This window comes from Triticum urartu, chromosome 5A (genome assembly GCF_056163025.1).
Source record: "Triticum urartu cultivar PI428250 chromosome 5A, HENAU_Tu73, whole genome shotgun sequence".
Lineage (NCBI taxonomy): Eukaryota > Viridiplantae > Streptophyta > Magnoliopsida > Poales > Poaceae > Triticum > Triticum urartu.
The window spans coordinates 29187863-29259951 of NC_141877.1; positions in this window are offsets into that span (position 1 = coordinate 29187863).

The following is a 72089-nucleotide window of genomic DNA, read 5'->3' on the forward strand; positions in this document are numbered from 1 at the left end:
TTCTCGGTTCGAGATGCTTTATCTTTTCTTCCGGAGTTCCAAGTTTTTCACTTTATCTCATCGCAAAGTTCCATCCAATCATCGCAAGGTTTCACCTTGTCTTTTTAACTTCTTTTTCCTTTCGTCTTCATCATCCTTTTGTTACCGGAGTTCTTCATGGATGTTCTACATGATGGTTCATCAAGGACTTAATCCGTTCTCGAAACGTTCATCAAGATTCTTTTCAGAGGAGTTCAAGCATTCTTCATCTTGCAATCCGGAGTGCAATTCTTTCTTCCGTATCACTGGAGGTGGTATTATGTCATTCTTGATAATTTGAGTTCATGTTTCATGATTCACATGTTGTTAAGAATGAGGTATTTTAAATCCAACAATCTCTTCATTGAAATTATCTTGGGTTATACTTCACCTAAAAACTTTCCCTAAGGTTTGTTGCTAATTATGGTGCTTATAAATGATCCAAGTTCTTCATTTATCCTCCTGGTGAAATAAGCTTCTCGTCTTCTGTTGATATCAATCCAATCTTTTGTTTTGTTAGTGGCAGAATTTCACCTCAAGATTTCGACGTGTTTTCCATAAACCCACAACAAGCTTACTCTTTTCGTTGTTGGTTTCCCAACAACTCCGTTTAACCTTCTTGGAAGGGCGTTTCCCAAGCTCATTTGTGGCAGAAGTTGTCATTTTCTTCTCCACTCTGTTGTTCCAATGACCTATCTTCTATTTTCCCCTTCCGGAGGCACTGTGATGTTCTTCCTTTCTCTCATCATCTCGAATGGTGAGGATCGTCTTCTTTTCATGCTTATCAATTTAACCGGAGTGTTGTGCCCTCTGCTCAAGTTCTTTTCTTCTTATCACTTTTCAACCGGAGTGCTTTCAACATTGTTCTTCTTCGTTGGACTCTTTCTTTCAATTTGTTCAACCTCTAAAGGTTCTTTGGTTTCACTCGTTTGTCAAAGAAGCAACTTAGTTTTTACCTCTCGTCTTCCTCTTCCGTTTTCCCTCTGGTGCCATCCTAGATCTCGGGACGAGATCCTCTCGTAGTGGTGGAGTGTTGTGACGCCCCAAGACCGGAGCTTCAGATGCCTTCTGTGGTTTCCGGGTTTCGTCGTGTGTATTGTTTGGTTCTTTGCATCATGTGCATTGCATCATGTCATCATGCAACCCGTTTTAAAACTCACTTAAATAAATCGCATGGATCTTCGATCCATTTAAACCGAGGGATCTCACATGGTGGTTTCTCTTTAAAACATATCCTCCCGATAGTAGGGAGCTATATTCAATATTTCTTTAATTTCAAATTCACCATAACACACTTGCAAAATCCTAATGCCTTTGTTATCACAACCCTTGGCCTCGAACTTTGTCCGTAAATTCTTTCGTCATTTTCCGGAGCTCCACCAAAAATCGGAACATTTTTTTGGACCTTCCTTTTACCTAGTCCGAGTTCAAACCCATTTGAATTAAATTCAAATGAGTTTGAATTTATACCTTTCGTTTATTCCACTTCTAATTTTCTTGGGTCAAACTCATTTTTGTGACGCCGAGAAAATACCCTCCTGCGCAAGCTCCACCCCCTAACCTCTCTTTCTTTTCTTCCTATCCCTGTTTTTTTATTTTTAGTTTTCTCTAGGCTAAGAAGAGAGCCCGGCTGGGCCTCCCAACTCGCGCCGGCCCATCTATTTCCCGGCCCATCCGACCCCTTCCTAACCCTAGCGCATCTCTCCTCTCTCCCACGTCTTCCCTCCCGCCGCCAGAAGCCCCCACGCCCGACCCCCATCTCATCGATCTCCCCCGTCTCTCCTGCCCTTCCCACGATCCTCTCCCTCTCGTTCTCCCAGCGTTGCCGCACACGCACACATCGACGCCAGGGAGTGCTCCCGATCCGCCACCCTCTGTTCTTCCACGCGCCTTTGCCCCGTCCCTGACCGCCACTTCCCCTGCTCCTCCACGTGGTGCCGACCGGCGACCAAGACGAATGGGAACCGCACCGGAGCTCCTTCTCTACGCCCTCTCCTGGAGCCGCTCGCTGCTGCTGCTCTTCATCGAGGCGCAAGTCCCGCCGCGGTTGCTGCTCTGCTCCTGCCTCGCCGGTCGCCTCTGCCTCGACCCCGCGTCCTCGACTCCGGCGAGCATCGCCGCTCTGTGCACCCCGGCCATCTTCCTGCGCCCCTCGCGCCTCTGCCTCGCCTTTACGCCTCCGCATCGACCCGCCTCCTCCTCGTCGCCCCATAGCCCGACGCCTTGGATGCTCGCGTCCGCGACCTTGCAGCAGGCCACCGCCGCGACTTCGTTCCTCCTTCCCCAATGATGTGCACCCGGAGCTCCAGGTCCGCGGCCCTGTTGCCTTCGGTTGCGGCTGGGTTCTTTCGGCCATTTGGACATCGCCTCTGTTTTGCTGCCAAGTACTCCGTACCTGTTTGACCACTACCAGGAACGCCTCTACACCCCGGCTTCTCCGTGGGCTTTTGTTCGTCGTCACTTGTCACCCGAGGCCCCTTGTGTTGCTTAGTTTTGGACCCCCAAAATCGGCAAGATCGACTACATGGACGCCAAGTACCCTGGACCGCCAAATTCGTCTACTGCCGTCACGTCAAGTGAACAACTACCGCCGCTGAAGACCCGGGCTGCAAAAACGCCAAGTACCTCTTCGTAACGACCTTGTACTACTACCATTTCTGAAGAACCGTGTAATGGAACCGTCCCCGAAGGACTCGGATTCGTCAAGTTCCTTTTCGACACTGTGTACCACTACTGCTGCCCGGACTTCTACAGAACATGTACCACAACCATCGCCGAAGACCCGTGAACGACTACTGATGACCCTCCAAGTTCATCCACGGTTGCTATGTACCACTATCATCGACGTGAACCACTACTTCCCTTGACGACCCGTGAACGACTACTTCCTCTACGAACTGATCCGCTTTGAAACGCACGCTTCGAAGGTATAACCGCCGAGAACGACCATCCGAGAACGAGTGCATGTGTTGTATGAGTTGCACCCTGTGTTTGCACCGTGTTCGAGTCGTCACTTGCTCGGTCCTCCTCGTTTGCCAATAACCCGTGGGAACCCGGTAACCGGGAGCACCCCACCGTTCATCGCATGACCCGCTCCCATCACACTCTCTTTTGCACCGGCATCTAATTCGAGTTACCGGTACCCGGAATGTTGCCATGGTATCATTTTCATTATCGCCGCCATGACACCCCTTTCATTCCGTCTTGGCGACCAAATGCTTCATATCATGTTCATGTCAACTTTTAACAAAAAATGCATAAATTTGAACATGTCATCTGCATCATGTTAACAACATCAAGAATGTGTAAATTGTTGTTGCAATAAATTACTAATGCATATGGGGATTTACCGGATTTGTTGTTTGTTATATCCGGCCCCATTTAAATTGTTTAGATGGTGTAGTTTGGTTATGCTTCACCTCTTGCCATGTTAACCAACATTTAATATTGTTGAGTACCTAACCGGGAGTGAACTAAATAATTGATGTGGTGTTTCGTCAATATGCAACTCGTTGCATATTGGGCTCCACTTAACTTGTAGTTTTGCTTGTGCACTTTGCCATTCCATGTATCATTAAACCGGTCATGCATCATACTTGGTTGTGCATCATGCCATGTTTTTGTGATGGTTGTTTACTTTGTTGTTTGCTTCTTTCCGGTGTTGCTTCTTCGGATTAGTTCCGATAACGTCGTGTTGTGAGGATTCGTTCGACTACGTCCATTTATCTTCTTCATGGACTCATTCTTCTTCCTTGCGGGATCTCAGGCAAGATGACCATACCCTCAAAATCACTTCTATCTTTGCTTGCTAGTTGCTCGCTCTTTTGCTATGCCTATGCTACGATACCTACCACTTGCTTATCATGCCTCCCATATTGTTAAACCAAGCCTCTAACCCACCTTGTCCTAGCAAACCGTTGTTTGGCTATGTTACCGCTTTGCTCAGCCCCTCTTATAGCGTTGTTAGTTGCAGGTGAAGATTGGAGTTTGTTCCTTGTTGGAACATGGATATTTTGTTGGGATATCACAATATCTCTTATTTAATTAATGCATCTATATACTTGGTAAAGGGTGGAAGGCTCGGCCTTATGCCTGGTGTTTTGTTCCACTCTTGCCGCCCTAGTTTCCGTCATATCGGTGTTATGTTCCCGGATTTTGCGTTCCTTACACGGTTGGGTTATAATGGGAACCCCTTGACAGTTCGCCTTGAATAAAACTCCTCCAGCAAGGCCCAACATTGGTTTTACCATTCGCCACCTAGCCTCTTTTTCCCTTGGGTTAGGCCAGCCCAAGGGTCATCTTTATTTTAACCCCCCGGGCCAGTGCTTGTCTAAGTGTTGGTCCGAACTAGAGTCATTTGCAGCGCCACCTCGGGGAAACTTGAGGGCTGGTTTTAGTTGTACGGAGCGCTCATCCGGTGTTGCCCTGAGAACGAGATATGTGCAGCTCCTATCAGGATGTCGGCGCATCGGGCGGTCTTGCTGGACTTGTTTTACCATTGTCGAGGATGTCTTGTAACCAGGATGCCGAGTCTGATCGGATTGTCTTAGGAGAAGGAATATCCTTCGTTGACCGTGAGAGCTTGTGATGGGCTAAGTTGGGACACCCCTGCAGGGTTTTGAACTTTCGAAAGCCGTGCCCGCGGTTATGGGCAGATGGGAATTTGTTAATGTCCGGTTGTAGAAAACCTGAAACTTAACCTTAATCACAATGCATCAACCGCGTGTGTAACCGTGATGGTCTCTTTCCGGTGGAGTCCGGGAAGTGAACACGGTGTTGGAGTTATGCTTGACGTAGGTTGTTCTAGGATCACTTCTTGATCATAGTTGTTCGACCGTGCCTTTGCCTTCTCTTCTCGCTCTCTTTTGCGTATGTTAGCCACCATATATGCTAGTCGCTTGCTGCAGCTCCACCTCATACCTTTTACCCTTCCTATAAGCTTAAATAGTCTTGATCGCGAGGGTGTGAGATTGCTGAGTCCCCGTGACTCACAGATACTTCCAAAACCAGTTTGCGGGTGCCGATGAAATCGTGCAGGTGACGCAACCGAGCTCAAGGAGGAGCTCGATGAAGATCGTGTTCGTTATGTTGTTTCGTTTCCAGTTGATCAGTAGTGGAGCCCAGTTGGGACGATCGGGGATCTGTGTAGCATTTGGGGTAGTCTTCTTTTATTTTGGGTTCCGTAGTCGGACCTTGAATGTATCTGGATGATGTAATGCTTTATTCATGTATTGTGTGAAGTGGTGATTGTAAGCCAACTATGTATCTCTTTCCCTTATGTGTTACATGGGTTGTGTGAAGATTACCTCACTTGCGACATTGCTTTCAATGTGGTTATGCCTCTAAGTCGTGCTTCGACACGTGAGAGATATAGCCGCATCGAAGGCGTTACAGTTTGCAAGAATATAAAGAGCACGTAAATAAAAACTAGGGGCTGTTTTAGGTAAAGAAGCAATAAAGCTAGTATAGCGAGTGTGGAAAAGTGGTGGTAGGAGTTGCCAAATTGTCCCTAAGCAATTGCCTACTTTACTAGACCGATAGCAAGTTTTATATGGGAGAGGCCACTGCTAGCATGTTATCCCTGACTTGGAATTCTATGCACTTATGATTGGAACTATTAGCAAGCATCCGCAACTACTAATGTTCATTAAGGTAAAACCCAACCATAGCATTAATATATATTGGTCCCCCTTCAATCCCGTATGCATCAATTTCTATGCCTGGTTGAAGCTTCTGTCACTTTTGCCCTCCAATACATTGTCCTATCAACATACAACTAACCCTATGGTGTGATCCACGCGCGCGCTCATATGATGGGCACCAAAGGACAACAACATAACCACAAGAAAATTAAACCAATCATAGCCAATTATCGATAGGAGAATGGAAATCTATTCAGACATCATAGGATGGCAACACATCATTGGCTAATAATATGAAGCATAAAGCACCATGTTCAAGTAGAGGGTACAACGGTTTGCCGGAGAGTGGACCGTTGTAGATAGATGGGGGAAGGTGATGAAGATGTTGGTGAAGATGACAGAGGTGTTGGTGTATATCACCGTCACACGATGATGGCCCCCGCGGTGTTCCAGCGCCACTGGGAGAGAGGGGAAGAGAGCCCTGATACGTCAATTGTGCATCATGCTTTTATATCAATATTTATTGCATTATGGGCTGTTATTACACATTATATCACAATACGTATGCCTATTCTCTCTTATTTTACAAGGTTTAGATGAAGAGGAGGAATGCCGGCAGCTGGAATTCTGGGCTAGAAAAGGAGCAAATATTAGTGACCTATTCTGCACATCTCCAAAAGTCCTGAAACTTCACGGGAGCACGTTTCAGAATATATAAAAAATATTGGGCAAAAGAAGTACCAGAGGGGGGCAAACTACCGTCCACGAGGGTGGGGGGCGCGCCCTACCGCCCTGGGCGCGCCCCCGTGCCTTGTGGGCCCCCTGGCAGCCCTATGATGCCCATCTTTGGCTATATGGAGTCTTTCGTGGAGGAAAAAATCATACGCAAGCTTACGGGACGAAACTCCGCCGCCACGAGGCGGAACCTTGGCGGAACCAATCTAGGGCTCCGGCGGAGCTGTTCTACTAGGGAAACTTCCCTCCGGGAGGGGGAAATCATCACCATCGTCATCACCAGTGATCCTCTCATTGAGAAGGGGTCAATCTCCATCAACATCTTCACCAATACCATCTCATCTCAAACTCTAGTTCATCTCTTGTATCCAATCTTTGTCCCAAAGCCTTAGATTGGTACCTGTGGGTTGCTAGTAGTGTTGATTACTCCTTGTAGTTGATGCTAGTTGGTTTACTTGGTGAAAGATCATATGTTCAGATCCATTATGCATATTAATACTGTTGGGGAACGTTGCAGAAAACAAAATTTTTCCTACGGTTTCACCAAGATCCATCTATGAGTTCATCTAGCAACGAGTGATCAGATGCATCTACATACCTTGTAGATTGCGAGCGGAAGCGTTCAAAGAACGGGGATGAGGGAGTCGTACTCGACGTGATCCAAATCACCGGAGATCCCAGCGCCGAACGGACGGCACCTCCGCGTTCAACACACGTACGGTCAGCGTGACGTCTCCTCCTTCTTGATCCAGCAAGGGGAAGCAGAGGTTGAGGAAGATGGCTCCAGCAGCAGCACGACGACGTGGTGGTGGTGGAGAAGCAGTACTCCGACAGGGCTTCGCCGAGCTCTACGGAGGAGGAGGAGGTGTTGGAGGGGAGAGGGAGGCGCCAAGGGCATGGGTGCGGCTGCCCTCCCTCCCTCCCTCTATATATAGGGGCCCTAGGGGGGGCGCCGGCCCTAGGAGATCCAATCTCCTAGGGGGGGCGACGGCCAAGGGGGGTGGAGTCCCCCCCAAGGAAAGTGGGAAGCCCTAGGCGCAAGGGGTGGGCCTTGGAGGGCGCACCAACCCACTAAGGGCTGGTTCCCCTCCCCACTTCAGCCCATGGGGCCCTCCGGGATGGGTGGCCCCACCCGGTGGACCCCCGGGAACCTTTCGGTGGTCCCGGTACAATACCGGTGACCCCCGAAACTCCCCCGATGGCCGAAACTGCACTTCCTGTATATAATTATTCACCTCCGGACCATTCCGGAACTCCTCGTAACATCCGGGATCTCATCCGGGACTCCGAACAACTTTCGGGTTACTGCATATTCATATCCCTACAACCCTAGCGTCACCGAACCTTAAGTGTGTAGACCCTACGGGTTCGGGAGACATGTAGACATGACCGAGATGGCTCTCCGGTCAATAACCAACAGCGGGATCTGGATACCCATGTTGGCTCCCACATGCTCCTCGATGATCTCATCGGATGAACCACGATGTCGAGGATTCAAGCAACCCCGTATACAATTCCCTTTTGTCAATCGGTACGTTACTTGCCCGAGATTCGATCGTCGGTATGCCAATACCTCGTTCAATATCGTTACTGGAAAGTCACTTTACTCGTACCGTAATGCATGATCCCGTGACCAGACACTTGGTCACTTTGAGCTCATTGTGATGATGCATTATCGAGTGGGCCCAGAGATACCTCTCCGTCATACGGAGTGACAAATCCCAGTCTTGATCCGTGTCAACCCAACAGACACTTTCGGAGATACCCGTAGTATACCTTTATAGTCACCCAGTTACGTTGTGACGTTTGGTACACCCAAAGCACTCCTACGATATCCGGGAGTTACACGATCTCATGGTCTAAGGAAAGGATACTTGACATTGGAAAAACTCTAGCAAACGAACTATACGATCTTGTGCTATGTTTAGGATTGGGTCTCGTCCATCACATCATTCTCCTAATGATGTGATCTCGTTATCAATGACATCCAATGTCCATAGTCAGGAAACCATGACTATCTGTTGATCAACGAGCCAGTCAACTAGAGGCTTACTAGGGACATGTTGGTGTCTATTTATTCACACATGTATTACGATTTCCGGATAACACAATTATAGCATGAATAAAAGACAATTATCATGAACAAGGAAATATAATAATAATGCTTTTATTATTGCCTCTAGGGCATATTTCCAACAGTCTCCCACTTGCACTGGAGTCAATAATCTAGTTACATTGTGATGAATCGAACACCCATGGAATTCTGGTGTTGATCATGTTTTGCTCTAGGGAGAGGTTTAGTCAACGGATCTGCTACATTCAGGTCCGTATGTACTTTACAAATATCTATGTCTCCATCTTGAACATTTTCACGAATGGAGTTGAAGCGACGCTTGATGTGCCTGGTCTTCTTGTGAAACCTGGGCTCCTTGGCAAGTGCAATAGCTCCAGTGTTGTCACAGAAGAGTTTGATTGGCCCCGACGCATTGGGTATGACTCCTAGGTCGGTGATGAACTCCTTCACCCAAATTGCTTCATGCGCTGCCTCCGAGGCTGCCATGTACTCTGCTTCACATGTAGATCCCGTCACGACGCTCTGCTTGCAACTGCACCAGCTTACTGCCCCACCATTCAAAATATACACGTATCCGGTTTGTGACTTAGAGTCATCCAGATCTGTGTCGAAGCTAGCGTCGACGTAACCCTTTATGGCGAGCTCTTCGTCACCTCCATAAACGAGAAACATTTCCTTAGTCCTTTTCAGGAACTCCAGGATATTCTTGACCACTGTCCAGTGTTCCTTGCCGGGATTACTTTGGTATCTACCTACCAAACTTACGGCAAGGTTTACATCAGGTCTGGTACACAGTATGGCATACATAATAGAACCTATGGCCGAGGCATAGGGGATGACACTCATCTCTTCTATATCTTCTGCCGTGGTCGGACATTGAGCTGAGCTCAATTTCACACCTTGCAACACAGGCAAGAACCCCTTTGACTGATCCATATTGAAGTTTTTCAATATCTTATCAAGGTATGTGCTTTGTGAAAGACCTATGAGGCGTCTTGATCTATCTCTATAGATCTTGATGCCCAATATATATGCAGCTTCTCCAAGGTCCTTCATTGAAAAACTCTTATTCAAGTAGGCCTTAATGTTGTCCAAGAGTTCTATATCATTTCCCATCAAAAGTATGTCATCTACATATAATATGAGAAATGCTACAGAGCTCCCACTCACTTTCTTGTAAATGCAGGCTTCTCCATAAGTCTACGCAAACCCAAACGCTTTGATCATCTCATCAAAGCGAGTGTTCCAACTCCGAGATGCTTGCACCAGCCCATAAATCGAGCGTTGGAGCTTGCACACCTTGTCAGCATTCTTAGGATCGACAAAACCTTCCGGCTGCATCATAAACAATTCTTCCTTAAGGAAACCATTAAGGAATGCCGTTTTGACGTCCATTTGCCATATCTCATAATCATAGAATGCGGCAATTGCTAACATGATTCGGACGGACTTTAGCTTCGCTACCGGTAAGAAAGTCTCATCATAGTCAACCCCTTGAACTTGTCAATAACCCTTAGCGACAAGCCGAGCTTTATAGATGGTCACATTACCATCCGCGTCTGTCTTCTTCTTAAAGATCCATTTATTTTCTATGGCTCGCCGCTCAACGGGCAAGTCAGTCAAAGTCCATACTTCATTTTCATACATGGATCCTATCTCGGATTTCATGGCTTCTAGCCATTTGTCGGAATCCGGGCCCACCATCGCTTCTTCATAGTTTGAAGGTTCACCGTTGTCTAACAACATGATTTCCAAGACAGGGTTGCCGTACCACTCTGGTGCGGAACGTGTCCTTGTGGACCTACGAAGTTCAGTAGCAACTTGATATGAAGTTTCATGATCATCATCATTAATTTCCTCTCTAGTCGGCGCAGGCACCTCAGGAACATTTTCTTGAGTTGTGCCATTTTCCGGTTCAAGAGGTAATACTTCATCAAGTTTTACTTTCCTCCCACTTACTTCTTTCGAGAGAAACTCCTTCTCTAGAAAGGATCCATTCTTGGCAACAAAGATCTTGCCTTCGGATCTGAGGTAGAAGGTATACCCAATAGTTTCTTTAGGGTATCCTATGAAGACGCATTTTTCCGACTTGGGTTCGAGCTTTTCTGGTTGAAGTTTCTTGACATAAGCATCGCATCCCCAAACTTTTAGAAACGACAGCTTAGGTTTCTTCCCAAACCATAATTCATACGGTGTCATCTCAACGGATTTCGACGGAGCCCTATTTAAAGTGAATGCGACAGTCTCTAAAGCATAGCCCCAAAATGATAGCGGTAAATCGGTAAGAGACATCATAGATCGCACCATATCTAATAGAGTGCGATTACGACGTTCGGACACACCATTACGCTGAGGTGTTCCAGGCGGCGTCAGTTGTGAAACTATTCCACATTTTCTTAAGTGTGTGCCAAATTCGTGACTCAAGTATTCTCCTCCACGATCTGATCGCAGGAATTTGATTTTCCTGTCACGTTGATTCTCAAGCTCACTCTGAAATTCCTTGAACTTTTCAAAGGTCTCAGACTTGTGTTTCATTAAATAGATATACCCATATCTACTTAAGTCATCAGTGAGGGTGAGAACATAACGATAGCCACCACGAGCCTCAACACTCATTGGACCGCACACATCAGTATGTATGATTTCCAATAAGTTGGTTGCTCGCTCCATTGTTCCTGAGAACGGAGTCTTGGTCATTTTACCCATGAGGCATGGTTCGCACATGTCAAATGATTCGTAATCAACAAACTCTAAAAGTCCATCTGCATGGAGCTTCTTCATGCGCTTGACACCTATGTGACCAAGGCGGCAGTGCCACAAGTATGTGGGACTATCATTATCAATCTTACATCTTTTGGTATTCACACTATGAATATGTGTAGCATTACGCTCGAGATTCATTAAGAATAAACCATTCACCATCGGAGCATGACCATAAAACATATCTCTCATATAAATAGAACAACCATTATTCTCGGATTTAAATGAGTAGCCATCTCGTATTAAACGAGATCCTGATACAATGTTCATGCTCAAACTTGGCACTAAATAACAATTATTGAGGTTCAAAACTAATCCCGTAGGTAAATGTAGAGGTAGCGTGCCGACGGCGATCACATCGACCTTGGAACCATTCCCGACGCGCATCGTCACCTCGTCCTTCACCAGTCTCCGCTTATTCCGCAGCTCCTGCTTTGAGTTACAAATGTGAGCAACTGCACCGGTATCAAATACCCAAGAGCTACTACGAGTACTGGTAAGGTACACATCAATTACATGTATATCACATATACCTTTCGTGATGCCGGTCTTCTTGTCCGCTAAGTATTTGGGGCAGTTCCGCTTCCAGTGACCACTTCCCTTGCAATAAAAGCACTCAGTCTCGGGCTTGGGTCCATTCTTTGGCTTCTTCCCAGCAGCTTGCTTGCCGGGCGCGGCAACTCCCTTGCCATCCTTCTTGAAGTTCTTCTTACCCTTGCCTTTCTTGAACTTAGTGGTTTTATTCACCATCAACACTTGATGTTCCTTTTTGACTTCTACCTCTGCTGATTTCAGCACTGCAAATACATCAGGAATGGTCTTTTCCATCCCCTGCATATTGAAGTTCATCACAAAGCTCTTGTAGCTCGGTGGAAGCGACTGGAGGATTCTGTCAATGACCGCGTCATCCGGGAGATTAACTCCCAGCTGAGTCAAGCGGTTATGTAACCCAGACATAGTGAGTATGTGCTCACTGACAGAACTATTCTCCTCCATCTTACAGCTGAAGAACTTGTCGGAGACTTCATATCTCTCGACCCGGGCATGAGCTTGAAAAACCATTTTCAGCTCTTCGAACATCTCATATGCTCCGTGTCTCTCAAAACGCTTTTGGAGCCCCGGCTCTAAGCTATAAAGCATGCCGCACTGAACGAGGGAGTAATCATCGGAACGTGTCTGCCAAGCGTTCATAACGTCTTGTTCTGCAGGGAGAACAGGTGCTTCACCTAGCGGTGCTTGTAGGACATAATCTTTCTTGGCAGCTATGAGGATGATCCTCAGGTTCCGGACCCAGTCCGTATAGTTGCTGCCATCGTCTTTCAACTTGGTTTTCTCTAGGAACGCGTTGAAGTTGAGGACAACGTTGGCCATTTGATCTACAAGACATATTGTAAATATTTTAGACTAAGTTCATGATAATTAAGTTCATCTAATCAAATTATTCAATGAACTCCCACTTAGATAGACATCCCTCAAGTCATCTAAGTATAACATGATCCGAGTTAACTAGGCCGTGTCCGATCATCACGTGAGACGGACTAGTCAACATCGGTGAACATCTTCATGTTGATCGTATCTTCTATACGACTCATGCTCGACCTTTCGGTCTTCTGTGTTCCGAGGCCATGTCTGTACATGCTAGGCTCGTCAAGTCAACCTAAGTGTTTGCATGTGTAAATCTGTCTTACACCCGTTGTATGTGAACGTTGGAATCTATCACACCCGATCATCACGTGGTGCTTCGAAACAACGAACTGTCGCAACGGTGCACAGTTAGGGGGGACACTTTCTTGAAATTATTATGAGGGATCATCTTATTTACTACCATCGTTCTAAGTAAACAAGATGCAAAAACATGATAAACATCACATGCAATCAAATAATAATAGTGACATGATATGGCCAATATCACATAGCTCCTTTGATCTCCATCTTGGGGCTCCATGATCATCTTGTCACCGGCATGACACCATGATCTCCATCATCATGATCTCCATCATCGTGTCTCCATGAAGTTGCTCGCCAACTATTACTTCTACTACTATGGCTAACGTGTTTAACAATGAAGTAAAGTAATTTACATGGCGTTTCTCAATGACACGCAGGTCATACAGAAAATAAAGACAACTCCTATGGCTCCTGCCGGTTGTCATACTCATCGACATGCAAGTCGTGATTCCTATTACAATAGAATGAACATCTCATACATCACATATATATCATTCATCATTCATCACAACTTTGGCCATATCACATCACAAAACACTTGTTGCAAAAACAAGTTAGACGTCCTCTAATAGTTGTTGCAAGTTTTACGTGGCTGCAATAGGGTTCTAGCAAGAACGTTTTCTTACCTACGTGAAAGCCACAACATGATTTGTCAACTTCTATTTACCCTTCATAAGGACCCTTTTCATCGAATCCGCTCCAACTAAAGTGGGAGAGACAGACACCCGCCAGCCACCTTATGCAACTAGTGCATGTTAGTCGCTGGAACCGGTCTCACGTAAGCGTACGTGTAAGGTTGGTCCGGGCCGCTTCATCCCACAATACCGCTGAAGCAAAATAAGACTAGTAGCGGCAAGAAAGTTGACAACATCTACGCCCACAACAAATTGTGTTCTACTCGTGCAAAGAGAACTACGCATAGACCTAGCTCATGATGCCACTGTTGGGGAACGTTGCAGAAAACAAAAATTTTCCTACGGTTTCATCAAGATCCATCTATGAGTTCATCTAGCAACGAGTGATCGGATGCATCTACATATCTTGTAGATTGCGAGCGGAAGCGTTCAAAGAACGGGGATGAGGGAGTCATACTCGACGTGATCCAAATCACCGGAGATCCTAGCACCGAACGGACGGCACCTCCGCGTTCAACACACATACGGTCAGCGTGACGTATCCTCCTTCTTGATCCAGCAAGGGGGAAGGAGAGGTTGAGGAAGATGGCTCCAGCAGCAGCATGACGGCGTGGTGGTGGTGGAGAAGCAGTACTCCGACAGGGCTTCATCGAGCTCTACGGAGGAGGAGGTGTTGGAGGGGAGAGGGAGGCGCCAAGGGCATGGGTGCGGCTTCCCTCCCTCCCCCCCTCTATATATAGGGGCCCTAGGGGGGGCGCCGGCCCTAGGAGATCCAATCTCCTAGGGGGGGCGGCGGCCAAGGGGGGTGGAGTGCCCCCCAAGGCAAGTGGGAAGCCCCCCCCCACCCTAGGGTTTCAACCCTAGGCGCAAGGGGTGGGCCTTGGAGGGCGCACCAGCCCACTAAGGGCTGGTTCCCCTCCCCACTTTAGCCCATGGGGCCCTCCGGGATGGGTGGCCCCACCTGGTGGACCCCCGGGAACCTTCCGGTGGTCCCGGTACAATACCGGTGACCCCCGAAACTCCCCCGATGGCCGAAACTGCACTTCCTATATATAATTCTTCACCTCCGGACCATTCCGGAACTCCTCCTGACGTCCGGGATCTCATCCGGGACTCCGAACAACTTTCGGGTTACCGCATATTCATATCCCTACAACCCTAGCGTCACCGAACCTTAAGTGTGTAGACCCTACGGGTTCGGGAGACATGTAGACATGACCGAGATGGCTCTCCGGTCAATAACCAACAGCGGGATCTGGATACCCATGTTGGCTCCCACATGCTCCTCGATGATCTCATCGGATGAACCACGATGTCGAGGATTCAAGCAACCCCGTATACAATCCCCTTTTGTCAATCGGTACGTTACTTGCCCGAGATTCGATCGTCGGTATGCCAATACCTCGTTCAATATCGTTACCGGAAAGTCACTTTACTCGTACCGTAATGCATGATCCCGTGACCAGACACTTGGTCACTTTGAGCTCATTGTGATGATGCATTACCGAGTGGGCCCAGAGATACCTCTCCGTCATACGGAGTGACAAATCCCAGTCTTGATCCGTGTCAACCCAACAGACACTTTCGGAGATACCCGTAGTATACCTTTATAGTCACCCAGTTACGTTGTGACGTTTGGTACACCCAAAGCACTCCTACGGTATCCGGGAGTTACACGATCTCATGGTCTAAGGAAAGGATACTTGACATTGGAAAAACTCTAGCAAACGAACTATACGATCTTGTGCTATGTTTAGGATTGGGTCTCGTCCATCACATCATTCTCCTAATGATGTGATCTCGTTATCAATGACATCCAATGTCCATAGTCAGGAAACCATGACTATCTGTTGATCAACGAGCTAGTCAACTAGAGGCTTACTAGGGACATGTTGGTGTCTATTTATTCACACATGTATTATGATTTCCGGATAACACAATTATAGCATGAATAAAAGACAATTATCATGAACAAGGAAATATAATAATAATGCTTTTATTATTGCCTCTAGGGCATATTTCCAACAAATACCCCTCTAATTATCAACATGGATATGATTTGTGAGTAGTTACATTTGTTCCTGAGGACATGGGAGAAGTCTTGCTATAAGTAGTCATGTGAATTTGGTCTTCGTTCGATATTTTGATGAGATGTATGTTGTCTTTCCTCTAGTGGTGTCATGTGAACGTCGACTACATGACACTTCACCATTGTTTGGGCCTAGAGGAAGGCATTGGGGAGTAATAAGTAGATGATGGGTTGCTAGAGTGACAGAAGCTTAAACCCTAGTTTATGCGTTGCTTCGTAAGGGGCTAATTTGGATCCATATGCTTGATGCTATGGTTAGGTTTACCTTAATACTTCTTTTGTAGTTGCGGATGCTTGCAATAGGGGTTAATCATAAGTGGGATACTTGTCCAAGGAAGGGCAGTACCCAAGCACCGGTCCACCCACATATCAAATTATCAAAGTACCGAACATGAATCATATGAGCGTGATGAAAACTAGCTTGACGATAATTCCCATGTGTCCTCGGGAGCGCTTTCCTTTATATAAGAGTTTGTCCAGGCTTGTCCTTTGCTACAAAAGGGATTGGGCCATATTGCTGCACCTTATTTACTTTTATTACTTGTTACTCATTACAAATTACCTTATCACAAAACTATCTGTTACCGATAGTTTCAGTGCTTGCGGAGAATACCTTGCTGAAAACCGCTTATCATTTCCTTCTGCTCCTCGTTGGGTTCGACACTCTTACTTATCGAAAAGTCTACGATAGATCCGCTACACTTGTGGGTCATCAAGACTCTTTTCTGGCGCCGTTGTCGGGGAGTGAAGCGCCTTTGGTAGGTGGAATTTGGTAAGGAAAAATTTATATAGTGTGCTGAAATTTACTGTCACTTGTTACTATGGAACATAATCCTTTGAGGGGCTTGTTTGGGGTATCTTCACCCCGACAAGTAGAGCAAAGAGTTGCTCCTCAACCTAATGAACCCACTGAAAATGTTTACTTTGAAATTCCTTCGGGTATTATAGAGAAACTCCTAGCTAATCCTTTCACAGGCGATGGAACATTACATCCCGATTTGCACCTAATCTATGTGGATGAAGTTTGTGGATTATTTAAGCTTGCAGCACTACAAAAAAAATACACTTCCGTGATGATACGTGTTTGTCACAGTAGGTCATGTTTTCTGTCATGCATGTACATCCATGATGATTTTATGACAGAATCAAGATAGTCATATTTGTGGTGTCGTAGAAGTGTTCCATGACATTACCAAAATTATCATCACGGAAGTGTCCACTTCCATGAGGAAAAATCATGCGTCACAGAAGTGCTTTCGTCAAGGGTGACCGACACGTGGCATCCACCGTAACAGAACACCGTTAAGCTATCGGGTCTGGTTTTGGATCCAATAACCCGTTAACAGCCCGGACCAATGGCGATTTTCCACGTGTAAAATCATCATTGGTTGGAGGAAACACGTGTCAGCTCCCCGTTGGCACAGGTGTCACTCATCCAATGGGCGAGATGCGCTTATGAAATGTTGACACGTGGACCGGCCCAAAAGTGGCCCATAAAGTTTAAATGGGTCGGCCCAACTAAAGGCCCACAAGATTTTGCGGTCAAAAATGGGCCGGCCCAGCAAAAGGCCCACGAGATTTTGTGGACCATAATGGGCCGGCCCAGCTAAAGGCCCACTAGATTTTGCGGGCCATAATGGGCCGGCCCAGCTAAAGGCTCACGAGATTTTGCGGACCATAATGGGCCGGCCCAGCTAAAGGCCCACAAGATTTTGTGGACCATAATGGGCCGGCCCAGCTAAAGGCCCCCGATATTTTGCCGACCATAATGGGCTGGCCCAGCTGAAGGCCCAAAAGATTTTGATGACACTAGTAGGCTGACCCATTAACAGGCTGCCATGTTTTGGGCCAAATGCCGGCCCATATTTGATCCGGTCCATTAACAGTCTGCCACGTTCCAGGCCTAATAAAGGCCCATGTGAGATCCGGCCTGTTAAAAGGCTACCACATTCTAGGCCAAATTACGGTCCAGATCAGGTCCGGCCCTTTGAGAGTCTTTGGGCTAAATTATGGCCCATATCAGATTCGACCCGTCAACTGGACGCTATGCTTTTGGGCCCACTTGATAAAGGCTCATTTAGTAATTCGGCCTGATATTAGTTTAGGCCTGTTAAAGGCTCGTTTAACATTTCGGCCCTATATATATTTAGGCATGTTAAAAGCCCATCATATAGTTGGGCCTAACTACGGCCCCGTTTGCATCCGGCCTGCTCACAGACGATAATCTGATTGGGCCAAACAAGGACCGAGACAATTTTGGCCTATTATAAGCCCATGATTTGATTGGCACAATCATGGGCCGGGGTCTATTTCGGCCTGTTGCCGGCCCTTGAGCTGTTCGACACTTTCCAGGCCCAACCTACTTTTCAGCCTCCTAAAAGCCCATTGAGTTTTCTTGGGAAAATAGGGTTGGCGGTTTACTCGACCTATTAAAGGCCCGAATCTACTAGTGGTCCAGTTTACATTTAGGCCTCCAAAAGTACCAAGATGACGGGGCCCATGATGCGGATCATACATAGTGATTTGCATGACGACCCGGTTATGTACCGTAATTTTACGGTTTGGCCGGTTTACTGCGAAGACAGGATATATATACAGAAAAATAACTACATCATCGTGAATAAGAAAAAAACCTAGACTATACAATAAAGAAATTACAGCATATTACATCCACTGGGCATCAAAGTTCGCCACTATGATAATAAAGCACAAGCAGACAGCAAATTACATACACTAGGCATCAAAGATCGCCACCAGTGCAATTAAACACGCCGACAAAATAATATACAAAACCAACAGCACTTCAATAGAGTTCAAGAAAGGTTAGCCCTGCTCAGGAGCTGCAGCGCAAGAAGCTGAGCAAGCTGATGAGACTGCACTTGTTTGACACTTATATCCTCCTCACTCTGAAAGATAAACAAGCAAACAGATGACAGGTTTTGCACATATAAGTATCAGTGCTGACAATTCATCACATTTCTTACTAAAGAATAAAGTGACACAGTTTAAAATAGCATTAACACAATATCGTATTGTTCAGGTCAAGACATGGCAGGAAATGACATTGTGAATGAGTTGGCAGCTTCACGACACCACTAGATTACAGATCAAGAACTCATAAGTATCAATGGTTAGTGTGCTGTCAATTTATCCCATTTCAGATTGGCAAAATAAGATCACTTGCTCTGTATAGTTTAATTTACATGGTATGAAGAAGGAACTTGGTTGTACAACTGAAAACTTAAATTGAGAAGGATAAACTTTTGTTTATGAAGTACATAATAAACTTTAAACATGCAATTTGATGCAAACACCAAAAATAAACAGCTGTTGCAGTCATGCCTAACCAAATATACACAAGAAAGTTTGAAGGCTTGAGAAGGACAAACTTACATTATTGGTGAAGGTAGGCTCTATAAAGCCCTTGTCCATACTAATGGGGGGGGGGGAAATTCAAGAAGTTTACCACAGAATCTTCTTCATAAGCATTGCCTTTATTCTATATTTTGTTAAGAGCAAATATAGATGTGACAATATAAGAAAAAATGGAGAATATTTAAGATAATATGAAGAGTGATGCTACATAACCAAGTAGCTATAAATGTAAGTACAACGATACATGCAAAAGGTACAACCAAGAGCAATGCAGAACTAAACTTGTTCAGTACCATCGGTGTTATCCAACCTTATGGTAAGAGTAAATATAGATCTTATGTGTAGACAATGGAGGGCAAAGGAAAATAAGCTGCAGAGTGATGGTACATGAACAACTACCAGCCAATATAAGTACACTGATAAAGGACAACATGTACTTACAAGAACAATGCAGAGCTAAAAATTTTCATTGACATTGGATATATCTACACTAATGTAACCATTCATACAGATCAAATAATTTGGAGCGAATAATTGATAAGCAAGCTATCATGCATACTGCTGTCACATAATGAAACAGGTATGTATGCAAGTACAGTGATATAGGACAACAGGTACTAATAAGAGCAAAGCAGCGGGCAGCATATTGCGATATCCTATCGTTCTTTTCAAACCGGAATTCCTTTTCGAGCAGATTTCTTGCAAAAAAGATTCGTAAGGCACATGCGGAAAAGTGGAAGTTCAAATTGTCATGCGATATCATAGACAATACCTCATCCTCGGAATGAGACCAGTGCATAACAAGGTTTTTCTATTCAATGTCTTCTAAATTTAGCACAGGAGACTTCACCAGAAATTCGTTTATAGACTTGCCATCAAAGTGTGATTTCCTCAGGTAACACCGATACTGCTGCAATGCTTCCTTGAAAAGCGCAAGCAAGCTTTGCTCGTCATGACTATCAAGATTGATCATCGCCTACTTACAACAATGTAATGTAAATCATTGATGTGTTCAATCAGCAGAAAACAGGAAAATAATCACCATGAATAATAGCACTTACATGTAAGTGGGACAAGAAGATGTGAAAATGGTGTTTGTCTTCACTATAATCTTCCCATGATGGGAATATATGCACGTAGTCCCTAACAACATTGAAAGCATTGTCTTTTAAACTGGAAATAAATGGAATGGGGTTCCAATCTGCAGGATTTGGCCGTCTCTGTAGTTGGGATATGTCTTCGGCTGGTGGACTTGCGGTACTTTTTGCTGGAGTGGGATTTTTCTGTGGTGCGGCTGGTGCTATGGCAACTGAAATCGGCATACCTTTTGCTGGAGTGCAGGTCCTGTGTGGTGGGGCTAGTGGTGTGGCTAGTGAAGTATGGGTACAGTCTGCTGGAGTCGGTCCTACGCTTTGTGTCACTGGTTGTACAACCAATATAAGTGGGGTGCTGTCTGATTTCTCCGGCACAACCACGTTTTTCAAGGACTTTGCTGGTGCTCCTTCAGGTTCAGCAATCACCCTCTTCCTTTTTGATGTCTGATGCACAAGAACATCATTTGAGTGGAAAAACATGGTATGATGACAGATGGAATATGTATTAATAATGGATGGGCATGGCATCTCGACATATATGATGAGTAAACTAAGCAGATGGCGGTGCAACAAAGTAGAAGAAATGCAAGATAACATATGCAAGATACGCGCAATCAAAAAACCTTGCCAAATTAGAACATGCACCTTGATGGGTGAATAGGACAGGCCATCTGCCTTTGACTCCTCGAGGTTAGAATAGTCATTAGGATCATATTCTGAACAAGAATCAATAGGTGGGGATCGTATGAGTTTCATTGCATCCAAAATAGCACTCAATGCCTTGGTGCCAATTTTGTAAGTCATTACAGTGTTTAGCTTCAAGAGTGGACTGCTGCTAGTGCGACACAAAGAAGCTACACAGATCATAGTGTAGATATAACTGGAAAACCGTAAGCATCATAGTAAAATCAGCAAAGTGGAACTTGCTGGAATATATGTGCTAGTATTGCCGGTATGGCTAGAAAGGCTTCGGATACCAGCTCTCTTCAACTGAAGGTGTGGTACTGTTAATATCAGTGTAACTCTCAAAGGCGACACAACTCCCCGCATTTCCTTGCTATTCTTATAGGATTCAAGTGGGCAGGCCACTACAAATCCTATTCCCATGTTTACAAAATCCTACGAATCAAAGAGGCCCGAAGAGTTCAAAGTGTCCATCACAACCGACCGTATAGACCTCTACACTGCAAATGTCCTTGCTCATCTTCACTACAAGGAATATACTGTACTACTATAATACTCCCTCCGTTCCAAAATATAAGTCTTGGTAGAGATTTCCACTATGGATCACATATAGATGTATCCAGATACATTTTAGAGTGTAGATTCACTCATTTTGCTCCATATGTAGTCCATGGTGGAATCTATACAAAGACTTGTATTTAGGAATGGAGAGAGTACTTATTAAAGAAGAACGGAAGAGGAACATGCTAAAGAAGAGCAACCAGATTTTGGATAATAAAATGTTCGTTGCGCAGTGCCCACACATGATGAACCAGAGCGCATTAAGAAAGCAACTCCCTGCTGTCTCTCTATATGTGGTGCACGTGCTTTTCGAAAGTAAAGTAGGAACATTAGCTGACCAATTAAATGTTATCTATTTTAGTAATATCAGCATCAGATCAGATTCGTACTTGAGCAACAAGTTTGGAATTATGAGTGGCACGTTGTTTAGCTTGATGGATTCAGGAGCAGTGCTAAGCAGGTACGATGATGATACTGAATATAAAGGCATGTCTGCATGCAAGTCGCGTGACTTTTGTCATTTGGGTTAGTTGACCATTTCAGGTGGTTGGATGAAGATCCTACGTCTCCTAACCCTTCTTCTTCCTCGTCTCTAATTCTTTCCATACGGAACACCGCACGGGCCGCCGGCCGGACCACCGGCCCCCACCGCCTGTGTTCCTCCGCCACCCCCACCCCCACCCGCCCCCACCCGCGTCGAGTTTTCTTCGTTCGACGAGGCCCCACCACCTCCCCCACAACCACGGTCCCCACCCGAGCCCCTTCGTTCGCACCGGCGAACTCCGGCGAGCTCTGGAAAATCGACCGACCCAATTTTGAAATTTAGTCTACTACGATTTAACTAGTGTGGAATATAAAAGGGGAAAACCATAAGCATTGGGAGTATAGTGTTGAGCGTGCCATGGAGGATCTGAAGGTGCAAACCGGACAAAGGCAACTTCGCAACCAATGTTTGCTTTCAACTAGCAAGTAAGTGATGGACAAGAAATTAGAGTAAAGCAGTGGCGATCTATTTTCTTGCTGCGATAAATAAGTTGAGCAGATACGAAAGAGTACCGCCTCTGGTGCGGCGCCGTGTATGCATCTGCTGAGAATTTGACGGTGCTGCGGTAGTGATGGCTTTCGGCGGCGTGGAAGCAGATCTATGAGGGTAGACGGTGGCGACAGGGCGCGGTGGACGAGATGGTCGTAGGAGCGGCACCGGCAAGGTGGACGACAGTGGGGATGAAGCGAGAGGACGGGATGCAAGGATCCCGGTCCGAAGCCGTGGATGAGAGAGGTCGATCTCTTGTAATGGACGACGGCGTCAGGGTATCAGCTCCGGCATGGTGGATGAGGATGGTGGTGGATGGGGTGGCGGACGGAGGAGGCTGGGGTGGAGAGGGTGTTTTGGCGCCCACAGAGTACGAATGGGGAAATGAAGGTAGAGAGGAAGGGGGGAACCATGTCTTGAGGGCGTGCTTGTCTCAAATGCAAGGAAATTTACAAACTTAGCCCTCGTTTCAAATTTCCTACATCACAACAATATTGGTCGGTTGGGGATAGGACGGTAATCTCGCATACATAGAATATTTGCCGACGAGAGTTTGTTTTTGCGCCCACCGTGTATGAATCAGGGAGGGAGTCGATTTTGGCCGAGGACACACTGTGTTTTGGCGCCCACCATGTATGAATCTGGGTGAGAGGCGGTTATGTCATGTTTGAGTGAAATTTCAAACCTACCCCTATCGAAACCTATAGAAATCGAGCAGATAGGCTTTGCGTGGCAGGGATAGGCGGTAGTAATTTCCATCTCGCAGATTTTGGTTTCGGGCGGTTTCTGCAACTTTCCCCGCTTCGTTCAAATTTTGTAGAGTGCACGTTTACCGTGCCAAGTCAATTCGAATCCCGTTTGTATTCTGTTTTTTTCGGGCGTGATCCATTTTCGATTGGAATAAAATTCTGTATACATCATTTTTTATATACTTTCAAAAGCTCAATACCCTTTATACATAAATATGGTTTAAAAATGGCATGATCTCAGATTCATAAGGTTGTATCCATCAATTTGGATTTTCAAATATTTGAAACCACTTTATGTTGAAATCCAATGTATGCATTCCTCGCTAACTGTCTCCAATTAATGTGTGTTTCATGCGGTTTTTTACTTCTCAAACATGTATAACGTGTTTCACACACGCAACATATAGTGTAATCCCGTTTAGACATTAATTGCATATAAACCATGCATTGTTTCTAATTAAAGAATCTATGGATCACCAATATTGATAAACTATATAACATTACACGTGTCCCCAAATTCAAATGAATATGCATATTTGATACACCAATTTGCGTTATGATATTATCGATGTCGTGATCTCCAGTTTAAATATTTGAATCCCATTTAATTTAGATATTCGTCTCATATAACTATCACTCATGCTTATATAGGACTATCTCTCTAGACCTATATGCGTTCATCGTCTCTCGGATATCTCTCGTGCTACCCGTATGTTGACAATGATCTTTTATCTTCGTAACACACTGACGGTACTCTCTCCCTCGACCTTCATCACTCTATCTCTCTCTAAGTATATCTCGCTCCCTGCTATCTGTCTCTAACTATGATTCTCCATGTGGAATCTCTTTCTCTCACACAAACACAAAACTTTGTCTCCCGGGGTCTCATTTCTCTCTACTATTCCCCTGTGTGCCACTCGCACACCCCTCATACAGAGACGTCTTTAGCTCCTTAGGTATGAGAACCTACGACTCTTCCTCTTAAATATCTCTTTCTCACACACAAACACAAACTCTGTCTCCCAGGGTTTCATATTTCTCCATCGTTCTCTTGTATGTCGTTCACACACACTCTCTCTCCCTAGAGATATCTTGCTTTCCCTCATATGTCTCTCTAGCTATCACTCTTGTTGTGAAATATCTTTCTCTCTCGCAGACACAAAACTCCATCTCTTGGGATCTCATTTCTCTCCGATATTTGTTTGTATGTGAGTCACATGCACCCTGTCTTCATCTCTCTCACACCCACACACATAACTCAACCTTCTGATCCACTCGACTCCTATCTCTAACGCATGCTAGCTAGCATCTTTATCTTTCTATTTATCTGTTTCTCCATCAACCTTCTTTCATTTATAGGTTGATCTCTTTTGCACAATCGTTGTGCCTTACTGCCTCTGCTCGCCATAGATGCATGCTCCAGTCCATGCCACTATCTCTTAAAGACAAAAACACATGCTCAATTGTCGGGCCTTCTTCCCTGCATTCTCACATGCATGCATATTTTCATACCGATCCGTCTCTCCCATGTCGTTGATCTTATGACTTATGTCTTCTTTCTTTTATTTTGATCATGCGCGCGCACACACACACATCCCACGTATACATGTATACCTCTCACACATGCACGTTCAAGGTCTCTATGTCTCCATACATAGTTAATTACCCTCAACCCTAACGCCACATCGAATCATTCTCTTTTTGTGTGCACATAACTTCTGCCTGGATGGGTAAAACACACACTCATACTTAACAATATCCTTCTAGCTACCCCCTCTCACTCTTCCCCTATATCCCCGAAACCAATAAGACCATCCCTTTGTTTAATTCCCGCCTACATGCACCATCGATATATAGTAGTCTTCCTCAGTGTCTCTCGAACAAACACGTTCTCTCGATGTCGACTCCTCTCATGCGCACACACCTTCTCTTCCCTCTCTGCGGGCATTTTCTCTCTCGCATCCCATCGTTAGTGGCCTCTGCCTTACACATCACCTCTCTATGATGAAGCCATGCACACTTAAATTACATCTGCCACCGAGGACCCCGCGACACACACACACACCCACCCACCCCCCACACACGCAAACACACACACACACACACACGCACGCATGCATGCACCCACCCACCCACACACAAACACACTCCCCACACACACACTAAGACTCCATCACACACACATGCACACACACACACACACTAAGACTCCATCTCTCTCTCTCTCACACACACACACACCCACCCACCCACACACACACACACTAAGACTCCATCTCACACACACATACTCTAGCGGAGCATTTGTTCCTATCACCCTTCATCCAGCCTTACCCGTATGATAAACAATCACCTTAATTTACTTGTATAACATGGACAAATTCCACTTTACTTTAGTAGTTAGCAAACTTATCATCTGTACCCTTATAAAAAACCGAGTTGGTGATGATGGTGTGCCTGCCATCTTGTAATATAGACCGTCTCATCTATATCTGACGAATAGAAATCAAACTATGATAATTTTACAAAAGATACCCGCACCTCTCTCCACATCCTTATCTCCCACAACCTCATTGCTGAGCAATTAAAAAAGAAAGTCTCTGGAACAATCTAGCATGGTGGCCGCTGCCGCCTGCCGGCGCCATCCATCCCCATGCCTCCGCCCATTCCGACCATCAGTCACCACCACGCTCCACTCCTCCTCACCTTATCTCTCATCTTTCATTTTTTCAATGACATTCTTGAGGTACCAGTTTTCCGATAAAATTCTCGAAATATCATTAGTTTTTACACATGGGATTACTCCTGCATGGGTAAATCACAATATGTGTTTTGTAAAAAAGATGCATATTGATGTTCTGTGCAATGCACGAGCATCTTGCTTGTAATTATACAACACAAATCACGAGCAGGAAGTGACATTTTTTTATACAACCACGTTAACATGGCCACGTAAATCACTAGCTAAAGTAAATACCATTATACTTATATCCCGATGAAAAAGGTTGAGTACATGTCCGAAGAGTAGAGTTGCACACACGCACTCTGTCTCTCAGAATCTCTCTCATACACACACCAGTTACGTGACGCCCACTTATGCAGACATATATGTTACAATTTGTGCACCCGCGGATACACGTGATGCTGCACATTTATTTAAGCCGGATGGCGAACCCAAACAGTAGCTGCATTCATTCCCCTCCCACCGCATCTTCTCTGGTCGCCGTCGCCCGGTAACCATGGCCCGGCCGAAGGTAACAACATACGCCATACTCCAGTCGGAGCGACGCTTTAATCTAGAAATTTTAGTGGTCATGCATGCATCTTTTTGTGCTAGCACTCCTATATAAGGGTTGACCGGTCGCTTCCCGCGGACATGCGCGGGCGGTGGAAGAGGAAGGAGAAGGGAAGCGGGCTATGGAGTAATGTTTTTACCACAATTTCTTAGGAAACTGAGTGCAATAATTGAGTAGTTTTGGAAACTACCAGTACTACACCTGAAACGGTTCAAAACCTACACTCCCTTGCTAGCACGTGCTTCCCGCGTGAAACGGTCAGCTCGCCCTGGAGCGTCAGTGCCACATTAATGCCCGGCCAGAGCGGAGGCGACCTCTCACTAGCGCTGGATTTGAAGCGGCGCGACGGCCGAGAGAGCGCCGCTTTCCGGTGCACGCGACTACTCCGCATCGAGGCTGGCCATAGGCCCTGTTTGGATCCATGGGTTAGAGTTAGTTTGAGCTAGTTGGGGCTCAAATAGCCCTAAACTATCCAAACATGAGGGTTTAAATTGGAGCAAGTTGCAACGAACCCACCAAAAAAAACTATCCCACCCAAGAGGTGCTAACTGGAGATAGTTCTCATTGGGACCATGGAAAAATCACTTTTCTCTCTCCATCAAGTGCATTTATTGTCAATCTAACCCTGTCACCCAAACACCTCTTTGGCTACAGTTAGTTCTGGGTTAGTCATGAGTTAGTCTAACCTCTAGCTAAATTAGAGTATCCAAACAGGAGCAGTATAGGACATGCAAGTTGCTCAAAGCATACAGTCAAATTCGTACGTGAAAGGATTTTTTTTCTTTTTGAAAACAGAACAGGAAAGGAATTTTTTTAGAATGCTCTTAGCATGTCGCTAACATGTGATGAGTTAACCGACCTCAATAGACGGCAAAAACGCCAGCCTGCCGCACTTTGAGAGAGACGAGGAGGGAGAAGCGATACGGGCTGCTGGATTACTAGAGATAGGTGTCGCACGGAAGCCAAGAAATATGCTAATAGTGTGGGTTAGCCATGTACTAGTATGATGTAACTACACTGGGCTGCCGTGTTTCTATTCTTCCAGTCCATTGTGGAGATGATTGGTTGATTTTATATCGCTGAATAATATAAAATATTATGAGTGCAGACGCTCCACCACGAGGTTCCTTGCTCCTTCTCGGTCGTCGAGAATCTATGTTCTTCCACTCTATATTTTTACATGAGCTTTGTTCATCCTTTTGCCAACACGCGAGACATCTAGCATCAAGGTGCACGTTTCATCCAAGGATCATCCCATCTATATGAAGAATGCGTGGGACTGGAACTACGAGACGGACATGTACCCAGATGTGGACGTGCGAACCTATGTAATGTAGCGCAGTAAGTGAAGTAGAAAGGCACAAATAGTATGAACATGCGTGGCATATAGGCATTTGTCTCTTAGTACCACTAAATCTTGTATGTGCAATGCCCGGTGATGTTATGGAGTACGTGACTAAGTACTCTACTAATACTATATTAATTGGAGGCACATATTAGGTTTTATATTTGTTTACATGTATGCCCGAGACCTTCCAACTAGACGTGTCTTTCTCTCCGGGTCGCACTTTGTATCGTTCATACCACTAGTACAGTAGTACTACTACGTGTGGTCTCCGACCCAGAAGTGGAGACGCTCTACCACGCTGTTCATGTCCCACTCCTTTCGCTGACGTGTGGGACATCCAGCACGTGCCGTGTGTTTGACAATCCTTTGTCATAAGAGTTTAAACGCTAGCATTCATTAGAAATAAAAAATAAATATAAATCACCGGTGATACTATACCACACGGTTTCCTTGCTCCTCGATATCGGAAAGAATACTTCCGCTCGCCGACATGTGGGACGTCGACCATCCTGGTCCACTTGTCATGCCCGCAGAACTCCAAGGGAGAGTCACCCCGGTCGTCGCGCCACAGTAATTAATAATGAGCCGTCAAATCACAGGCCCAACCTTACCCACTGTGAAGTTGCTCGGATGAAGGAACCATCATGACTTTGTTGAATTCCACTTCTTGAAGAAAACTACTGTACCAGTAGTACTGCTAGCTACAATAGTTACTCCAGCAGAGGCCTCCTTTGATTCATAGGATAGGAATTTTATAGGAATATGAAAATCATAGGAAGTGAGATGACATGCATCTCAATTCCTATAGAGAAAGAGATGCCATTTGATGCACAGGATAGGAATTTTTCCATTGAGTCTAGGCTAATGTACTGGTAATTTGCTCTAAAAACTACAGTAGTAACTAGTAGTACTGGTACATGCTCATAATTAATTAAACAAACATACGGGTGACACAAGCACACACACTAACTACTAGTACTACTATTTCTCACATGCTGGCCAGACGCCATCGTAATCCTTCCTGGCTTTGTTGGCGACACCCCACCGTGCTTGGATCTCCGCCGACCTCTCCGCAGCGGCGTGTGCGTCCTCTTCTTTCTTGCGGCGGAGGGCCTCTCTTTTATTGAGTGCTTTCTGACTTTTCCGCTCCCTCTGTGCGGCTTTGGCCGCCTCTTGCTCTACCGCCCATTCGGCCTTGGCAGCTTCAAATTCCGCCCACATAGGTGTGAGGTCGCGAGCGGCGATGAACTTGGCATGGCGGGATGCCACTGCTTCCCTACCATTCCGCGTGCGGTCGTGGGTGGCGAGGAACTCGGTGCGGCGGGATGCCATCGCTTCCTTACCGGTTAGTGTGCGGCGCGGTGGCATGAACGACGCTTGGTGATAGCTCTGGTGGTCGTCGAAGGCTAGCTGGCGACAAGAGCGGTTGCATGGACGCCTGGTTGTCAATATGTGCCGCATACGCTTCAAAGGCTCGTCATCCATGAGTTGACATTTTACCACCACACCAGCGTCTGACCACCTTGGCCTACCAAAATCCCTTCCATCGCTAGCGCGCGCTTCCTGCCTGAAACGATCACCGTCTCTCCATAACTTCAATGATGCATTCACCGGCCTTAACTGAAGCTGCAGTTTGTGTGTCACTGATATGCGGGCCAGATGCCCGTTGGGCCCACATGTTAGTGATACAATGCACCTGCGGTTAAGTCACTGAAGCAGCGTCCACATTCACGCCCGACGCGACCTCTCACTGGCGCCAGCATTGCAGCAGCGCGACAGCCGAGAGAGTGCCACCCGCGCGGCATCCCGGTGCAAGCGTCTGTTCCGCGTTAATGACACCACGACTATCCTTTCGTCTGCCGCCCACATTAATGACACGCGGCTACCGACAAACCTACTCCGGCGCCAGCCGTCCATCCGTCTGCCGCGGCTCATTGCCATTCGCCCGCTATATTAACTTGAGCCCCAGCTCCTAGCCATAGCCAAAGACCCACACTCATTCTCCTCCGGTCCCTTCCTTCTGTTGGCACCACTCCAACAATGGCCTCCTGGCGCTCCAAAGCTCTCTTGGATGTACTGTCATAGGAGCAGACGAAGGACATCGGTGGCCCCGCTCCGGGCACGCTACAAAGCTCTCTTGGACGTACTATTGCAGAAGAAGATGAAGGAGATCGCCGGTTCCCCCCCCGGCCGCCCTCCTTCACCACGACCACGAAGCTGGCACGTGTGTGCGGGCACAGCCAGCAGCGAGGAAGAGTAGTACACGGTAGGTCGCCGCCGCTCTGTTCCCAGGAAGCCACGACTCCTCCACTCAGTCGACGCCAAGCTTGGTAGGATAAACATCGGCGTCTGGTTAGCCGCTTGCCGGTGACGTGGAGGTGGAAATCTTCAGAACCTTGTGCTCTAGAGGAGGTGGTTATCGAGGCGGATGAGGAGGAGGCAAAGGCAATAGCCGGCTTTCTCAAGTTCATGGCCGGACATGGTGGCCACGCACCGGTGATCGTTTAGATTAGGTTTACAGTAGGTTTTAGTATGGTTTGCGCGAAATATGTAATGAATTTCGTCTAGTTTATAGGAAAAGTTTTCGAAATGTAATGAATTTCATCCGGTTAATTTGAAATTTGCTTTGTTTGCACAAATTTGAGGGCCAGCGCTGGAGATGCCCTAAGTATCATGCTATAATCCCTAATAGTGCTCCATTATTTCGCAGGGAATAGTTTTCCCTCGATCAAAATCAGATCCGCCGTGTTTCGCACTCCTCCCACGTAAGAGTGTAGACGCGTGCTTCCATAAAAATGGAGCAAGTGGATGGCACTGTAGCATGTCATATCACTCAAACTAGCTCGCCTAACACGCGGGAAAGCACCGCCCTCGTCATTTTGTTCTGGATTTCAATGATCGATCGCACGAAAATGTTATGCTTTGCAAGTTCAAAAGGAAAAGGCGGCACACTTACGACTCGTACGCGTCGCACCCCCGACAGTCCAGCTTGCACGCCGCTCAGCAGAGGGGACACGCGTTGTCTCGCATTTTCACGAACAATGATGTTACTCCTACTTCTACAGTATCAAATCCACTGCTACATGTCCGTCCACCTCGTGCGGGAGGGATAGCGTGTAGCGAAAGCTCCTACTAGTCCCGCCAGCCACCATGCTCATGCGCGAGGGAGGGACACAACTTCATTCACTTACTGCTCCTGCCTTTGCGTCTATGACAGGTGGGCCCAATAGGTGGTTGGCCTACCTGTCATGCAGCCAAAGGAGGTGCAGTTAAGGCACCGGAGCTCAGTCCGCGAGGGAGAGGGCGTTGTAGTAATCAAACTTCTCGGTCTTGTATGAGTTGACGCGACACATCAAAGCACTGCACTCGATATAAGTCTTTTTACACATTTCAAATGGACTACAACATACGGATGTATGTATACATATTTTGCTTCGTATGTAGTCACTTGTTGCAATCTCTAAAAAGACTTATATTTGGAAACGGAGGGAGTACAACGCATGCATGCATGCCGTGACTTCCCTTTTGATACTTGCATGTGTTGATTTGATGCACCTTGCCAAATTTTTACTATAAATTTAACTAGCCAAATTTTCATGCATGTCACAAAAAATTACGGGGCTGTTTGGATTGTGACTATGTTTGTCTTATGTTGCCACATTATTTTTCCCACACTTGCCACACTTTCCTAACTTGAGTTGCTCAAATTGTTAGACACACTTTGGCTTGCCTAAGGGAATCTTGCCACACTTTTTGTGTCTATGACATGTGGGGTTCACTCCTAATAAAAAAAAATTCTTGTCTTAGGTGTGGCTAATAAAAAAGACTTATATTTAGGAACGGAGGGAGTAGAAAATATAAATAATAATGCATGTTGGGGCAACCCATGTTTCCGATAATTTTAGCCGTGGGCTTGTTCATAATTTTTACGAGGGGGTGGTTGTTCATTTAATGGAGGGACTTATACCAGTCTTGAACGATACAAAGTGCGACCTGGCACACCATAACACCACTTGGAACAAGCAGGTAGCTATCTCAAAAAACAATCAACAACTAAAAAATGGCGACCTGACACATAGTACACAATTTTAAACGATTGTTTTGATGGAGTGAAAAAGGAAAACTACCCCACTACGTATATATAGGCCGGAGCCTCCGCGCTTGCTTGCTAGGGTTGCTCTATTCACACACTCTCATCCTCTTCAGATCTAAACAAGATAGGGGTGGTAACACTGTCTTTCTCCCTTCAAAAAACACTGTATTTCTATCCTCACCGTTGGTTATAGATCCGGACGTATCCCCCTCCACTAGTGAAGGGGAGGAGGGGCAGCATTTAGGCCGTCGTCGACAGCGAGGCAGGAGACCCACTGCCGGCTGCACCGTTATCTCTGGACGAGCGCCGGCGCGAGAGGTCCTCTGATCCCTTCGTCGTTGCCCTAGTGTGGGCGGATCCTGCCTCCCGCCGCCCACCTATCCACATCCTGACGACCTTTAGGTATATCTTCCTTCGAAACCGCCTTAGCTCTACTTCCCCAGCTTGCTACGTCACTGCATGTGCATCATTTTCTACCTCTCAGCCCCTCTCGATCGGATGGTCCAACGTCACCTATTTTTTTCTTCTATTGTTAGAGGTAAAGCTACTTCATGGGGTCGAATCTTGTACTTGGTTCAAACAAGAAGTAAAGTGGGAGTGGGGGAATTTAGTATGTACATCGGACTTGGTACAAACAGGAAGGAAAGGGGATGAAAGTAGTACAGACTGGTCATCCAACTGGTCTCTTGGTCGAAAAGGGAAATATCGGGGTAACGCTGTACACAGTGGTATGACCGGGAGTAGATTTGCTATCCACACATAGGAGTAGTTGGCTAGAGTGAACAAAAATGGGACCAACCCAGATATGTTTCTTGGATGTTTGTTTCTCGGGGAAACAAACTCTGAATCACCACTTTATGCCCCTATTTAGGTACATGGTGCTGGACTGCTGGTGCACCCACTGTCCCATGCCCTTATACCAAATATTTAGTTGTTCTTAATCTAATGCCCCTGGTAAAATGAAGCCATGCCACTGTTATAAGCCATGACAAGTTTAGCCAAATGTTTTTGCTTGTAATTGTTTGAGACTTTGACTGTTTCCATTGTAGCTTTTTGTGCAAACAGGGATATCCATTTCACCAGGTTGCTGTTGTGACCTTTTGGTGCACTGCACAAAACACTTTTTAAAAGAAGTGACTTTTGTGATGTTTAACTGGAATGTCAGAATGGAATAGTTGATTCATTTTGGTGGAACTGCACAAAGGAAGATATGTGTTCCAATCCTCATCATCCATATTAGCGCCATAACCATCCTTTAAGTAAGAATGATATTTAATGCATGTGTTCATCTCTGCGTTGCAACGGGCGAAAAAACCTGTAGAATCTACTCCGTGTGCCATTATGCAAAATTTCATACATGTAGTTTTGATAAACATCGGCAGTGGTTTATGAAATAATTTGTCAATCTATTTTATTTTTGTTTCGAAAAACACGAATATTTCTTTATTTGATTTTTTTGAACAATCTTGAAAAAAAACAGAACTGAAAAATGTTTTGAAGACGGACATTTTTAACACATTTTTAGTGGGATACATAGAGGGCGGAACTGTTGTATATACTTTTTTCTTGAATACGCATGAGCATGCGTATCATATATTAAAGAAGAAGCGACAACGGATACAACGCCTTTCGGCCATTACAATGCCAATCACAGGAATTAGCATCCACATCCACCAAACACACCCACCACGCGTACTACACTACTTGCTTCACCTAGGCCAGCCTCATGCCGATGGCGGTAGGGCAAGCCACAGAGCAACCAAGCCGCGTCACAACCGTCGCCGAAGACCTCTACAATAGGACCAAAACTCGAGGCCAACACAGACCAACATACCCCACCCATTGCGCCAAGAAGAAGTCGACAAGTGGACGGCAGGGCCTGGACGGACCTAGAGACGGCATCATTAGGAGAGCGCCTGCGATGGTGTACATTGCGCCAGGAGGCCCATGCCCATAGTAGAAGCCGACACCGAAGAGAGCCGTGCCACCGGAAGTCCTCTTGCAATAAGACGACGCCTCCAAGAAGGGAACGACGCCATGGCGCCACTGCCGCCTGGTCCAAAGACCGGACCAAGGGTTTCCCCTGAGCACGAGGAATGTATTCGGATCGGGGGCCAAAGCAACACCTCCAGGAAGGGAACGACGTCCAAAGACGTCACCGTTGCAAGCCTCGACGACGCGAAGCAGGGTTTTCTCCCAGCCCAAGATCACAAAACGCAAACTTTCCGGAGCTGCTCAATCGGGCTGACCAGCACGACCGGAGACATCGCAACATACATCACATCATCCTAGCATCCTCCACCATCTCCAGCACCCTGGCTAGTGCCACCCAGGCCAAGGACAGCTCCACCACATCCACCGCCAGGTCCGCCACCACCAACCACCTCCTCCACGGAGCGGCAGCCTCCTCCAAGCTCCAGCCACAACCATGGCAGGCTGAGCCAAACCAGACTGGAGGGAAGTCCCCCTCGAGCCGTTTGCTTCCACCTGAACCACCGCCGAGACCGCCCGGAGCCTACAGCGACGCTGGGTGCACACCCAGCCAGAACCACGGACGCCGCGCCCTACCAGCACACCTGCGCGCCACCATGGAGGCCAGCCACCAGCTACCACGGCCGCCGCCGCGCAGCACCACCATCCCGCGCACGGATCCAGGCGTCAAAGCCTAGATCCGGCGAGGCCGCGCCACCCCTGTGGCCGAAGCCATCGCCACCGTCGAGCCCAGACAGCCCAAGCTGCCGCGCGCCAGCCAGCTCATCCTAGGGCTGCTGCCCCGGCCTCCTCGCGCTGGTCCGCCAGCCACCGCCGTCCCATTCAACAGGGCAGGCCTCTAGCGCCGCCCTAGGAGACGGAGAGAGCACCCCCGCCTCCTTCGGCAGCGGGGCCTGCCGCCACCGCGGCGAAGGCCGGCGGTAGCAGTGGCGAACGGGAGCAGGGGGTTCAAGCGGCGGTGGTGCTAGGGTTCCCCTGGCGTCACCTGGGAGCGATGCGAGGGGAAAGGGGGACTGTTGTATATACTATTGAAGGGTTTAATAAGCAGTCCAAAGTTTTATTAGAATTTTCAAAAAAGTTTTGAATGCAAACACGATTTTTATTATGTTCTTTTTAGAGATGATTAGTTGTTTGGTTTGGAAGAGTATAGCAACGGGAGAGAAAATTGATGTGTTCACCAAAACACCCATCAGCACCATGACGGGAGCATGGAGGCGCATGCTGAGGTATAGAAGAAATGAATATCCTACTTTAATGTCCATTACCGCAGCGCATGCATGCGTGGCCGTATATGGATTGACCAATGTCGCTTCAACCCTTAGAACCAACCTTTGCTTGGAGGGTTAGTAGGATGATGGTACCCCAATACTATCAGGAATTAAAAATCAGGTTGGACACTTTAATGTCTCGTAAAGAGACGGATTCTTCTTTGAGTGGGAGGTGACATTTGCATCGATAGCAAAATACTTATGGTGACTTCATCAATCTGAAGACCCGTCGGCTTAGTCTCTCTAGGCGTAAGTGTATGTATATTTTTTGTTGTACTATGTTTCTCAAAAGAAGGTTCCCTTTAACCTTTGTATGCTGCAATTTAATGTGCCTTATATTGCATCAGAAGAAGAAAATATCGCGCGTTTTTAGGCTTCATTCATGTTGCCACTTTTCATGTTCGACGCTGCCGCCATCGATGATGGTAGGAGTTTTAGTGTCTGCAGTTCAAAAAAATTGATGAAGCCACATCCATGTCTTTGACGACGCCTCCTTCAACATCACACTATCACTGAATGGAAGAGTTGTGGTTCATAGAGGTGGGATTGTTTATATAAATTTATTTGTTAATATTCAAAAGCAAACAGGTTTTTAGTATGTTTTTTTAGAAAATGTATTTTGTTTGTTTGATTTCAAAATTATATTATGTTCCTTTTCTTTTGCACTATTTAGACCTTTCCCAAATGCAAGTACGTTCCTGTTCACCATCGACAATAAAAGGAAACTTTACATCTATTTCTCACCAGATTTTAATTTTCGGGTGGGGCGGCAGTGGCAGCCATGTAAGGACACAGTTGAAACTTGAAAGCGCCCCCCGTCTCTCTTCCCCTTCCTGACATGTAGACATTTTTTTGTCCGTGTTGCGCCCCAGGATGGCAAGGGGGCAAAACCAAGCCAGCACCCCCCGACCACTTCCTTCTACGCAAGCCACCTCGCCGCCGCTACCGCTGGCCCTCGCTATCGCGGTTGCGGGCCTGGCTGCCAAAGGTGGCGCATGAGGTTCTCGCAGCATGGACTTGTTGCTGCTGCTACTGCGGCGGCGGCCTGCTGCTCGGCTGCTCGCCAGATCTGGACACTGCGTTTGTCGGACCGGTTGCAGTGCGGCTGCATATTGGCTCCTAGCGGCCAGCCTGTGGCGGATGAGGTCTGGCGTAGCGCAGCTGCCCATGGAGCGTAACGTAAGGTTGGGGCGGCGGATGTGGGTGAGCCCCATGTTTTCTCTCATCCGTGAAATTTTAATTTTAATTTTCGGGTGGGGCGGCAGTGGCAGCCATGTAAGGACATAGTTGAAACTTGAAAGCGCCCCCCGTCTCTCTTCCCCTTCCTGACATGTAGACATTTTTTTGTCCGTGTTGCGCCCCAGGATGGCAAGGGGGCAAAACCAAGCCAGCGCCCCCGACCACTTCCTTCTACGCAAGCCACCTCGCCGCCGCAACCGCTAGCCCTCGCTATGGCGGTTGCGGGCCTGGCTGCCAAAGGTGGCGCATGAGGTTTTCGCAGCATGGACTTGTTGCTGCAGCTACTGCGGCGGCGGCCTGCTGCTCGGTTGCTCGCCAGATCTGGAGACTGCGTTCGTCGGACCGGTTGCGGTGCGGCTGCATATTGGCTCCTAGCGGCCAGCCTGTGGCGGATGAGGTCTGGCGTAGCGCAGCTGCCCATGGAGCGTAACGTAAGGTTGGGGCGGCGGATGTGGGTGAGCCCCATGTTTTCTCTCATCCGCGAAATTAGTAGTGGCCTGCCTGCTTTGAATTTTCTCTGATGTAGGTGAGCTTCGTTGGCTCTCTCTTCCTTCTTGAAGATTTATTAGCTCAAGCTTTTGCTGCAACCTTCCTCTTAGGCTGGGCACAACACCCATGGCTGGCTGCACCAAGCTTTCGTTAATTGATCCCCATGATGCTGCCTTGATACAAGGAACTTAAAAGCATATATAAATTGGGATGATATCATGTAAGGGGCCGAGGTGGGACTATTTGATGAGTAAGTCAACCTTTTTTTGACCAAAGGACTTGGGTAGCTCAGTTGGCTGCTGGTCGGAGAAAGAGCCTGGTCATGAGTTCGAACCTCACGTCCCTCTAGCACCATCTTTTTTTAAACAAAAGTTAGGGCTGGCCCAGTACGGCCCATATGGTGACTGGCGATGGCCGAATCTACGGTGCCTCACCCAGTCTAGCGAGGGACGACCACAGACAAAACCAAAGGCGGACGAATTTACAAACAAAAGTTAGGGCTGGCCCAGTACGGCCCATATGGTGACTGGCGATGGCCGAACCTACGGTGCCTCGCCCAGTCTAGCGAGGGACGACCACAGACAAAACCAAAGGCGGACGAATTTACGGTAAATTTTTAGTGCGTATCCCAAATTAGTATCACCTCATTTATATTATGATTTTGTCCATACGAATTGTAAAAGCGTATTATGACATGAGAAGAAAGCGTATTGTGACGGTGAACCTGACAAAGTCAATCCGTGCTTTATTATTAGGGAGAGATTGTTTACTAGTACACTTGTACTCCTCCACTGACAAAACCAATTCAGAAATAGAAGGCCAATCATGTATTTGGTTTCACCAACTGGTGAGGAGAAAAAGAAACAGAGGATGAAGAGAAAGAATAAGAAGAATAAACAGTGCCAAGGTGATCTTGCTGAAGCCAAAGGCCTCAGTCGAGGCCATTCAAGGGCTCTGGCAACGTCTACCTTACATGTGAGACGATCCTCCAGGGAGCCCTTCCACTTCTGCTGTCTCTCCTGCAAGGCCACTTAATTAATTAGGAGTACTTAAGTACCACTAATTTATTGCTGCCTAATTTTCTTGTCGGAGTTAAACAAATCTTTAGTGGCACCTTATGCCGAATCATGTACATGTGTATGTTTGTCTATGGAGGTGAATCATGTGGTGGAGCAGGGAGGGAATATTATTAGTGTCATGACATAATAGTGCTATTGTTTTGCATGTCAATTTATTGCCATTGGTTTAATGAGGCAATGTTTTGCATATTGTCCATCATGAATTTGATGCTACTGTTAGAGTAATATGCTAATGTATTTCTATTCTTTCTCACCAAGCTAATGAAGGTTTCACCTTATTTCTACTTGTGCAAACAGGGATCATGTTGTGCCAATCATACATTTTAGTGGAATTACACAAGACAATACAATGAACTGTATCCCAGCCAGTGCTTTAACTCTGCTGGAAGTTCTTGGTAATCTTTTGATATAATCTCAGCACTGGTAAACAAGAGTGATTTCAACCATACATTTGAAGTGCACAAAAATATACACTATTGAGTGATTCTAGTGAGTGCTTTATCATCTCTTATGGGACTACATGAATAAGCTTTTTTCCTCAGGTTTCTATTGGCCTAAGGCCTTCATCCATATTAGTTTGCTTTCATCTCTATTTGTATCGTGCTAGTGTCATGAGAAACTCCATTATCTTTGCACGTTAAAGTTTTGTAACCTATGATACATGGCAATGCTTTGAGTTTTGAGCTAATTGGCACTGATTAAATAAACAAATACCTCTCTTTAAGCAAGACTACTATGTTGCTAACTTTACCCATTAAGATAATGAGGGTGCTTCTATTTATTAGTGTATGTTTCATCAACTAGTCCCACTATTACAGTAATCTCACTTTCTCAATATATGTGCCAACATGGATGCTCGATTTTGGTGGAACTGCGCAAAAACTTTGGGTGTTTCATTGCCTTGACAGCTTCCTTCCTTTCCTGCCAGTCGCTAATCTGGGCTTGCATTCTTCATTTGCTGTCAATTGCTTGGCTTATCTCGGATTCCAGTAAAAGGAAATAGTAATTGATATGCTACCTCACACAAGTTGGTACTGGTCTTTATCCTGATTATTGTGCTTGTCATATGTATTGGTAATTTGGTATTGTGCTATTGTTTGCCAATTTCATAAAGGAGTAACTTGGATCCTAAACTCGCAGACAAATAATTACATTGGGTGATTTCAGTAGAACTGCACAAAAAGATCAGATGGACATGTACTTATGCTGCTGCTATGTACTCCAAAGTTCACTCAGACAAGCATCAATGTTGACTAGAAGAAGTGCCTATATTCATTCGAGTATCAACCGGCGTCAACCAGTTGTCAAACTCCAAGTATTAGGAGAGTGAACGCAAAAAATATTGCTTGGCACATAGCCCAGAAAAACGCAGTCCAGTCTTTGGTCCCAACTTGTGCCTTTTGGTTATCGACAGATATTGTAGCGAACTGTATGGTGATACGTCTCCAACGTATCTATAATTTTTGATTGTTCCATGCTATTATATATTCTGTTTTGGATGTTTAATGGGCTTATTTATACACTTTTATATTATTTTTGGGACTAACCTATTAACCGGAGGCCTAGCCCAAATTGCTGTTTTTTGCCTATTTCAGTGTTATCGCAGAAAAAGAATATCAAATGGAGTCCAAACGGAATGAAACCTTCGGGAGCGTGATTTTTGGAACAAACGTGATCTAGAGGACTTGGAGTGGAGGTCAAGCAATCAACGAGGAGGCCACGAGGCAGAGGGGCACGCCTACCCCCTGGGCGCGCCCTCCACCCTCGTGGGCCCCTCGTGGCTCCACTGACCTACTTCTTCCTCCTATATATACCTACGTACCCTGAAAACATCAGAGGGAACCACGAAAACCTAATTCCACCGCCGCAACCTTCTGTACCCGTGAGATCCCATCTTGGCGCCTTTTCCGGCGCTCCGCCAGAGGGGGCATTGATCACGGAGGGCCTCTACATCAACACCATAGCCTCTCCGATGATGTGTGAGTAGTTTACCTCAGACCTTCGGGTCCATAGTTATTAGCTAGATGGCTTCTTGTCTCTCTTTGGATCTCAATACAAAGTTCTCCTCGATTCTCTTGGATATCTATTCGATGTAATCTTCTTTTGCCGTGTGTTTGTCGAGATCTGATGAATTGTGGGTTTATGATCAAGATTATCTATGAACAATATTTGAATCTTCTTTGAATTCTTTTATGTATGATTGGTTATCTTTGCAAGTCTCTTCGAATTATCAGTTTGGTTTGGCCTGCTAGATTGATCTTTCTTGCAATGGAAGAAGTGCTTAGCTTTGGGTTCAATCTTGCGGTGCTCAATCCCAGTGATAGTAGGGGAAACGACATGTATTGTATTGTTGCCGTCGAGGATAAAAAGATGGTGTTTATATCATATTGCATGAGTTTATCCCTCTACATCATGTCATCTTACTTAAAGCGTTACTCCGTTCTTATGAACTTAATACTCTAGATGCATGCTGGACAGCGCTCGATGTGTGGAGTAATAGTAGTAGATGCAGGCAGGAGTCGGTCTACTTGTCACGAACGTGATGCCTATATTGATGGGGAACGTAGTAATTTCAAAAAAATTCCTACGCACACGCAAGATCATGGTGATGCACAGCAACGAGAGGGGAGAGTATGATCTACGTACCCTTGTAGATCGCAACGGAAGTGTTGACACAACGTAGTGGAAGTAGTCGTACGTCTTCTTCCCGATCCGACCGATCCAAGCACCGTTACTCCGGCACCTCCAGGTTCTTAGCACACGTACAGCTCGATGACGTTCCCCGGGCTCCGATCCAGCAAAGCTTCGGGGATGAGTTCCGTCAGCACAACGGCGTGGTGACGATGATGATGTTCTACCGACGCAGGGCTTCGCCTAAGCACTACAACGATATGACCGAGGTGGAATATGGTGGCAGGGGGCACCGCACACGGCTAAGGAACGATCACGAGGATCAATTGTGTGTTCTAGGGTGCTCCCCTGCCTCCGTATATAAAGGAGCCAAGGGGGAGGGGGCGGCCGGCCAAGGAGGGCGCGCCAAGGGAGTCCTACTCCCTCTGGGAGTAGGATCCCCCCCCCCCAATCCTAGTTGGAATAGGATTCCTTGAGGGGGGAAGAGAGAGAGGGGGGCCGGCCACCTCTCCTAGTCCTAATAGGACTAGGGGAAGGGGGAGGCGCGCGGCCCACCTTGGGATGCCCCTTTCTCCTTTCCACTAAAGCCCACTAAGGCCCATATAGCTCCCGGGGGGGGGGGTTCCGGTAACCTCCCGGTACTCCGGTAAAATCCCGATTTCACCCGGAACACTTCCGATATCCAAACATAGGCTTCCAATATATCACTCTTTATGTCTCGACCATTTCGAGACTCCTCGTCATGTCCGTGATCACATCCGGGACTCCGAACTAACTTCGGTACATCAAAACTCATAATAACTGTCATCGTAACGTTAAGCGTGCGGACCCTACGGTTCGAGAACAATGTAGACATGACCGAGACACGTCTCCGGTCAATAACCAATAGCGGGACCTGGATGCCCATATTGGCTCCTACATATTCTACGAAGATCTTTATCGGTCAGACCGCATAACAACATACGTTGTTCCCTTTGTCATCGGTATGTTACTTGCCCGAGATTCGATCGTTGGTATCCAATACCTAGTTCAATCTTGTTTACCAGCAAGTCTCTTTACTCGTTCCGTAATACATCATCTCACAACTAACATCTTAGTTGTAATGCTTGCAAGGCTTATGTGATGTGCATTACCGAGAGGGCCCAGAGATACCTCTCCGACAATCGGAGTGACAAATCCTAATCTCGAAATACGCCAGCCCAACATGTACCTTTGGAGACACCTGTAATGCTCCTTTATAATCACCCAGTTACGTTGTGACGTTTGGTAGCACCCAAAGTGTTCCTCCGGCAAACGGGAGTTGCATAATCTCATAGTCATAGGAACATGTATAAGTCATGAAGAAAGCAATAGCAACATACTAAACGATCGGGTGCTAAGCTAATGGAATGGGTCATGTCAATCAGATCATTCAACTAATGATGTGATCCCGTTAATCAAATAACAACTCTTTGTTCATGGTCAGGAAACATAACCATCTTTGATTAACGAGCTAGTCAAGTAGAGGCATACTAGTGACACTCTGTTTGTCTATGTATTCACACATGTATTATGTTTTCGGTTAATACAATTCTAGCATGAATAATAAACATTTATCATGAAATAAGGAAATAAATAATAACTTTATTATTGCCTCTAGGGCATATTTCCTTCAGTATCCCACTTGCACTAGAGTCAATAATCTAGATTACACAGTAATGATTCTTACACCCATGGAGTCTTGGTGCTGATCATGTTTTGCTCGTGGAAGAGGTTTAGTCAACGGGTCTGCAACATTCAGATCCGTATGTATCTTGCAAATCTCTATGTCTCCCACCTGGACTAGATCCCGGATGGAATTGAAGCGTCTCTTGATGTGCTTGGTTCTCTTGTGAAATCTGGATTCCTTTGCCAAGGAAATTGCACCAGTGTTGTCACAAAAGATTTTCATTGGACCCGATGCACTAGGTATGACACCTAGATCGGATATGAACTCCTTCATCCAGACTCCTTCATTTGCTGCTTCTGAAGCAGCTATGTACTCCGCTTCACATGTAGATCCCGCTACGACGCTTTGTTTAGAACTGCACCAACTGACAGCTCCACCGTTTAATGTAAACACATATCCGGTTTGCGATTTAGAATTGTCCGGATCAGTGTCAAAGCTTGCATCAACGTAACCATTTACGATGAGCTCTTTGTCACCTCCATATACGAGAAACATATCCTTAGTCCTTTTCAGGTATTTCAGGATGTTCTTGACCGATGTCCAGTGATCCACTCCTAGATTACTTTGGTACCTCCCTGCTAAACTTATAGCAAGGCACACATCAGGTCTGGTACACAACATTGCATACATGATAGAGCCTATGGCTGAAGCATAGGGAACATCTTTCATTTTCTCTCTATCTTCTGCAGTGGTCGGGCTTTGAGTCTTACTCAATTTCACACCTTGCAACACAGGCAAGAACCCTTTCTTTGCTTGATCCATTTTGAAATTTTTCAAAACTTTGTCAAGGTATGTGCTTTGTGAAAGTCCAATTAGGCGTCTTGATCTATCTCTATAGATCTTAATGCCTAATATGTAAGCAGCTTCACCGAGGTCTTTCATTAAAAACTCTTGTTCAAGTATCCCTTTATGCTATCCAGAAATTCTATATCATTTCCAATCAGTAATATGTCATCTACATATAATATCAGAAATGCTACAGAGCTCCCACTCACTTTCTTGTAAATACAGGCTTCTCCAAAAGTCTGTATAAAACCAAATGCTTTGATCACACTATCAAAACATTTATTCCAACTCCGAGAGGCTTGCACCAGTCCATAAATGGATCGCCGGAGCTTGCACACTTTGTTAGCTCCCTTTGGATCGACAAAACCTTCCGGTTGCATCATATACAACTCTCTTCCAGAAATCCATTCAGGAATGCAGTTTTGACATCCATCTGCCAAATTTCATAATCATAAAATGCGGCAATTGCTAACATGATTCGGACAGACTTAAGCATCGCTACGGGTGAGAAGGTCTCATCGTAGTCAACCCCTTGAACTTGTCGAAAACCTTTTGCGACAAGTCGAGCTTTGTAGACAGTAATATTACCATCAGCGTCAGTCTTCTTCTTGAAGATCCATTTATTCTCAATTGCTTGCCAATCATCGGGCAAGTCAACCAAAGTCCATACTTTGTTCTCATACATGGATCCCATCTCAGATTTCATGGCTTCAAGCCATTTTGTGGAATCTGGGCTCACCATCGCTTCTTCATAGTTCGTAGGTTCATCATGATCTAGTATCATGACTTCCAGAACAGGATTACCGTACCACTCTGGCGCGGATCTCACTCTGGTTGATCTACGAGGTTCAGTAGTATCTTGATCTAAAGTTTCATGATCATCATCATTAGCTTCCTCACTAACTGGTGTAGGTGTCACTGAAACAGTTTTCTGTGATGTACTACTTTCCAATAAGGGAGTAGGTACAGTTACCTCGTCAAGTTCTACTTTCCTCCCACTCACTTCTTTCGAGAGAAACTCCTTCTCTAGAAAGGATCCATTCTTAGCAACGAATGTCTTGCCTTCAGATCTGTGATAGAAGGTGTACCCAATAGTCTCCTTTGGGTATCCTATGAAGACACATTTCTCCGATTTGGGTTCGAGCTTATCAGGTTGAAGCTTTTTCACATAAGCATCGCAGCCCCAAACTTTAAGGAACGACAACTTTGGTTTCTTGCCAAACCACAGTTCATAAGGCGTCGTCTCAACGGATTTTGATGGTGCCCTATTTAACGTGAATGCGGCCGTCTCTAGAGCGTAACCCCAAAACGATAGCGGTAAATCTGTAAGAGACATCATAGGTCACACCATATCTAATAAAGTACGATTACGACGTTCGGACACACCATTACGCTGTGGTGTTCCGGGTGGCGTGAGTTGCGAAACTGTTCCACACTTTTTCAAATGTATACCAAACTCATAACTCAAATATTCTCCTCCACGATCAGATCGTAGAAACTTTATTTTCTTGTTACGATGATTTTCAACTTCACTCTGAAATTCTTTGAACTTTTCAAATGTTTCAGACTTATGTTTCATTAAGTAGATATACCCATATCTGCTTAAATCATCTGTGAAGGTGAGAAAATAACGATATCCGCCACGAGCCTCAGCATTCATCGGACCACATACATCTGTATGTATGATTTCCAACAAATCTGTTGCTCTCTCCATAGTACCGGAGAACGGTGTTTTAGTCATCTTGCCCATGAGGCACGGTTCGCAAGTACCAAGTGATTCATAATCAAGTGGTTCCAAAAGCCCATCAGTATGGAGTTTCTTCATGCGCTTTACACCGATATGACCTAAACGGCAGTGCCACAAATAAGTTGCACTATCATTATCAACTCTGCATCTTTTGGTTTCAACATTATGAATATGTGTATCACTACTATCGAGATTCATCAAAAATAGACCACTCTTCAAAGGTGCATGACCATAAAAGATATTACTCATATAAATAGAACAACCATTATTCTCCGATTTAAATGAATAACCGTCTCGCATTAAACAAGATCCAGATATAATGTTCATGCTCAACGCTGGCACCAAATAACAATTATTTAGGTCTAATACTAATCCCGAAGGTAGATGTAGAGGTAGCGTGCCGACCGCGATCACATCGACTTTGGAACCATTTCCCATGCGCATCGTCACCTCGTCCTTTGCCAGTGTTCGCTTAATCCGTAGTCCCTGTTTCGAGTTGCAAATATTAGCAACAGAACCAGTATCAAATACCCAGGTGCTACTGCGAGCTCTAGTAAGGTACACATCAATAACATGTATATCACATATACCTTTGTTCACCTTGCCATCCTTCTTATCCGCCAAATACTTGGGGCAGTTCCGCTTCCAGTGACCAGTCTGCTTGCAGTAGAAGCACTCAGTTTCAGGCTTAGGTCCAGACTTGGATTTCTTCTCTTGAGCAGCAACTTGCTTGCTGTTCTTCTTGAAGTTCCCCTTCTTCTTCCCTTTGCCCTTCTTGAAACTAGTGGTCTTGTTGACCATCAACACTTGATGCTCCTTCTTGATTTCTACCTCCGCAGCTTTCAGCATTGCGAAGAGCTCGGGAATAGTCTTGTTCATCCCTTGCATATTATAGTTCATCACGAAGCTCTTGTAGCTTGGTGGCAGTGATTGGAGAATTCTGTCAATGACGCAATCATCTGGAAGATTAACTCCCAATTGAATCAAGTGATTATTATACCCAGACATTTTGAGTATATGCTCACTGACAGAACTGTTCTCCTCCATCTTGCAGCTGTAGAACTTATTGGAGACATCATATCTCTCAATCCGGGCATTTGCTTGAAATATTAACTTCAACTCCTGGAACATCTCATATGCTCCATGACGTTCAAAACGTCGTTGAAGTCCCGATTCTAAGCCGTAAAGCATGGCACACTGAACTATCGAGTAGTCATCAGCTTTGCTCTACCAGACGTTCATAACATCTGGTGTTGCTCCAGCAGCAGGCCTGGTACCCAGCGGTGCTTCCAGGACGTAATTCTTCTGTGCAGCAATGAGGATAATCCTCAAGTTACTGACCCAGTCCGTGTAATTGCTACCATCATCTTTCAACTTTGCTTTCTCAAGGAACGCATTAAAATTCAACGGAACAACAGCACGAGCCATCTATCTACAATCAACATAAACAAGCAAGATACTATCAGGGACTAAGTTCATGATAAATTTAAGTTCAATTAATCATATTACTTAAGAACTCCCACTTAGATAGATATCCCTATAATCTTCTAAGTGATCACGTGATCCAAATCAACTAAACCATAACCGATCATCACATGAGATGGAGTAGTTTTCAATGGTGAACATCGTTATGTTGATCATATCTACTATATGATTCACGCTCGACCTTTCGGTCTCCGTGTTCCGAGGCCATATCTACATATGCTAGGCTCGTCAAGTATAACCTGAGTATTCCGTGTGTGCAAAACTGGCTTGCACCCGTTGTAGATGGACGTAGAGCTTATCACACCCGATCATCACGTGGTGTCTGGGCACGACGAACTTTGGCAACGGTGCATACTCAGGGAGAACACTTTTTGATAATTTAGTGAGAGATCATCTTATAATGCTACCGTCAATCAAAGCAAGATAAGATGCATAATAGATAAACATCACATGCAATCAATATAAGTGATATGATATGGCCATCATCATCTTGTGCTTGTGATCTCCATCTCCGAAGCACCGTCGTGATCACCATTTTCACCGGCTCGACACCTTGATCTCCATCGTAGTATCGTTGTCGTCTCGCCAATCTTATGCTTCCACGACTATCGCTACCGCTTAGTGATAAAGTAAAGCATTACATCGCGATTGCATTGCATACAATAAAGCGACAACCATATGGCTCCTGCCAGTTGCCGATAACTCGGTTACAAAACATGATCATCTCATACAATAAAATTCAGCATCATGTCTTGACCATATCACATCACAACATGCCCTGCAAAAACAAGTTAGACGTCCTCTACTTTGTTGTTGCAAGTTTTACGTGGCTGCTACGGGCTTAAGCAAGAACCAATCTCACCTACGCATCAAAACCACAACGATAGTTTGTCAATTTGACTCCGTTTTAACCTTCGCAAGGACTGGGCGTAGCCACACTCGGTTCAACTAAAGTTGGAGAGATAGTCGCCCGCAAGCCACCTATGTGCAAAGCACGTCGGGGGAACCGGTCTCGCGTAAGCGTAAGCGTAATGTTGGTCCGGGTCGTCTCGTCCAACAATACCGCTGAACCAAAGTATGACATGATGGTAGGCAGTATGACTTATATCGCCCACAACTCACTTGTGTTCTACTCGTGCAAATAACATCAAACCATAAAACCTAGGCTCGGATGCCACTGATGGGGAACGTAGTAATTTCAAAAAATTTCCTACGCACACGCAAGATCATGGTGATGCACAGCAACGAGAGGGGAGAGTATGATCTACGTACCCTTGTAGATCGCAACGGAAGTGTTGACACAACGTAGTGGAAGTAGTCGTACGTCTTCTTCCCGATCCGACCGATCCAAGCACCGTTACTCCGGCACCTCCGAGTTCTTAGCACACGTACAGCTCGATGATGTTCCCTGGGCTCCGATCCAGCAAAGCTTCGGGGATGAGTTCCGTCAGCACAACGGCGTGGTGACGATGATGATGTTCTACCGATGCAGGGCTTCGCCTAAGCACTACAACGATATGACCGAGGTGGAATATGGTGGCAGGGGGCACCGCACACGGCTAAGTAACGATCACGAGGATAAATTGTGTGTTCTAGGGTGCTCCCCTGCCTCCGTATATAAAGGAGCCAAGGGGGAGGGGGCGGCCGGCCAAGGAGGGCGCGCCAAGGGAGTCCTACTCCCTCTGGGAGTAGGATTCCCCCCCAATCCTAGTTGGAATAGGATTCCTTGAGGGGGGAAGAGAGAGAGGGGGCCCGGCCACCTCTCCTAGTCCTAATAGGACTAGGGGAAGGGGGAGGCACGCGGCCCACCTTGGGCTGCCCCTTTCTCCTTTCCACTAAAGCCCACTAAGGCCCATATAGCTACGGGGGGGGGGGGGGGTTCCGGTTACCTCCCGGTACTCCGGTAAAATCCCGATTTCACCCGGAACACTTCCGATATCCAAACATAGGCTTCCAATATATCAATCTTTATGTCTCGACCATTTCGAGACTCCTTGTCATGTCCATGATCACATCCGGGACTCCGAACTAACTTCGGTACATCAAAACTCATAATAATTGTCATCGTAACGTTAAGCGTGCGGACCCTACGGTTCGAGAACAATGTAGACATGACCGAGACACGTCTCCGGTCAATAACCAATAGCGGGACCTGGATGCCCATATTGGCTCCTACATATTCTACGAAGATCTTTATCGGTCAGACCGCATAACAACATACGTTGTTCCCTTTGTCATCGGTATGTTACTTGCCCGAGATTCGATCGTTGGTATCCAATACCTAGTTCAATCTCGTTACCGGCAAGTCTCTTTACTCGTTCCGTAATACATCATCTCACAACTAACATCTTAGTTGTAATGCTTGCAAGGCTTATGTGATGTGCATTACCGAGAGGGCCCAGAGATACATCTCCGACAATCGGAGTGACAAATCCTAATCTCGAAATACGCCAACCCAACATGTACCTTTGGAGACACCTGTAATGCTCCTTTATAATCACCCAGTTATGTTGTGACATTTGGTAGCACCCAAAGTGTTCCTCCGGCAAACGGGAGTTGCATAATCTCATAGTCATAGGAACATGTATAAGTCATGAAGAAAGCAATAGCAACATACTAAACGATCGGGTGCTAAGCTAATGGAATGGGTCATGTCAATCAGATCATTCAACTAATGATGTGATCCCGTTAATCAAATAACAACTCTTTGTTCATGGTCAGGAAACATAACCATCTTTGATTAACGAGCTAGTCAAGTAGAGGCATACTAGTGACACTCTGTTTGTCTATGTATTCACACATGTATTATGTTTCCGGTTAATACAATTCTAGCATGAATAATAAACATTTATCATGAAATAAGGAAATAAATAATAACTTTATTATTGCCTCTAGGGCATATTTCCTTCATATATACATGATCATACCTAGATATTCTCATAACTATGCTCAATTCTATCAATTGCTCAACAGTAATTTGTTCACCCACCGTAATACTTATGCTATCTTGCGAGAAGCCACTAGTGAAACCTATGGCCCCCGGGTCTATTTTCCGTCATACAAGTTTCCAATCTATTTTATTTTGCAATCTTTACTTTCAATCTATATCATAAAAATACTGAAAATATTTATCTTATTATTATCATCTCTATCATATCTCACTCTTGCAAGTGGTCATGAAGGGATTGACAACCCCTTTATCGCATTGGTTGCGAGGTTCTTATTTGTTTGTGTAGGTACAAGGTGACTCGCGCGTGGTCTTCTACTGTATTGATACCTTGGTTCTCAAAAACTGAGGGATATACTTACGCTGCTTTGCTGCATCACCCTTTCCTCTTAAACGGAAAACCAATGCATGCTCAAGAGGTAGCAAGAAGGATTTCTGGCACCATTGCCGGGGAGATCTACGCCAAGTCAAGACATACCAAGTACCCATCAAAACTCTTACCCTTCGCATTACATTATTTTCCATTTGCCTCACGTTTTCCTCCCCCCCACTTCACCCTTGCCGTTTTATTCACCCTCTTTTCCTTTCGCCCTCTTTTTCCGTTCGCCTTTTATTCGCTTGTTTGCTTGTGTGTTGGATTGCTTGCTTGTCACGATGGCTCAAGATAATACTAAATTGTGTGACTTTGCCAATACCAACAATAATGAAATTAATGATACGTAATTGCCCTACACATGGTTTGAATTTATGGATGATTATACAAAAAATTTATGCCGGATTGAATTTTGCTTGTAGAAATCTTTTAGATTCAGCCGCGGGAGGCACTTTTATGGAAATCACTTTAGAAGAAGCTACCAAACTCCTAGGTAATATTATGGTTAATTATGCTCAATGGCACACAGAAAGATCTACTAGTAAAAAAGTGCATGCAATTGAAGAGATTAATGTTTTGAGTGGAAAGATGGATGAATTTATGAATTTTTTTCTAATAAGAGTGCTCGTACTGATCCTAATGATATGCCTTTGTCTACTTTGATTGAGAATAATAATGAATCTATGGATGTGCATTTTGTTGGTAGGAACAATTTTGGTAACAACGCGTATAGAGGTAATTTTAATTCTAGGCCATTTCCTAGTAATTCCTCTAACAATTATGGTAATTCCTACAACAATTCTTATGGAAATTATAATAAGATGCCCTCTGATTTTGAATCTAGTATTAAAGAATTTATTAGTTCGCAAAAGAGTTTCAATGCTTTGATTGAAGAAAAATTGCTTAAGATTGATGAGTTGGCTAGGAACGTGGATAGAATTTCTCTTGATGTCGATTATTTGAAACTTAGATCTATTCCACCTAAGCATGATATCCACGATTCTCTCAAAGCCATGAGAATTTCCATTGATGAGTGCAAAGAAAGAACCGCTAGGATGCGTGCAAAAAGGGCATGGTTTGAGAAAGCGTGTTCTTCTAGTTTTTATGATAATAAAGATGAAGATCTAAAAGTAATTGATGTGTCCCCTATTAAATCCTTGTTTTGAAATATGAATCTTGATAATGATGGGACTGGAGATGATTCAACTTTAGTTAGAAGGCGTCCCAAAAATTCGGAATTTTAGATCTTGATGCAAAAATTGGTAAAAGTGGGATTGCAGAGGTTAAAACTTTAGATAGCAACGAACCCACTATCTTGGATTTCTAGGAATTTAATTATGATAATTGATCTTTGATAGATTGTATTTCCTTGTTGCAATCCGTGCTAAATTCTCCTCATGCTTATAGTCAAAATAAAGCTTTTACTAAACATATCATTGATGATTTGATGCAATCTTATGAAGAAAAACTTGAGTTGGAAGTTTGTAACCCTAGAAAACTTTATGATGAGTGGGAACCTACTATTAAAATAAAAATTGAAGATCATGAATGCTATGCTTTGTGTGATTTGGGTGCTAGTGTTTCCATGATCCCAAAAACTTTGTATGATTTGCTAGGTTTCCATGAATTTGATGATTGCTCTTTAAACTTGCACCTTGCGGATTCCACTATTAAGAAACCTATGGGAAAGATTAATGATGTTCTTATTGTTGCAAATAGTAATTATGTTCCCATAGATTTTATTGTTCTTGATATAGATTGCAATCCTTTATGTCCTATTATTCTTGGTGGACCTTTCCTTAGAACGATTGATGCAATTATTGATATGAAGGAAGGAAATATTAGATTCCAATTTCCATTAAGGAAAGGCATGGAACACTTCCCTAGAAATAAAATTAAATTACCATATTAATCTATTATGAGAGCCACTTATGGATTGCCTACCAAAGATGGCAATACCTAGATCTATCCTCGCTTTTATTGCCTAGCTAGGGGCGTTAAACGATAGCACTTGTTGGGAGGCAACCCAATTTTATTTTTATTTCTTGATTTTTTCCTGTTTATTAATAAATAATTTATATATCCTCTGTTTCAGTTGTGTTTTTTGTGTTTAATTAGTGTTTGTGCCAAGTAGAACCGTTGGGAAAACATGGGGAAAGTCTTTTTGATCTTGCTGTAAAAAAACAGAAACTTTAGCGCTCGCGAGAATTGCTGCCATTTTTTATTGGAGAGTCCTATTTAGTTAATTATTTTTTAAGATGATTAACATATAAATTCCTCACGTCCAGAAATTTATTTTAGAATTTTTGGGATTCGAAAAGTATGCGTTTGATACAGATTACTACAGACTGTTCTGTTTTTGACAGATTCTGTTTTTCGTGTGTTGTTTGCTTATTTTGATGAATCTATGGCTAGTAATGGAGTTTATAAACCATATAAAAGTTGGAATACATTAGGTTTAAAACCAATATAAATAAATAATGAGTTCATTACAGTACCTTGAAGTGGTGTTTTGTTTTCTTTCGCTAAAGGAGCTCACGAGATTTTCTATTAAATTTTGTGTTGTGAAGTTTTCAAATTTTTGGTAAAGATTTGATGGATTATGGAACAAGGAGTGTCAAGAGCCTAAGATTGGGTATGACCAAGGCACTCCAAGGTAAAATCCAAGGACACAAAAAAGCCTAAGCTTGGGTATGCCCCAGAAGGCATGCCCTCTTTTGTCTTCGTTCATCGGTAACTTTACTTGGAGCTATATTTTTATGCACCACATGATATGTGTTTTGCTTGGAGCGTCTTTTATGATTTGAGTATTTTCTTTTTAGTTTACCACAATCATCCTTTCTGTACACACCTTTTGAGAGAGACACACATGAATCGGAATTTATGAGAATACTCTATGTGCTTCACATATATCTTTTGAACTATATAGTTTTTGCTCTAGTGCTTCACTTAAATCTTTTAGAGCACGGTGGTGGTTTTATTTTATAGAAATAACTGATCTCTCATGCTTCACTTATATTATTTTGAGAGTCCTTTAGAACAGCATGGTAATTTGCTTTTAGTATAATAAAAACTTTCATATAAGTGCATTGAATACTATGAGAAGTTTGATACTTGATAATTGTTTTGAGATATGGAGATGGTGATATTAGAGTCATGCTAGTTGAGTAGTTGTCAATTTGAGAAATACTTGTGTTGAAGTTTGTGATTCCCGTAGCATGCACGTATGGTGAACCATTATGTGATGAAGTTAGAGCATGATTTATTTATTGATTTCCTTCCTTATGAGTGGCGGTCGGGCACAAGCGATGGTCTTTTCCTACCAATCTACCCCCCTAGGAGCATGCACATAGTACTTTGTTTCGATAACTAATAGATTTTTGCAATAAGTATGTGAGTTCTTTATGACTAATGTTGATTCCATGGATTATACGCACCCTCACCCTTCCACATTTTCTAGCCTCTTTATTACCGCACACTTTTCGCCGGTATCATACACCCACCATATACCTTCCTCAAAACATCCACCATACCTACCTATTATGGCATTTCCATAGCCATTTCGAGATATATTGCCATGCAACTTTCCACCGTTCCATTTGTTATGACACGCTTCATCATTGTCATATTGCCATGCATGATCATGTAGTTGACATCATATTTGTGGCAAAGCCACCTTTCATATTTTTTCATACATGTCACTCTTGATTCATTGCATATCCCGGTACACTGCCGGAGGCATTCACATAGAGTCATATTTTGTTCTAAGTATTGCGTTGTAATTCTTGAGTTGTAAGTAAAAAGAAGTCTGATGATCATCGTTATTAGAGCATTGTCCCAGTGAGGAAAGGATGATGGAGACTATGATTCCCCCACAAGTCGGGATGAGACTCCGGACGAAAAAAAAAGTAAAGAGGCGAAAAGAAAAAAAGAAGAAGGCCCAAATAAAAAAATGAGAGAAAAATAGAGAAGGGACAATGTTACTATCCTTTTTCCACACTTGTGCTTCAAAGTAGCACCATGATCTTCATGATAGAGAGTCTCCTATGTTGTCACTTTCATAAACTAGTGGGAATTTTACATTATAGAACTTGACTTGTATATTCCAATGATGGGATTCCTCAAATTGCCCTAGGTCTTCGTGAGCAAGCAAGTTGGATGCACACCCACTTAGTTTCTTTTGTTGAGCTTTCATACACTTATAGCTCTAGTGCATCTGTTGCATGGCAATCCCTACTCACTCACATTGATATCTATTGATTATCTCTATAGCCCGTTGATACGCCTAGTTGATGTGGACTATATTCTCCTTTTTGTCTTCTCCAGAACCACCATTCTATTCCACCTATAGTGCTATGTCCATGGCTCACGCTCATGTATTGCGTGAAAATTGAAAAGGTTTGAGAACATCAAAAGTATGAAACAATTGCTTGACTTGTCATCGGGATTGTGCATCATTTAATATTTTCTGTGATGAAGATAGAGCATATCCAGACTATATGATTTTGTAGGGATAACTTTCTTTGGCCATTTTATTTTGAGAAGACATGATTGCTTAGTTAGTATGCTAGCTTGAAGTATTATTATTTTTATGTCAATATTAAACTTTTATCTTGAATCTTTTGGATCTGAAAATTCATGCCACAATAAATAAAAATTACTTTGAAAAATATGTTAGGAAGCATTCCACATAATTTTTTTTTCTGTTTTTATCATTTACCTACTTGAGGACGAGCAGGAATTAAGCTTGGGGATGCTTGATACGTGCGACGCCCCGAGTCCGATGCTCAAGAAGACTTCCTTATGTTCCGGGTTTCGCCGTGTGTTTCATTTGTGCCTGCCCTTTTATTTTTGCATTGCATCATGTCATCATGCCATCATGTAATAAATCTTTTGCATCTCAACTAAACAATTGGTGCGGGTCTTCGATCCATTTAAATCGAGGGAAGAGTGACTTCTCTTTATAACATTATCCTCCTAATATTTAGGGAGCTATTATAAATTTTCCATTAACTTTGGAATCACCATAACACACTTGCAATTTAATTCCATGCCTCTTATGCTTCAAGTTGCACCTCCAAACTTTGCCAACAATTCTTTTCCCTTTTTTCGAGGCTCCTCCTAAATTCTCAATATTTTTGGACCTACCGAATGCCCACTTCTTATTCAAACTCTTTTGGATTTAAATTCAAACGAGTTCGAATCCAGTCTTCACGCACACGCTCACTTCTATTTTCTTGGCCCAAGCTCATTTTTGCGAGTTCGGGAAATTTATCCCCGTGCCCAAATTCCATCCCTAACCCTCTCCTTATATTTTTCCTTCTTCTATCTATATTTTTTTCTCTCTTATTGGTTAAGAGATGAGAGTGTGTGAGAGAGAGAGCCCAGCCAAGATCTAGGCGCAGCCCCTTCTCTTCTGGGCCGGCCTCCAAGGCCCAACCCCGCTCCCCCCGTAACTCTAGACCGATCCCCATCTCACCAACTCCCTCGCATCCTCCCCTCACGCCGCCAGTACCCCGTCGCCCGAACCTACCATCTCCTCTTCGCCCGATCCCTTCTCTCATTCGCTGCCTCTCCTTCCCTCGTCCTCCTCCCAACGCTCACATGCACAGGAGCAGCGTCCCTCGCCCCGATTCCTTCGGCCTCGTCCTCTAGGCCCTGCCACCAGGACCGTAGCTCCGTCACCATGGCCTTTCCGAGCTCTGCCTGCGTCGACGCCTCAAGCCGCCTTCGTCCCCGCGCCGCGAGACCTCCCCATCGCCAGCATCCCTGCCTGCCGCACCAGAGTTCTTCCACGACCACTGCATCCCTCGCTCGCGAACGACCGGTGCTCTGCATCGCCAGCTGCCGACGCCGGAAGTTTGGGCCGTCCCCGACCCTGCAGCCCTGGCCTCCTGCCCCGCACCCAGAGCTCCATCCTCTTCGTCGCCTCCCCGCCATGGCACCCTGCAGCAGAGCACCACGGCGACCCTCTCCTGCGCCTCCCCGAGCAGGAACTCTGCCTCCCCTGCACCCGTGCTTCGCTGACCGGAGGCGTCGTCCTTAACCGTCGCCAGCACCGCTGCCCCGCCTGCGTCCTCCACCTCCTCCTTCCACGCGCTGTCAAGTTTCGGGAGCTGCTGCTGTTTTCCTTTTGCTTCTGCATCTCCGTCCGTTTGCAGGAGACCGCACCTGGTGTCTGCGATGCCTGCTGCTCTCGCTGGACGCCAAGACCACCACGACACCTGAACTTCGTGTCATTGTTCGCTGCCACTCCCGTCGTTTTCACCAAGTACCACAAGTTCCAGATGGATGCGCCAAGTCCCCAGCGAGACCCGTTTTCGTCAAGTTCGACTACACGGCTATGACCTCGGAGTTGGACCGCAAGCGCCAAGTACCCCACCGGCAAGACCACACGGATGCCCGAACGAGTACAGAACGATTCGCAAAGACCGACAAGAACGACTTTGTGGACCGACGAGTACCACGACGACCATCGACATGTACCCCTACACCGCACCGAAACGCCGAGTACCTCACCGTGACCCCGAACATCCACGGGAACTTGTGTGACTACGAACGTGAACAACTACCCTCGATGTGGATCCGACACGTTTGCAAGTACAACTACTCCTCTACGACCCACATGAACAACTACTTCCTCTACCATCGCCGAGTACCACTACTTCCCACGACGATCGTGAACGACTACACCGCTGGACCCGAACCGTTCCGATAATGCTTCATAATGCTCTTGTCAACTTTTAATAAAAATTGCATAAACTCGTTCATGTCATCCGCATCATGACAACAACAATTAAAATGTTTAAATTGTTGTTGCAATATATTACTAATGCATATGGGGATTTACAGGATTCGTTATTTGTTATACCCGGCCCCATTTAAATTGTTTAGATGGTGTAGTCTTGTTATGCCTCACCTCTTGCCACGTTAACCAACATTTAATATTGTTGAGTACCTAACCGAGAGAGAACTAAATAATTGATGTGGTGTTCCGTCAATATGCAACTCGTTGCATATTGTGCTCCACTTAATTTGTAGTATTGTTTGTGCATTTGCCATGCCATGCCTCATTAAACCGGACATGCATCATACTTGATTGTGCATCATGCCATGATTTTGGGATGGTTGTTTACCATGTTTGTTTGCTTCTTTTCGGTGTTGCTTCTTCGGGCCGGTTCCGATGGCGTCGTGTTGTGAGGATTCGTTCGACTACGTCCGTTTGTCTTCTTCATGGACTCGTTCTTCTTCCTTACGGGATTTCAGGGAAGATGATCATACCCTCGAAATCACTTCTATCTTTGCTTGCTAGATGCTCGCTCTTTTGCTATGCCTATGCTGCGATACCTACCACTTGCTTATCATGCCTCCCATATTGTTGAACCAAGCCTCTAACCCACCTTTTCCTAGCAAACCGTTGTTTGGCTATGTTACCGCTTTGCTCAGCCCCTCCTATAGCGTTGTTAGTTGCAGGTGAAGATGAAGTTTGTTCCTTGTTGGAACATGGAGATGTTGTTCCTTGTTGGAACATGTTTACTTGTTGGGATATCATAATATATCTTATTTAATTAATGCATCTATATACTTGGTAAAGGGTGGAAGGCTCGGCCTTATGCCTGGTGTTTTGTTCCAATCTTGCCGCCCTAATTTCCGTCATATCGGTGTTATGTTCCCGGATTTTGCGTTCCTTACGCGGTTGGGTTAAAATGGGAACCCCTTGACAGTTTGCTTTGAATAAAACTCCTCCAGCAAGGCCCAACATTGGTTTTACCATTTGCCACCTAGCCTTTTTTCTCCCTTGAGTTAGGCCAGCCCAAGGGTCATCTTTATTTTAAACCCCCGGGCCAATGCTTGTCTAAGTGTTGGTCCAAACTAGAGCCCCTTGCAGCGCCACCTCGGGGAAACTCGAGGGATGGTTTTAGTTGTACGGATTGCTTATCCGGTGTTGCCCTGAGAACGAGATATGTGCAGCTCCTATCGGGATGTCGGCGCATCGGGTGGTCTTGCTGGACTTGTTTTACCATTATCGAGGATGTCTTGTAACCGGGATTCCGAGTCTGATCGGGTCTTCCCGCTAGAAGGAATATCCTTCGTTGACCGTGAGAGCTTGTGATGGGCTAAGTTGGGACACCCCTGCAGGGATTTGAACTTTCGAAAGCCGTACCCGCGGTTATGGGCAGATGGGAATTTGTTAATGTCCGGTTGTAGAAAACCTGAAGTTGACCTTAAATTAAAATACATCAACCGCGTGTGTAACCGTGATGGTCTCTTCTCGGCGGAGTCCGGGAAGTGAACACGGTGTTGGAGTAATGCTTGATGTAGGTTGTTCTAGGATCACTTCTTGATCATAGTTTCTCGACTGTGCTTTGCCTTCTCTTCTCGCTCTGATTTGCGTATGTTAGCCACCATACATGCTAGGTGCTTGCTGCAGCTCCACCTCGTACCTTTTACCCTACCTATAAGCTTAAATAGTCTTGATCGCGAGGGTGCGAGATTGCTGAGTCGCCGTGGCTCACAGATTACTTCGAAAACCAGCTTTCAGGTGCCGTTGAACCGTGAAGATGACGCTACCAAGCTCAAGGAGGAGCTCGATGAAGACCTTGTCCTTTGTGTTGTTTCGTTCTAGTTGATCAGTTGTGGAGCCCAGTTGGGGTCGATCGGGGTCCTTGTCGCATTTGGGGTTGTTCTTTATTTTGGTTCCGTAGTCGGACCTTGATTGTATTTGGATGTTGTAATGCTTTATTCATGTATTGTGTGACGTGGCGATTGTAAGACAACTATGTATCTCTTTTCCCTTATTGTATTACATGGGTTTTGTGAAGATTACCTCACTTGCGACATTGCTTTCAATGCGGTTATGCCTCTAAGTCGTGCTTTGACACGTGGGAGATATAGCCGCATCGAGGGCGTTACAATACGTCTCCAACGTATCTATAATTTTTGATTGTTCCATGCTATTATATATTCTGTTTTGGATGTTTAATGGGCTTATTTATACACTTCTATATTATTTTTGGGACTAACCTATTAACCGGAGGCCCTGCCGAAATTGCTGTTTTTTTGCCTATTTTAGTGTTTCATAGAAAAAGAATATGAAACGTAGTCCAAACGGAATGAAACCTTCGGGAGTGTGATTTTTGGAACAAACGTGGTCCGGAGGACTTGGAGTGGACGTCAAGCTATCAACGAGGAGGCCACGAGGAAGGGGGGCGCGCCTACCCCCTGGGCGCGCCCTCCACCCTCATGGCTCCACCGACCTACTTATTCCTCCTATATATACCTACGTACCCTGAAAATATCAGAGGGCACCACGAAAACCTACCGCCGCAACCTTCTGTACCCATGAGATCCCATCTTGGGGCCTTTTCTGGCGCTCCGCCGGAGGGGGCATTGATCACGGAGGGCCTCTACATCAACACCATAGCCTCTCCGATGATGTGTGAGTAGTTTACCTCAGATCTTCGGGTCCATAGTTATTAGCTAGATGTCTTCTTCTCTCTTTGTGGATCTCAATACAAAGTTCTCCTCGATTCTCTTGGAGATCTATTTGATGTAATCTTCTTTTGCGGTGTGTTTGTCGAGATCCGATGAATTGTGGGTTTATGATCAAGATTATCTATGAACTGTCGTGGAATTGACACGGCAGATGTCCTAGAGCAAGGACTTAGTCGTAGGGCCATCGCACTAGGAAGCTTAAAGGGGTTAATCGGGACAAAGGACACGAGAAGGTTTTATACTAGTTCGGCCCCTTACGATGAAGGTAAAAGCCTACATCTAGATGGGATTGGTATTGCTGGGGTTTCGATCACCAAGAGGCTCAATTCTCCGGCTTGGTTATCGACTTCTTCTTTTTTTTGCCCTAAGCCGCCACCGGGTCATCCCCTTATATACATGGGTTGATGCCTGGTGGCCTACAGAGTCCCGGCCGGCTCATAATCGTGCCCGGCTCGGTGACTTCCTTTACATGCCTTTTTTACAAGTCATTCCTTACATATGGCGGTTTACAATATCGGGCCTTAAGCCGCCACCAGGCCTTTGGGCCTTCTATAAGGTTTAATAAACTATCATCTTGGATGTTCACTGGGCTTCTTATGTAACCCGCCATTGGGTCTGACCCGGCCCCTCCTGGGCGGGTCATACTGATAGTAATATCCCCAACATTAGGCCCCAGGTTGACTTTGTACTTCGTTCTTGGTCAATCTTCAATACTTAGACAAAATTTCATCTTCTTATCTTCACTGAAGTTGTTGTAACCCGCAGTGACGTCATCTTTTGAAAACGCAAAAAACTTTCATGATGTCATCTCCCAACGGATCTTTTATCTTTAATGTCTCCCAAGAATCGAGGCGCCTATGTAGCAAGATAACCATTATTCAGCTCTTCCTTGATATTCGTGCCCGTCTGTTCGCATCTTTCCCTTATAAATAGGCACGCCTCGGCCTTCTCACTTGCCTCTCTCACTCCGTCTTCTTCCTCTCTCAAACCCCCTGCTGCTCGAGTTCTGCCGCCGTCGCGCCTCATCTCCGTCTCCGTCGACCCTGGGTCGCTGCATCAACCTGAACCGATCCAGAGAAACCACGGCGACCTCCGCAGTAGACCTGCAACCATTAGTTTTCTCTCCTTCGTTTCTCAGATCTGCATTAGGGTTTCCAAGCTCCTGCGTGTTCTTCATAGTTCATCGTAGTTCTTCCACCGCCAGCCTTTTCTGATCCAAAAAATCATATATATATGCTCGCGCGGTAGTGTTTTTGTACCTCCTCTTGATCTACAGATCCCTTTCTCTGATTAAAAGGCTGCTTCAGAACTTACCGACTCCTCTATACTGAACTTTTTATGTCTAGAATTGTTTTCATTTTGAATAACCATTTGATCTGGAAAAATACCAAGCAATGTAGGAAACTTGTTTGTCTCAATACTTAGCTGAATTTGCTTTCTTCAAATATCTGTAGTCATGGCGGCTTATCATGCCGGATTAATTTTCCTTATATGTCATTAGCCCTTAACTTAAGCCGCCATTACTTGCTTGCATCCTCATCACTTAACTGTCAATCTCACCATTAAACTGAACCGACATGTTGTTTTTCTTTTCAGTTCTTCTTTGCACATCATGCCATCCAAAACACCAACCATCTGTAACTGGGTTCCCTCAACCATAAATGAGGAACATTTAAAAGAGTTCTTCACCATAGGATGTCTGCCAGCGAAAACCGTCATGTCTTACTGTGCTCCTGACCCGGAAGAAGAACGACCCAATCCAAGAGATGGTGAGGTGATCTGTTTTACTGACCACATGAACCGTGGCTTCTCACCGCCCGGCTCAAAGTTCTTCAGAGAGGTCCTCCACTTTTTCAAGCCCCACCCTCAAGATATCGGGCCCAACTCCATATCTAACATCTGTAACTTCCAAGTGCTCTGTGAGGTATATCTTCAACAAGAGCCGACCGTGGAATTGTTTAGAGAATACTTTTATCTAAATCGGCAGAACGAGTGCACCAACGGCCTTAGCTTAGAGGTTGGAGGCATATCAATTCAGCGCCGACAGGGTGCCGTCTTCCCCCTCATTGTCTTACCAAGTCACCCAAAGGACTGGAACCAGACTTGGTTCTACTGCCAGGACACTTCACCAGCAAACGAGAAGCCCCTACGGGTTACCACCCCGATCGTCTTGACTCCAAGTTCGTGCTTCCTGGTAAGCTTACTGTCGCTGAACGCAAGAGGCTGATACCATCCATCAAAATGATCAATGCTCTGTTGGGGAACGGGTTAACTGGAGTTGATCTGACCCGCTGCTGGATCTCATGGCGGGTCATCCCTTTGAGCCGCCGGTCAAAGCTGATGTATGAGTATGGTGGAGGCCCGGATGACTCTCTTCGTCACAGCCCCGTTCAATTGACAGAAGAAGATATTGTCTCAATGTCAACTCTTCTGGTGAACGGAAAATACGAAGATTGCAATGTCGTTGGGTTAAACCCCTTCTGCCAGCTTAACCCGGTGCCAGAAGTAGGGATATCGTTATTTCTCTCCTTTGTATTTTCCCAGCCGTATTGTGTTAATACTTGCCTGACTCTTTATCTTGTTTTTACCTATCTGCAGGCCAACTCTGACTTTCGGAAAGTTAAGTATGACCACGAGGCTGCCAAGAAAGCGAAAGCCGCCGCCATAAACACCAAGAAAATGCCCCGGAGGTCAAAAAAGAAGAAAAAGAGCACTGCTGAAGATTTGATGAAGCTTGATGATACATCTGACTCGGAGGTAGCCCTTGATTCCCTTGGCCAATTTTTTAACCATCTTATTGACACTGATCATTACCAGGATGACACTGGGGCCAGTCAGGCTGTGGAAGCAGAGGTAACTATCATTTCCTCCGACTCAGAGCCCTTGCCAAGACAAAAAGTTCGACGAGTGATCCGTAAAGTAAGGTTTTCTAACCCTTTAGCTCACTTGGATCCCAACTTTCGTTTTAAAAAGCAGGAACATGAAAGCCGCCGTCAAGCTTGGACTGAAGATGAGCCGGCTGTCGTTCTTCAACAAACTCCTCAAAAGCGTCCGAATGAGTATTGCTTCTTTCTGTCTTTAACTCTTTTTAATAGATCCTTCCCCTTGTATTACTTTTAACTCTATTTTATCCTTTCAGGAGGTGTCTCGCACTTCTGGCGACTCATCGCAGACACAATTTCCGGCCTTCAAGACTGCCCCTGGGTAATGAAAAATCCTCATATTTTCCGGGTTGTTCAAATTGTATCTTTATACTGATGATCTTGCAACATTTTTCTTAGGGGCCAAGCTAAATCCAAGAAAGCAAAGGTAGCTAAACCGGTGAAAAACCCGCCAGTGCTTGCATCTGACCCGGCCAGGCCATCTTCTCCATTAATCGGCGCTCTAGCAGACCCGCATGTTGATGTAGAAGCAAACCCTCCTGAACCATCGTTTGATGAAACCACTGTGAACCCGTCTGCTACTGGACCTTCAAGCTCAGCCAACCCGCCATCACCGTCTGCACAAGACGTTCAGATCACCGGGAGCCGCTTTATTGAACCAGGGAATCCAACCGTGTTGGCTCGGTCTACTGTGAAACAAGAGGCATTGGAGAGGCAGAAAGTTCGCTTTGACGTTGCCAACTATGACCATCTAAATGCCAATGATATTTTATCCGTCTATCTTAGCCATGTACACTCCAGTCGCGACTCTGAGATTGAAATGGTCAAACAGCTGTAGTTAAAATACGAGGTACATTCTTCTGGCTTATCTATATTCCTTCAGCCCCCAAGTCTTCAGATTATGAGAGAACCGGAATGATCTGTGGACTTTAAAATATAGGCCGAGACCTTTACCTTTGAAACTTTTCTTGATTTCGATAGAACAAAGCTCCACCTGTAGTCCCCAAGGGCCGGTTCATTTTGATCATAAATGAGCCGGTACTTTAATTTGTTTGGTACCATATTCAAAGGACTTAATACTCTGGCTTAATCTTGAGAAACTTGCTGAACTGCATACATTAGCCCCCAAGTGCCAAGTGCCATTACTTTGTAAAGTACTTGGGACTTAAAGTATGTCTTTAGAATCATAAAAATTTGTTTTGGCATACATTAGCCCCCAAGTGTCAAGTGGTTTGTTGTAAAGTACTTGAGACTTGAATCTTGATTTTGGAACTTTAAGCAAAATCTTGACTCATCTGAATGTTCTCAAATCCCCATTGTCACCACAGATAAGCACATGCAAGACATACATCAAGTGTTCTCAAATCCTTAAAGACTCAATCCGATAAGATAACTTCAAAGGGAAAACTAGTGATCAGGATTACCCCACCAGCCTGATTACATATCAGCAGAGATTACATTGCACAATTCGAGATTAAATTCATAAACATCAGCCCATGGAGGAGGTGGTGTACTACCTCGATACAGTCCAGCGTTGGTGCTCGACTACAATAGACACCCCGGAAGCAGTCCGGCATAAAGCTCGGACGCCAGTGGTTGGCTCCGTAGAGGGCATTTCTGGAATTAAGCTCGGCTAAACTCCTTCGACTTTTTTGAGCCAAGGTGATCTATGACACCTCGGATATAGTCCTGCGTTGGAGCTCGGATACAGTCCGGTGTTGGTGCTTGGCTGCAAAAGATACCTCAAATGCAGTCCCGCGTTGGAGCTCGAATGCAAGAGGACACTGCCGCACGGGGACAACTTCAAACCCGAGGTGGGCATGAAAATAACAAGGCATTGATAAAGGCCGGAAACTTAAAGGGGCTCCTCGAATACCCGATGTGTAAACTCTTTAGATGCACTTTGCCGATCCTCAAGATCGAAGATGGGAAAATTTGTTGAACCAGTTTTCAAGACCGATGACCGAAGATGAAGAACAGTTCGGAAGAATAAAGGAGCGTCCCCAACTTGAAGACCGGTTTAGGGGGCTACTGACGGTGTCCTTGACTAGGGGGTACTCAGCACGTCGCCTCCCGATCAGTTAGATTGGGCCGAGGACCCCATGGCCGCATACTCGTGGGCCAGTTCGGACAACCCCTGCCGCATACAAGGAAGACTCCACAAGACTTGGCGCCCAAGATAAGGACTCTCCTAAACCCTAGGCCTCCGGTGTCTTATATAAACCGAGGCCAGGCTAGTCAATGGACAATCTCATATTCATTAGATCAGTCTCGTGGTATACATATGTACTCTGTACTACACCCATATAAATACAATCAAAAGCAGGACGTAGGGTTTTACCTCCATCAAGAGGGCCCGAACCTGGGTAAAATCCCGTGTCCATGTTACCATCGCTCCGAGACGCCTAGCTTAGGACCCCTACTACGAGATACGCCGGATATTGAACCGACACCTCCCCTGCCTCCGCTCTGTTCCACGAGGGAACAAAGGTGCGAGGAGGAAGAAGGCGACGAGCGCCAGCCTGGCCCTTGTCCCCTGGGCCCCGCCAGTCAGCCTCTGGCATTGACTTAGCCCCGAGCCTGCGTGGATTCAAGTGGAAATGTATTTCCCAGAGTATGTTTCCTTCTCTCTGAAAGCGTATTCTATTTCTACTTCGGCTTGAAGTACGTTTTCTAAGTCAGAAAGCGTACTTTCTCAAATCTGTTTCTGCCTTATCCACTCAGGGACCCGTTGGTGATAATTTTTTCACAGATTAGTCCCTGATCTTCAACTCCTCACAAGTTTTCAACCGTAACTCCGATTGAGGTGAAACCAGCGCTCAGTTCTTCGTCTCGTCGAGTGCTATATTTTGGTAACATTTTCACTAGGTGTTCTCACAGTGAAAATGACAATTATGACATTGCCTCTAATCAGCCCCCTCTAAGAGAGAACTGTCCGACGATTTGTTTCGCGGCTTCACCGCACTTCTTCCTGGAGTCTCCGCCACCCAGGCAAGCCACAATATCCACTTGCATGATAGTCATGCAGTAGCTATGGTTTTCAACTTGAATATTTATTAAATGTTTGCTTGCTTAAAATAAGGTTATAGTCGTTTCGGTAATGCTATTGGATTCATGCTTACTTTCTTGCTATGTTGTTATGCACCTAGTTGTCATGCCCTGCTAATGTCTAGTATTCCTTTTATACGATTATGCTTGCTAGTAGTATATGTTGATGTTGGTAATGGTCTTCGGTGCATGACTGCCGTCTGTCCCGAGTATCGTTGTTATGCATGTTCCATTACATCCAGTTGGTTAAATGCTTGCATGATGGCATTGTTGATATGTTCTTGCGTGATGTTTATTGTTGATGCTAGTGGTCATGTTATGCTATGAGTAGTGTTATACTGGTTATATTCATGCTCTTCATTATGCCATGCTCAGTTGGAGATGATTCATTGTTGATATGGTGGCTAGTTATGTTGCACTCATGCTTATGTTGATATCATGCTCATGCATTGTAATTGCATCATGTATATTATCTTGGCTCAGCATATTTGCATTCAAGTTTAACCGGATTAAATTGAACTTGAACAACTATTGGCTGAGTCATGGTGCCACCATATCGAATTGACCACTACAACCACGCTTACCTGTATGGGAAGGTCCTAACTTGGTCTATTGTCGTGCCTCTCGCCGGTGCCTCCAACGAGGGAAGGTTATGGGCGTGCGGTACCCTGGCCCGGTAAGCAGACATAACCTTGTGTGCCCGTTGTTGTTATTATGGATCTGGTCCCCGTGAGGGACGTTTTGGCCACGACGGTGGTCGTTGTGTCTTTGGTAGACATGGGGCCACCCAGGACTAGCCCAGTTGGGAGTGGTCGGAGTGGCCAGGAGAGTGTCATGGCAGTAGATCGGTTTTGTCGAAACGCCGTTGTCCACCCGAATGGGAGTGCGAGGCCATGGGTTCCGTAGTGTGGGTACAGTGTACTAACCTTTGCAGAGTGTATATTAAATCTATCGACAGCCGCGCCCACAGATAAGGGCCCAGTTCGTAGTTGGTCACACAATGAGTCAACAGTAATAATAATAATAATAATAATAATAATAATAATAATGAGGAGATAAGTTGGTTGTGATCGCCGGAAGGATCACTATTTGAGATAACTTGGCTGTGATCGCCGGAAGGTTCACGGTTTAAGACCAAGTGCTGGTCGTGGTTGGGATTGCCGGGATAATCACTGTGGTATGGAGGATACCGAGTTGTTGGATATTCATGACGTTGTGCGAGAATCGTGGGTAAAGATCAAGCTCCTTGTGGTCATTTGATGATTACTACGGTATTGTTTATACCAAGCTTGATTTGATCCTGAGATGATCATGGAAGTGATGCATGTGATGGTTACGAGGTAACCCGAACATAATAAATGGTGCATGTAGTGTCATCATGTGGCATGCTAGTATCATCAGATCTATATGTTCATGCCATGATCATATTGTTCTAGCGATATTATGTTCATGTTATGTTATTCTGATTATCTCATAATAATTCCTGCTTAACCTGTAATTGCCATGATGTTGTTTGTCTTGAATGCTTCTGGTTATTGTGAGCTTGCAAGTACATTCAATGTACTGACCTGGCGTGTCATGTTAGCTTGCAGGTCGTGCCTGGTTTGCTTGCTTGTTTGGTGTTGTTCCTGTGTTCGTGAGCTAGGATTGTTTGCTGTGTGCTTTGTTGCAATAAATCGTTTTCTCGTGCTTCTGTGTTTTGAATCCTCGGTGTTACCCCCTTATGGAAATTATTCCTCGACCGACACCAGATCAGAAGAAGCCGTAAGCAGTAGAGATATACCCCAAGGAATTCAGTTAAAAGCAATGAGATTTTCAGCTGACAGCATTTGAGATATCCGTCCGGATACAAATTGTATTCTAATCAGACCTTTCAGCAACAAGTACCTGTCAGAGATACACTTCATCGCAGCAAAGATTTAATCAGAAAGAGGACAAAATTGGATTGACAGTGCATTTCAAGTCAAAGGTACGGGCTATGCACAATGATTGAATGTGCCATAAGTCACAATTAAAACCCCGCGACACCCAGAAGTCAGTCCAAATATGCAATGAATTCAGCAAGGATAGTCAGACAATTCATGCCATCCAATAATTAGCTGCTGGACTGACAAAAAAAAATGTCATTCCATTCACCAAGAAAATCAGTCCCGTCCTTCTCCACAATTTATTGACAAAGTGTACAAAGATAAGGTTCCCAGTTTGCATTGATAGGATATGAATGGATTCCCATGCAAGATATTCAGCCTTCTCAATAAAATACTGCAAAAGCTTCTGGCATAAGGTACCGAGCATTCCCTAGCAGAATCTTTAAGGGGGGAAGCTTATGAGGTACGATACCCCGTTTTTCCTCAAAAGATATCCACAGAAGGTTTCGAGCATAAGCCATCCAGTCTTCCTTAGCACGGTATCCCGATGGCTTCCAACGCAAGCTGCCCAATCTTCCTCTCTACGATGCTGGTACAAGGCATTAAATTATGAATTGTCAGCATATGGCAGTGTTACCCAAGTGACAGATCTGTGACAATTTGGTCTGAAACAAAAACCATTGGGTGATGCCATAATCAACAAGTCTTGAAGGAAAGACAACATTGAGACAATAATCTTGGCAGTAATTATCAAGATCAGTCCCGCACATCCAACAATATGATGTTATTAACCCTGTCACTGTCCGGCATAATCCACAAACAGTATTGAGATCTGTATGACCACACGTGAGCCAGATAAATATACCGAGGCTCAAAACATGAACTATACCAAGGTATGATTGCCAGATATTGAACGTAACAGTATTCAGGGCCGCGAAAATAATCAGGGATATATATAAGGCCTCGCTCTTTCAGTTGAGGATCCAGATGAAGAAAGTAATGATGAAATAGCAAGACCAACAATACATGTATGCCGGTTATTATGTGAAAAATTGGGATTTCCTAAACCGTCTTATTTCACGGCAAACCCTAGCAAAGATCCACCTAAGAGGTATAATCCATTGTGGTAAGGACCTCATAGCGAGGCAGCCAGCTCAGTCCACGGTATGCTCATAACCGTCAGCATTGAATACCCAAGTCTATCCGGTCAGACTCATGGACAACTCAATATATTGACCTCAACACCTGCGATGGAGCATCGCACAGACTGTTATTCCAAGGGAGATACTGGCAAAAATGAAGAATCAGTGTGAAAACATATACTTTGAGGATTGTTATCTCTTGCATAGGGGAAGAAATTAAAAGAATAGCCTATGTGGATGTGATTCTTTGCCAAGATCACTGCCAGTCGAGTCTGCAAATCTTATCATCATGAGATGGTGCATTTTTCTATCAGTCACGACAAGCGACAGTCAAACCTTTGGCACAACTTGGATACTCAAGACTGTGAGGCCAGTCAAGATAAGTCAGAAACTCCTGCAAGATGTCAGCATCCGTTAGCAAAAATAGATATCATCCACATCACTGTTTTGGAACCAGAAGGGATGCATTTATTCAAGGACCCCGATGCCTGGGTAGAAGAGATTCTTTGTTCCACAGGAAGATATGTTCCCCAACTCCATGGAATATTCTCGGTACTCGATACTAGAATAACATTTCCAGCAAGGATCAATATCAGGAAGGACAAGTATGTCCGTAAAAATAATATTTCGGATGCCAGCTCAGCCATCAGATATGAAAGAAAATTTAAGTCAGTATAAACAGGAACATATAAGGTACATCCTGTTAGAATGTCAGATACAGCAAAGCAAACCACCCCAGATCAAGACAGCCAGTTAGATCCAATTCAGTGGAAGTATTATATAAGGATGAATAAAAGAAACCTGAGTTGGAAATAGTTTCTTCAAGTTAGGAAAATTATTTAACCCTGAGCAACCAAATCTCGAGGATGAGATTTCTTTAAGGGCGGAAGCTTTGTAACAGCCTGGAATTTTGCCCTTTTCTTTTTCCTTTGATTTTCTTGGATTTCCAGTTTGATTTGCTTTTCCGTGGCTATGTGCTTCTGAAACTTGGGAAGATCATGTCTTCCTAGGTTTTATAGTGGCTTGTCACCCTCATCATCATCCCAATATCATGTCATTTCCATCCTTGACCTAACCCAAAAATCTTTTGTTGGGAATATTCCTTTTCTGATAAAGGAATAACCCTTAAAACCCTAGGTTGTGAAGCAACCTATATTTCTGTCACTCCTAAAATTCCCAATTAATTCTCACAATTTTTTTGGGTAATATCTTCCTCAAATATGGCAAAATATTTCATTGCCATGTTCAAAAATAATCCTCCAATAATTCTTCTCCTATTTTGTCCTAAATGGAACTTTGCAAAGGAAGTGCTATTTATCTTTGCCCATTTGAACCCAAACTTCTTGGACATCTTTTACTGTCCAAATAATAATCTCATGCCAAAATTCAACTCAATATGCCTAGTAAATATTCCTGAGAAAATTTTCAAAGTTCCTGTCTGAGGGAAGTGATTGTGAAGGAAGTACAAGCTAGGCATATCCAAATGAGTTGCAATTTCGCAAGGTACTTCATATGATCAAATAATGACTCTACACCAAATATGAGCTCATGTAACTCATCCATGTGGGCCCAGCACCAAATCTTAGTTTCTGGTCAGGTTTTCAGTTTGTGAAGCAACTATATTTTATATTGCTTCAATTGAGCTGAAACTTTACCAGGACATGATTCTTCCTATATCAACTCCTTCCACCAAGTTTATCTCAATTGGTTAATTCAATTGCCCTGTGTAATTTTTACAAGTTTCTGTCCAGAATGAAGCTTTGTGAAGCAAGTGCCACTTTGGTATTTCTAAATGGCATGAAACTTTTACAGCAGCTTCATATCATCATATAACCCCCTATGCCAAATTTCATCTCACAGAGATCAAGTATGTGAGTGTATCATCCAAATCCCTAATTCTGGCCAGTATTGCACTTTCTACTGCAACCCTCATCTAAACCCCTCCTCTTAGTCTGGTTTTTGGTGATCAGCATCACCTTAGTGAGTGATCATCACCAGACAAACTCTTTACCATGTTACCAAGCTGGTTTAACCACAGGAAGTTACAAACACCTTCTTACTGATTTACTTTGGAGCTAAGTGCAAATCTCTTCTTTGCCCCTGAACCGATTTATTTCTTCACTTAGACTAAGGGCACGAAGGTCAATCCACTAGACATGGTTGGCCACGCCAAAGAGCACCGCTTGCACCAGTGCGCGTGGTGATCACGCTTGCGTCATGGCTGAACGCGTGCTCTGGCTTGTTCCGGCCACTGTGCTCGTCTCCTCCCTCCTCGTCTCGACCTCCATTCATGTCTACTAGATCCCCTGTGATGCCCCGCGTAGACCTGCATCGATGCCTCATCGTGGTTCGCCTTAAATGAGCCGCAAATGCCATGCCCGTGCCACAAACCGGCTCTGTCCTCCATTGTTTGCAAGTTGGAGCTCGCCCGTGGCGAGAAGCCTCCCCTCGGCTATATAAGGCATGCCCGTGTCCCTCCTTACCTCACCAGCCTCTCCCCAAGCCTCCTCGCCCACCAGAGCCCTCGCCCCTCTCTTCTTTTCGCCGGAGTTCGCCATGGCCGCCTCTGTTCCTCCTCGGTTCCGGCGAACCTAGCCCCTCTACTCTCCTCCAGAGTTGTCTACCGCGTTCCCCTCGTCACCGCGGTTCTCCCCACCCCACTCGTTCGACACCGGAGTGCCTCTGGCCACGCCTCCCCACACACGGCCTCCGCCTCCATCGTTCGGCCACCCGCCCGTCCGACTGTCCCGAGCTCTCCCACTCCCACCCGACTCCACCACCGTCCTCCCCATGCTCCGCTAAGTCGTCCCACCACATCATCCCTTGCTGGAGCTGCCAGTATCGCCAAAGACCACCGCCGCCCACCGTCCTATGCCTCCCCCCGGTCCTCCTTCGCCCCGTGTCCTCCTCTCCTCCCTGGGGCCGGCAGACCCCCTGGACGGACGCGCCACGCCGGGCCACGCCCGCCGGTTCCTGCGCCCTGGCCAGAGCTGGCCTGGACCGGCCGCCTCACTGCCGCTTCCCTCCCCTGCCTCCGCTCTGTTCCACGAGGGAACAAAGGCGTGAGGAGGAAGAAGGCGACGAGCGCCAGCCTGGCCCCTGTCCCCTGGGCCCCGCCAATCAGCCTCTGGGCGTTAACTTAGCCCCGGGCCCGCGTGGATTCAAGTGGAAACATATTTCCCAGAGTATGTATCCTTCTCCCTGAAAGCGTATTCTATTTCTACTTCGGCCTGAAGTACTTTTTCTAAGTCAAAAAGCGTATTTTCTCAATTCTGTTTCTGCCTTATCCACTCAGGGACCCGTTGGTGATAAATGTTTCACAGATTAGTCCCTGATCTTCAACTCCGCACAAGTTTTCAACCGTAACTCCGATTGAGGTGAAACCAACGCTCACCTCTTCGTCTCGGCGAGCTCTGTCTTTTGGTAACATTTTCACTAGGTGTTCTCAAAATGAAAATGACCATTATGCCCTTGCCTCTAATCAGCCCCCTCTAAGAGAACCGTCCGACGATTTGTTTTGCGGCTTCACCGCACTTCTTCTGGAGTCTCCGCCACCCAGGCAAGCCACAATATCTACTTGCATGATAGTCATGCAGTAGCTATGGTTTTAAACTTGAATATTTATTAAATGTTTGCTTGCTTAAAATATGGTTATAGTCGTTTCGGTAATGCTATTGAATTCATGCTTACTTTCTTGCTATGTTGTTATGCACCTGGTTGTCATGCCCTGCTAATTGCTAGTATTCCTTTCATATGCCTATGATTGGTATATGTTGATGTTGGTAATGGTCTTCGGTGCATGACTGCCATCTGTACCGAGTACCGTTGTTATGCATGTTCCATTACATCTAGTTGGTTAAATGCTTGCATGATGGCATTGTTGATATGTTCTTGCATGATGTTTATTGTTGATGCTAGTGGTCATGTTATGTTATGAGTAGTGTTGTACTGGTTATATTCATGCTCTTCATTATGCCATGCTCAGTTGGAGATGAT